The sequence below is a fragment of the Electrona antarctica genome, assembly GCF_951216825.1.
Source record: "Electrona antarctica genome assembly, chromosome: 16".
Taxonomy (NCBI): Eukaryota; Metazoa; Chordata; class Actinopteri; order Myctophiformes; family Myctophidae; genus Electrona; species Electrona antarctica.
The window spans coordinates 37,970,945-38,022,524 of record NC_136797.1 but is presented as its reverse complement, the minus strand read 5'-3'; the positions used below and the strand labels follow the sequence as shown (position 1 = coordinate 38,022,524).

Below are 51,580 nucleotides of genomic sequence, written 5' to 3'. Positions count from 1 at the left end.
TGTGTGTGTGTCCTGAGCAAATGTTTAGTTCATATCACCTGTGATGTGCTGGTCGTACTCAGTTTTCCAGTTCTTTCTGTAGTCTCACACTAGAAAGCTACACTTCATCTAAAGAACTCACTGTGTCATCTACGCAACCCGGTCTGTCTCACCCAAACACGGTGAAATAACACGGATTGAATTCCGTACATACACTACTAGAAAACCCCAAAATCCATACATATTACACATATAGTTTCAGACCGCGACGGAGGGGCGCCGTCTCAAGCGAGCTTGAGCAAAGAGCCACTACAGAGCGAGCTAAAGCGAGCGGGTTGCCGTGGTGAACGCTGCGAAGTTCGATTAACCCATTTAGACCCAAGTTTCATTCTACAAATGTCTTCCAAATCATTCAGTTTTCTGAAATGTTTCTTCTATGTCAGTAGTTCTCAAACGATTTCATGTAAATTATATGTAAAGTACGTTCGCTCTGAATTAATATATATTCAAAGATTTGCGCCACATTTTCACGCTTTTTCAAAAATAGCAGATCTACAAGCTCGTAGCGCAGCAATTGTGGTGCCGCGCTATGAGCTTGTAGATCTGCTATTTTTCAATAGCTAAAGTATGACAATGACAACCAAAAGGGGTTCCCGTCCACTCAGCCCCGTCCCGAGTAACACAAAGTAAGTAATGTTGTGGGGAGCGCATTTGCCCCCAACTGAGATAATGGGGTGAAAGCCACGCCTCCCGTCGCGGTCAAAACAGTAGTATTGTAATATGTACAGAATTGCCAGTCCGTGTTACAGCCAGGCCTACTCACTTTTTTTTTGTTAAGTAAAAGGTATCAATACTCCAATGTAGAAATACTGTTTCAAGTAAAAGTCTGGAATTCAAAAAGTATTTGAGTAAAAGTACAAAAGTATTGGCATACAAATGTACTTAAAGTACCAAAAGTAAAAGTAGGCTACTCATGGTGCAGAATGTCCCATTTCAAGTTTTCAGTTGTATATATATATATTTTTTTATGCCCTATATAGGCTACTATACTGTAGGCTACCCAGTTCCTCTGCGGGGATCAGTAACTTACTAGAATACTAAGAACACAAAGTACATCCTTATTCCTTCCAGCCGAGTGTCAATCAAAGTCTGTCCAAATTCACACATCCAATAACATCACTGGGGACAGTACCTTGTCCTTCCAATAGAGGGCAGTGTCGTATGAGGTGTGGCATCCAAGTCCTCCATAGCAGCAGGTAATCGCAAATTGTTCTGTAACCCACTGTCCGAATGGACCCTTACAAGATCTTGAGAGTGTACAAATGGAGCCAAATTGACTCTTACGAGTCAGTAACTCCCAGAGTTAAATTACCATTGAGGATTTTAGTGTAGATTGTGGTCCCAGAGATTAATGTTTTTTAAATAAAAATAAACTAAATCCAATAGGTGTTTCCATGGCCTCAAACTGGAACCCCTGAAAGTAAAAGGTTTGAGTGGTTTCTCTAAGAATTTGGTCAGATCTAATCTCTCAAGAACAGATTCCAAGCTGCGCTACTGAATCTGTTGGCAGGGGCATTCAGAATGTGTGGACATTGGGGATTAGTGGAATGGAATAAAAACAAAGGTGCACCACAGGAAGTGGAGGGCTGTGGGCGGACCAAACAGGCCAACATCCTGTTATCCACATTCTAGTGGGCGGCACTCCCAGAGGCAAATTCAAATGGAAACAAACAGCAGAGGGCGCTGTTCTTTTTGTTGCAGATGGGTTTCCAGATAGGCTCTATACACATCAGCCATTTTGGAAAGAACCCCCTTCCCTACTTCCTTCACAGGTGTTACCGATGATACTTGAGTGGGTTCCAAATGGCCTGGTCTGTAACGCTGAGAGTGTACAAATGGTCCATTTGGTTTCATTTGTACACTCTCAAGAGTTATGGGGGTCCTTGAAATGTTGAGAACAACTGTGTACACTAAATGGAACAGAGCTTTAAGACCTTATTTCCTGCCAAGATTAATTCATTCACCCATTCATTCACCGCCAGCATTTTCCCCGTGCAACCCTTTAGCATCATCGGTAACGCCTGTTTAGGAAGTAGGGAAGGGTCCAGGAAGTAGAGGGACCAAGCCCACAGAGCGGCTGGCCAACGTTGAAGCCGCCCCACTCTACTGGCCAAAGCTGGAACTGCAAGCTGGCAGTTTTTTTGTAGCACCAGTAAACCCCACGCAGCTGGGGTTTAACACAGAGAGCTCGTTTAGAAAATGATCGAGAAAATGCAGAAGTAGAGCGTTCTTCCGGGTCCTTCAAACGCCACTGAACAACTTCCATTGAAATGAAAAGCGGGGGCGGGGCAGTCCGTTCTCTAGATTATATATAACTCTATGAGGAAGAGTCATTGTGTGTGCATAGAGCCACGTCGGAGGGCTCAGGTCAGATCAGGCGTTCCTCCGGGGGAACCTTAAGCATGCTGTCCATCTCCAGGCGCGCTCCGGCCAGCTCCTGGGCGCTGGGGCTGTACGCTCCCTCCGACTGGCGCTTCTTCCTGGCCGTCAGCGCCATGACGGTCACGGCTACGCCCGCCACAAGCACGCAGAGGCAGACCAGTGGGATGGCCACCACCAGCCAGGGAGCGCGATCCCTCTGAGCTCGTTTCTGTGAAGGAGAGCGAGGGTTCGACGTCAGTTTGTTTATACAGTAGTTTAAAGATGGAGTAAATGGTGCATTTATATAGTGCTCTTATCAAAAGCGCATTACATGGATTGTGCATTACATTGGCTCATTTACACACACATTCATACACCGATAGTGGAGGAAACTATGCAAGGCACCAACCTGCTCATAGGGGTTCAGCGTCTTGCTCAAATGCATTTCTGACAAAAGTTTCTCGTCAACATTGAGTCGTCTTCACATTATGAGCTTGCCTAAATCTTTTTGCCATTTTTTTGAGTGGTGCAACCACTCCCTTACGGAGCTATGTGTGTGTGGGTGGGTGGCTGGCTGGCTGGCTGGGTGGGTGTCTGGGTATGAGCACGAAAACAGCATGGTTGTTTTTCACCACCTGTGCGCACACACAAACACACACGCACGTATTAACTGTGTACAGTATATGATGCTTTCGGGTGTGCCAGTACAGTACAGTAGAGGGTACAGTAGAGGGACCGCCACACGGTAACTCTGTCATTTCTCAACCTTTTCGGACGCGGGGCGGCACGCCGGAACCGGCCCGAGCCCCCTGGGGGCGTTCCTGGGGGTCTGGAACTCCCCACCCCTGGGGACCCCCACATGGTAACTGTCATTTCTCTACCGTTTCGGACGCGGGGCGGCTCGCCGGAACCGGGCCGGCACCCTGGGTGCATTCCTGTGGGTCTGGAATCCCCCCCCCCCCCCCCCCCCCCACGGAAGCAACACTCACTTCACACGGGTGTGATTTTTGAGGCATGAGGCCGATTCTACGTATTATGCCTTCTAAATCGGTATAGTTTTCAAAAACTGAAGATTTCCCCCAAATGTTCCAAAATAGCAGATGTACAAGCTCGCAGCACGGTACAAAGTGACACGCTTACATTAGCTTTCATATCTGCTATCTTATAACAGCCGACGCACAAAGAATCTAAAATCACTTTCTCGATTTTAATGGGTTAATGTTTCTATTTTAAAACGAAACATTCAGTGTGGTGCGTGCGTGCGTGCGTGCGTGCGTGCGTGCGTGCGTGCGTGCGTACATGCGCGTGTGTGCGTGCGTGTCAGAGGTCGTACATTGGTGTCACACATGGGTCCGATGTAACCGGGAGTGCATAAACACAGGAACTTATCGAGTCGATCCAGACAGGAGCCTCCGTTCCGACATGGATTAGACGCACACTCGTCCACCTCCGTCTCACAGCTGTGGAGAGGATGAAGAGAATGTACTGTAAAGTTCACAACAGATCTGTGGTTCTCAGAGTGGGTGGCACCCTGGGTGCCGTGACGCAAACAAAAGCATGTATTGGTTACAGTGTTGGTTACGTCGACTAAAACTAGGATGAAAAATGTTCGTCTACCTTTTTTCACTGATGAAAAAAAAAATAGAATAAATATTTTGACAATTTCGTCAACAAATAAAAACTACACTGAAATGAAGGAGGGACTAGTGAAGAAGAGATCCAACTAAATGACAAGTCATTTTATGTTTGGTTGCATGCTGAAAATAGCAGATCTACACTGCGACGCATTGTGAGCTTATAGATCGGCTTTTTTCAGCATGCAACCAAGTGTAAAATCAGCCATTACGACGCCATTAAGGTCCACCGAAATACATTTTAGTCGACTAAAACTAGACAAACTAAATCATTTCAGAGTACTCAAATATGACTAAATGGAATGTTATTCAAAAGACTATGACTAAAAACTGTATCGGTATCGGAAAAGTATCGGATCAGCCCTTATCGGGTCATATCGGTATTGGCAAATATGCCAGTCTAACCACACTGGGGTAAGGGGTTGACACTATGGCAGGTAAATAAAATCTTGGGGCATGTGGAGTTTGCTTTAGAGTTGCCCAAACTGCAAGTGCACATTTGAGTGAGGAGTCTGCTATAAACACAACACGAGATATATAGCTAGATAGCTATAAACAGTATTCCCAGTCGGTGGACTTCTATTTTTTATTTATTATTATTATTATATATATTATTCTCTGCTATCGTTATTCGGTATCGGTATCGGCAAACACAAAAATTGTGGTATCGGGATCGGATCGGAAAGGAAAAAAGACATCCCTACTAAAAACTGAATAAAATGTTGTTTTTCAACACCATTCGGTTAAGCCGCAAAAAGAAAACAAAATAATAGAAAAGACTAAGAAAATTAAAGATTTCTTTTCAGAAGTTGGGTTCACCTGTCGCCTGCAAATCCTGGAACACAGGAGCAGTTTGCCCCCCATGGTCCATCGGTGCAGAAGCCATCATTGTCACACCGCACGTCTGTACCACACTGTAGCGGAGGGTAATCCCACCTGGTGGAACACACACACACACACACACACACACACACACACACACACACACACACACACACACACACACACACACACACACACACACACACACACACACAGATGATATGAATATCTGGACTACCTACCTATAAACTAATCAATGTGTGGTCTTCTGTACCGGTCAGGACATGAACAGGTGTAGGTGTTGTTGTAGTTGTAGTATCTAGTACTCACTGGCAGAGCGGTCCGCTGTACTGCTCGGGACACAAACAGGTGTAGCTGTTCGGGCCGTCCACACACCCGCCTCCGTTCTGGCAGGCATTGCGCTCGCACTCGTCCAGGTCGGCGTCGCACAGCTCGCCGCCGTGGCCGGCGTGACAGACGCAGTGGAAGCCGGCCAGCAGGTCCTCGCACGTGCCGTGGTCGCCGCAGGGCTGCGACGCGCAGTCGTCCGTGTCCACCTCGCAGCGCTCGCCCTCCCAGCCGGCGCGGCACACGCAGGCGTACACGTTGAAGAGGTCCTCGCACGTGGCCGCGTTCTGGCACGGGTTCGAGTCGCAGACGGGAGCGCTGCATGGCGGGTGAGATAGGAATGTTTACATGGTACTTAGTCGATTGAAATTACTATGCCATTATTATGTGTGGAGTTAGCATGTTCTCCCTGTGTCCCCTAGTTTAAGAACCACTGTGCTACACTATATGGAACAGATCTTTAATTAGTATACTGTAGTTGGAGTAATTCTGTATGGACAGATCGAGTCGCGAGTCTTCAGTGGACATCACCCGTACCCCCAAATACAATGTAGGCCTACATGTTTATATAAGTATGTATCCATCATTAATAGATTATAAAAATATAGAAAGACACGTTTGAGTGTCTTTCTCAAAATTCTTTAAAGCAAATATGGTCTCTATTTGTCGCCAGCTCACCCTTCCAAAGGGGTTAGTTAATTAATTAGTTAAATGTGTTTTATGATTCGTCTATTGAATAGACAAATCATTTTGAGCATTCGACTGCTGTGGAATGCTCAATGTGTCACAGATCTGCAAAAGAAAGAGAGAGAAATTTGACAACTTATGAGTAATTTTACATTGCGTCTCTGTTGGATGGAAACATGGAAACAAATGTCAAACTGTTTCATTTCAGTATTCAAATTCAGCAGATGTGCAGTAGATGCATTTGTAGATCTACTTTTGATGCTTTTGTGTGATGTGATGCTGTAGTATGTTCAAGTATGGCGTTCATTTACGAAAAAACATTAAAACAAATTAGGGATGCACTGATGTATTGGCCGATATCAGGGAAATAAAAACTAAATAAACATACATCGGTATCGGTATCAGCCAAGAATTTCCATATCTGTGCATCTCTGAAAAGTTTTAATAAGAGACAGGCGATTTCTACTTAACAGCAATGATTGTAAGTATTCTAACCGTTTGACCGCTACCATTATTCAATCCCTCCGCCGCGTCCTGCCAGGGTTTTATCGCGCGTGACACTTACTTTGAAGAGCCAAATATCCGTAATCGCATTTTACTATGAAACCATTCCGTGTGTGTTGACGAAGCTGGTGCTTGTTCTCTCGGTCGGTGGTGGAAAAAGTGGACCGCGAGTATCACAGCGACCCCTGCAATGTCGCTTTTGGAGATAAAGCCGTCTGAAAACAGAGCAGGCAATGTAAGTGGATGCACGCGCATCTTCAAAATGGCCGCGGCCATTGGCTCAGAAGCATAACAGAGCTAACGAACGGTAGCTTTTAATACGATCGTATTAAAACATGCATTAAAGAATACATCGCTGTTAAAACGGCTTTTCCGGGTGTGGCATCGTACGCTATTCTACGTGTCTATGTTCCTGGCAGGCCTCGTGTTAATGCCAATACTTAATACTTAATTAAAAGTAGGAAAAAAAATTGTGAAAGGGCCCTGTGTGGAGTTTGCATGTTCTCCCCGTGTCCCCTAGGGTAGGTACCCTCACAAAAAACATACAGTAATCCTGGTCTCTGAACTACCTCCCCCTGGCCAGCTGGGGCACCTGATGGAGGGTAAAGGAACTGGTCGGAATAACGTGTTCCTTCCAGGTGAAAAGGTGAAAAGAAGCAGCTTTGACTCTTCATGCATAGAAGGAAGCATGAGGTCAATCCGCTGCCCCCCAGGTTGGCAGAGAGTGTATTACATTAGATAATTGACACTGGGTGCCAAAATGGGTTAAGAAAATCGTGGGATAAAAATTATATATATATATATATATATATATATATATATAAGCAAAGAAAAAAAAGACCGACCTGGTGCAACCCACGTCGACCTTCCTGTCTCCTACGATGTGGAACTGGGAGGTCTGTGGCGCCCGCCGGTCGTCCACGTAGGGCAGATAGACTCCTCCCAGCCGCACGGCACCCAGGCAGCCGGCCAAGCTGTCGCCCACGGCCACGACGGCGTCCTCCTCGTTGAGGAAGGCCAGGAGGTCCTCTGCGGTGGCCGGCCCGGCGGGATCGACGCTGCTGGTGTCCGTGATGCCGTCCACGGTGATGACCCAGCGCGACCCAGACACCACCTTGACCAATCAAGAAAGCAGAGGTGGAAAAAAGTACTCAATTGTTTTTATTTAAGTAAAAGAATCGATACTGCAATGTAGAACTGTACTCTGTTACAAGTTAACACAGTGGATGCGGGAGAGGGATTTCTACGTGGTTCAAATCTCAAACGTCACGTGCGGGAAGCGGATTTCTAAGTTTACAGTACATTTTTATTGATTACTTTCAATCGTCTTTCTACACACCCGGGCACTTTATCAACTAGCATCGGATGATAGCACAACACTCCGATCACGTGATCGCAAAAAAAAAGAAAACTGCCTCTCCCCCTCCCTTCCTGAAAACAGCACGAGAGCCAGCCTCATAGAGCCCCCGTATTGTCAAGTAAAGGCTGTCCAATGCTCCGTCGGACCATAGTATGCCTCCCATGGAACTCGGGGCAAAAAAATGGCTTCATAACAAGCCAATCGTGTCGCTCTCTTTGTTTCAGGGAGGGGAGGGCTCCCCTCATGTGACTTTCAATGGAGGGGTTGTGTCAACTTGTGTGTGTAATCTGATCCGACTTCAGTCTCTCCGTCAGATTTCTCTCCTTTTTTCTTCATATTCAAACAAAGAACGCATGGATTGTATCGCCTGTGCGAGCGGTTATTTCTTTATCATGATGATCAACGCCGGTCAGATAGAACATGGCAAATGTGTTGTGTTGTTTTGCAGTAATACTAACCGCCTAAAGACATCGGAGGCAACTCACAGCGCGAGCACGGCTTTCCGAGTTTTTATGTCAGACAGCGTTTGACATAAATACAGCTTCTAATTAGCCTTTCTGTTCAAGAAGAGTAGGCTACTACAAAAGCAGGTGTTACATAAAGGTGCATATCTCCAGAATGGAAGATGGTAAAATCACAATTTTGGTGGACAAGTTACGCTTTCTTTTGAGGTATGCTGTGTGATTCTCGCTATAAGAGAACATTTCCTGTGGGCCTCAGACAAGGTCCTTCGTTCAATGCATCACCTTTAGCACAGGCGGAATAGCTCTGCTCAAAATGGCCAGCATTCAAATTGTTAAAAAGTCCGGAATTCAAAATGGACTTAAAGGACCTTGGTTTCTAGAAGACACATACAACAGGCAGGAACCGGAAGTGTGGAAAAAACAATCGCATAATCCAGCAGGCACCCGGCCCTCTACACCAGAAATCATGCTGGCTGGGCCAGGCTATAACCCACCTAACCTCGCCTCACCAGGCTTTCCACCACCTCGGAGGAAAGCCTGGTCTCTGTTTCAAAAGTCCGTATGATCCTGTCGGGAGCGGATGATATCGTTACGTCATGTTGTAGTATTGTTTTGTAGGCGACAGGCAGGAACAACAGGCGGCAACTTCCTTTTCCCTCAAACAATAAAAGCTCTCCTAACCTGTAGCTTTTATTGAGAAAAAATCGGTTTGAGGGAAAAGGAAGTTGCCGCCTGTTGTTCCTGCCTGTCGACTATCATCCGCTCCCGACAGGATCATATACCTAAATGAAATGGTGCCCAGGCTATAACCCACCTATCTCCAAGACTCTCTCCATCCAGTCAGAGTTCAGTGTTTTAATGAATGTAGCATTATGTTGCAGGATGTAATTTACATACAGTACAAATGTGGTACCAATACAAAGGTTGCCTACCCCTGCTCTAGTAGCATCAAGTTGCATGACAAAAAAACCAACTGTCCCACCTCGCTGCCCGTCTTGGCCGCCGACGCAACGCTCACGCGGTGCCAGCTCCCGTCGGAGACGTGCCGGCGGCCCGTGAAGACCAGCGGCTCCACGCTGTTGGCGCCATGCACCTCCACATGGACGGACGAGTCCAGGAGGCCCAGCATCAGCAGGTCGGAGCCGCCGGAGCCGTTGCGGCGTGTGGCTCGCAGCAGCACGGCGTTCTCTGAGCGCGTGCGCATCTCCACGTACAGGGAGGTGACGGCGTCCACCAGGGTGCCTTCGGCGCTGAAGAGCACGGGGTTGTTCTCGAAGGTGGCGCTGTGCACGCCTGCGGGTCAAACACGCGGGGTAAGCGAGTGCAGCTTTAATTCTTTAATGGAGAATCTGCAACGGAAATCTCACTCACACTCGTATCCGTCGGCCAGGTCGATGCAGTACCCTCCGTTGACACAGGGGTCGCTGACACACCACACGCGCATCTCGCAGGTCTTGCCGGTGTACTCCTCCGGACAGAGACACGTGAAGTCGTTGAACGTGATGCCGCACTGACCTCCATTCAGACACGGATCCTCCTGCAGATCACACACGTTTAGTAGAGTTTAATCTCAAATAACCAAACCACAAAAATAGGGTAATCGTATGGATATAATATTAATACTAGGGATGTCCCGATCACGTTTTTTTGTTCCCGATCAGAGTCTGATCATTTGAAAATGACGATCGGCCCCGATTTCCGATCACGTGATTGGATCAGGACAACCCTAGCCCTCACCTTGCAGGTGTCATCACTGACACAGCCACTTGTCACGTTTTCGCGTTCGTCGCTGTGCACCTCCTCCTCGTCCTCGCCGGCACCGTCCCCGGGCTCCGCCTCCAGATGCACGCCGTCCAATCGCAGGTCCTGCAGGCAGCCTTTGAACGTGCCCCCCCATGGCTCGGAGCTCCACCCCCCGGGCAGGCCTCCCACGTAGGCCACGTCTCCGGCGGCCACCTCCACCTCGGGGACGGAGCCGATGGCGTAGCGCAGGTCGCCCTGCTGGAAGAACACCTGACCATGCTGCACGTCCACCTGCAGAGGACCAGAGGGTACTGTTACTCAAGTACTGTTACGTAACATATTGACCGCCATTGTAAAATTACCTCATTTAGTGTTTTCAGTGATTACGCTAGAGGGCGCTCTTTGCCAACATGTGAATGATGCCATGAATTCCAGACAAGAATACATCCGGAAATGACATGATCCAAACAAACTCCAGCCCGTGCTATCCAACGCTATCCAAGGATTTATACAAATGCTGACTTACTTTTCCAGATTGGGGTTTTGGTCGGCAGTTGAACAAGCCATATTCAACTGCCAATGACTAAAGAACGGAAGATTGCGGTCTCGACATGTGTGCACATCAGCTTGCGTTAGAGACATGTAAAAACGAAAAAAAATAAATAAAATGAACACAGACCTGTAGGAACCTCTTCTCTCCGGTGGTCATGAAGATGGGTGCGGTCACAGGAATGCCATTGGCCAGGGAGCTGACAAACACCCGGCCCATTCCCAGGTACAGAGAGAAGTACACCTCTCCTCCCTCCTCCTCCTCCTCCTCCGCCTGGGCGTGGTGTCTCAGTTGGAAGAGCAGGCCGTCGGGCTTCAAGGAGCGCAGGAACAGCGACACGCTGAAGACCCCATCGCTGCCGCCCTCCGCCACCACGTAGGAGCTGAAACTCACCGAGTCTTCATGGCTGTACGTCCACGACGGAAACTCTGTTGGGACCAAGGTTATTATAGTTATCTTATCGAAGAATAACCATGGTGGAGTCTGTAGCAGTCGCAGTGGTAGGGGTCTTACCGTCAGAGCAGCTCTCCCCATGGTGGAGTCTGTAGCAGTCGCAGTGGTAGGGGTCTTACCGTCAGAGCAGCTCTCCCCATGGTAGGGTCTGTAGCAGTCACAGTGGTAGGGGTCTTACCGTCAGAGCAGCTCTCCCCATGGTAGGGTCTGTAGCAGTCACAGTGGTAGGGGTCTTACCGTCAGAGCAGCTCTTCCCATGGTGGAGTCTGTAGCAGCCCCCTGTAGCACCCCCCGAACCCACCTCACCCCTGCCCACTTTGACAGACTGGCATGGCTTAGGGTCGGCGACAGAGTACAGCATCTTGCAATGGGTCTGGTCCACAAGATTCGATACTCCACCAAGATACCCATGTACCTGTCTAGATACTTCCTTAATGTTAACGAAGTCCACACCCACAACACCAGAGGGAGTGCAACGAACCATGTACAACCCAGATTCGGCACAAACAAGGGACTAAATTATTTTCGCTCCTATGCCACCAAAATGTGGAACACCCTACCAACAGTCATTAAGACATGCGAATCCCTTGACTCCTTCAAAACCGCTCTCAAAGGGCACCTACGGATGGCTGCAATTCGAAACTGGCCTGGTCTTACCGTCAGAGCAGCTCTCCCCATGGTGGAGTCTGTAGCAGTCGCAGTGGTAGGGGTCTTACCGTCAGAGCAGCTCTCCCCATGGTGGAGTCTGTAGCAGTCGCAGTGGTAGGGGTCTTACCGTCAGAGCAGCTCTCCCCATGGTAGGGTCTGTAGCAGTCACAGTGGTAGGGGTCTTACCGTCAGAGCAGCTCTCCCCATGGTGGAGTCTGTAGCAGTCACAGTGGTAGGGGTCTTACCGTCAGAGCAGCTCTCCCCATGGTAGGGTCTGTAGCAGTCACAGCGGTAGCTGGTCCACAGGTCCACGCAGCGGCCATTACCAGAGCACGGGTCAGGCGAACACCACTCTGTTTTACTGCAGCCCAGCTCCATGGTCTGGTCATCTGCAACAGTACAGGGTTGACATAGGGTAGGGACCCGTTAAAGCCGGGAAAGTCATTTTAGTATTATTACAAAACATACATTAACCACTTCAACCCTACATTTTGGCCATTTGAATACAGTAAACTTGAAGTGGGACATTCTGCATAGTGAGACGTATATACACGTCCTCTCAATTAAAACCACGGGGCGCCTCGGACGTGTATGTATGTCTTTAGGTCCTGAAGTATCTGAACTACAAAGAGAGAGACTGCTTTTCCCTCTCTATAAAGCTCATAAACAAACTACTAAAATACTTAGGCAAAAGTACTCAGAATAACCGCGGAGGCAGACAGGCAAATGAATGAAGGTTTCGGAGTCCAGATTTATTGCAAAGAGTAGCCTATACAAGTCACAGCCATGGGGCCGGAGCCCCATGTAATGCATACATCCGTCAGCCTAAACGGCTTCAGGACACTCTCACACAGACAGATAGTTCGGACAGTATATATAGAAGCTGAATACACATTTGAAACAGACAGTCGTTGACACCCAAACCTTAATGATCCCAGGTCACTAGGTGTGGTCACAGCTAAGAACAACAGGAGACCTCTAATCTAGGTGCTGCTAGATCAAAGTAGGCCTATAGCTATTTAGCATAGGTGCAAGCTGTGGTGAATGGTGCCTAAATGTCTACCCAAACACGTAGCCTGAGCCTCTCACCCATGAGGAGAGACGAGAGACACTTTTAGTTTAAAACAGATATTTTATGCTATATTAATGAAATGTGGTTCCATCAGATACGACAGTCCTTTTTAATGATATAAAACGGGCTCGCTGAAATTCTTTTTTTGACAGCGGCCGTTGCTAGGCAACGCCTTGCTTGACATGTTTTGCACATGCGCGCATCCATTCACTTCCTTAGTAGTATTAAGTACATTTTGATGCCAATACTTTTGTGCTTTTATACTTTTGTGCTTTTATACTAGTATAGTAAATGTTTAATTTCTAACTCTTACTTGTAATGGGGCAGTTCTACATTGCAGTATTGATACTTTTACTTAAGTGAAGCTTTTTCCACCACTGGAACTGACCTTGCGGCAGCTCGTGGGGGAGGATGGCTCTGTGGTCGATCAGCAGGTCCTCCATGCAGCCGATGAAGCTTGCGCCCGTGCCCGTGAGTCCCAGGAAGTCCTCCGGCGCTCCGGCCACGTAGACGTGAGCGAACGCCGCGTCGGGGTGGAAAGCCGGCCCGTCAGGATCGACGGTGTCGACGACCCTGCAACATGCACTGTTGATTATTATGTCTACTAAAGCTCTGATGTGCGTCGACTGCCTTTTTTCACAGACGCAAACTAAAAAGGACTAGACTAAAATGTTCTAGGATCCACAAGCTCACATCTACAGTACCTGCAGCCTGGGGGCTGGTCACAGCCGGGGCCTCTGGCCATCAACAACAGACTGCCGTCCTCCAGCAACACGTGGGCGTCCCACCAGCCGCCGTCCACCACTGGCTCGGGCAACACGGCACTCAGCTCTACGTCTTCGGACCGCGCCTTCGGAAACGACAAATCAGAATCCATGTTTTGTTGTTGTTGTTGTTTTTTGGGGTAAGCAAAAGGAGGTAGAGGAAAACATTGGAGAGAAACAGGTCAAAGACTAATCTATGATATGTACATTTATTAGGGCTATCAGACAATTACAAATTTTAATCAGATTAATCACAGCATGTATTAATCATGATTAATCACCATTCGAACTATGTCCAAAACATGCCCTTTTCTTGTGGCAACCGAAAGATAAGTGACTCTCTAGCTCTCTCCACTTCTGCGCTGCTTACTAATACGCAGCAACCCAGGCGTACCATTTTTTTCTATGATATATTTTTGTGTTTATTGATAGGGTACAGTAATTAGACAGGAAAGGGGGAGAGAGATGGGGAGTGACACGTGGCAAAGGCCGCCGGGCTCGGGAGTCGAACCCGCGGCACACCGTCCGGCTGACTTGACAACCTAGGTGCCCAGACGGTTGAGCTAACCGTCCGGGAGGCGTAGCATTTATTGACGGTAAGCACACCCTCTCGTGTCATATTGCTTAAGTATACCCCCTGGACATGATGTACAAGTACACCCCCTGGATATGACGCTAGTATGTCGCCGAGACTTGCCCCCAATCCAACCCTTGATGCTGATCGAGTGCCGAGCAGGGAGGCAATGGGTCCCAGTCTTTGGTATGACCCGGCCGGGGATGGAACCCCGACCTTCCAGTCCCACAAGGCCACTCAGCTGGTTAGAAGGGTATAGACACATAGACAATAGACATATTGTATACCTTTGCGTGAAGGCTGCCGCTTTGGATCTCCAGCAGCATGTGATTGTGGGCGTCGCCTCTGTAGAAGAGCACCATGTCTGGCAGCGTGGTTCTGAAGCGCAGCCGCACATCGCCAAGCTCGCTGCGGTCCGCGTCATCTTGCTCCTCTCCTGGCGTATGGTTATTATATATTAATGGAAACGTAACGAAATAACAAAATAAAATAAAATAGATTGTTCTTTAACTGAAATGAATAAAAACTAGAATTAAATAAACGATAACTAACTAAAACTGCATTGTGTGATAGACAAAGTGCCCTATTTTCGCCATGCCATACCCCTTATCCCTAAATAGCGAAAATAGGGCCCAAAGGGCCCTATCTTGATAGCCTTACCGCTTATCCCTAAACTCTTTTACCATGTTTTACTATTTTGAAAATCTATTTATTTCGTTGTACCACTTTTACAACAGACCAGCGGTCGGCACCACCATGTGGCACCTTGCGGTCCATCCCTGATATCACTTGTAGTATACTAGAATTTCGCCGCCCTTCGGGCGGCTCATCCTAGTTCCGTTGCAGCGCAATGGGAAGAAGGAAATTGCGAGATTTGACAGACTCCACTTCATGTTTCAGCTGTGTTTGTAAACCCAGTATTGTGCCCTTCACATGTAGTAACGGATGGGTATTATGATTATTTGTTGTATTTTAGTTTCACATCAAAGCAAATTAAATTAAATTAAAATAAGCACACATGAAACTGCTTTTTACTGTTTTTGTTTACTTACAATAAGTTACTGTGTTTGGAAACCAAAAGATGTTGAGAATGGAGCAGAACATACTGTAGTATATTTTTGTGGGGACCTTGACTGCATTATAGTAGGCCTACAATCTTTTGGATTGCAGTGAGCCCACATTGTTTCTTCGGGAACAATATTTGTAGTTACAATGAGGGCTACATGAGCCGAAGGGAGAGAAACACGTCGCCTCTCTCCAGTCCGTGCGTATGGTGCTGCTGGTGGCTGAATAACAACGGATCGCATCGCTGACTGACATAAACGCACAGTTACAATTGAGAGGCACTTCAATAAGAAAACTCAACTAATAACGCTTGTGTGTGTTAATCTGCCCGATGCTGACGTTAGTATATAATGTTTAGATTGTTTTCCTCTTGTACATGCGTTTGTGGGCACAGTGGCAGGGGGTGAAAAGGCGATTTGTCCCATGGTGTGCACTGCGCAACTGTGCAGTGTAAAACATGCTGAAATCAAACTACACACACACACACACACAGTCACTCAGTCACAAATCCTCCACAGTGTGATTACGTGTCTGCAGTGACACTGATGCGAGGTTACAATGAGTCCGTGGTGGTGTGGTGAGACTGGGAAAGGAATATTGCGCGGAAGAGCTTGGCATCCGACTGCGCGCGTTGTGGCGATGAGATGGGCGCGTTCGGAAATACCGCACCGAAGCACACTCGCCTATTAGTTTGCATTGCATTTGCACAGTGCGCTCAGTGCGATATTTCCGAACGTGGGCGTTGTGTGTGTGTGGGTGTGTGTGTGTGGCTGGCTGGCCTGTGTTCTGCTGCGTGGGGATCGCCATGTGAGGGGGCTAGCCAATAAGGGCCCTGTGTTGCATGTGGAGAATTGTGTAGGTTAGTGTGTGTGGTGTAGCCGAACGGGGTGGTGAGAACATGAGGGGGATGTAGCACAGCAATCGGTGACCCCTACATTAAGCTGTGTTGCTCCCAACATGCAGTGCAAATGCGTGTTGTAGCAACCGTAGCCAATGGGAAAACAGGATGCAGTGTTGCCAGGTCCGCGAATTGTGAGCGAGTTGTAAGTAGCGTGTTGAATGGCATTTTGTATGGGCTTGTTTTCATAGACGTGGCAAGAAATTAGGCGGGGGTGTCGGTGCTTGTGGCGTGTTTGTGTTTATTATTGATATTGATATTGTTTGCGAGTGTGGACGGGAGGCGGCTTTAGTGGCAGTGCAATGACAATTTTTAGGCGGGTGGTGTTGAGTGTGGGCGTGCGGCGCGACATGAGGAGATAGCGGCCGAACGACGCGGAGGGTAAGTGTGTGACGTCTTAGTGTGTTGTTGCAGTGTGTGTTGCTCCTGCTTCGGCTTCGGCACCCAGCGTGTCAGTGACGTAGTAGCTGTTGACTTTGGTTCCCTTTGCCTGGATGCGTACATGTTTTCAAATGTATATTAGATAAAACTAACACTAATAAAAACTAAAACTTAGCATTTTCCCCCCCAAAAATGTAGAATTAAAACTAACTAACTAAAAATCCAAAACTATCACAACAACCTTGTTCTGGCGCAGTCTCGACGTGTATGAAGCCCAGCGCGCGGAGGGAGAAGGTGGTGGGCGTGGAGCAGTGCTCGTCGTGGAAGCCGTGAGCGCAGAGGCAGTCATGGCTGTGGTGATGATCGTCTTCCTCAGATTCCTGAAGCCAGGGGTGGCAGGTGGCTCCGTTCTGACAGCCGTGGTCCACGCACCCGCGGAGCCGCACCTCGCAGCGCTCCCCGCCCCAGGGGAGGTCGCCCGACCCCGGTTCAGGCTCCGGACAGTGGCAGGTGTAGGAGGCGACGCCGTCCTCGCACTGGCCGTCGTTGGCACATGGCTGGCTCTGGCACTCGTCAATGTTCACCTCGCACATGTCACCTGGATGGGGGGGATGGTGGTGTGATGGTTAGCCAAGAGGCATGTTTTTTTTGTTTGTTTTTTGAGTCTCCAATGCATGGCTTTATAATGTTCTTATTTTGATCATAAGACCCCATTACTGAATGTCAAGTTTTCTTCAAATTATGTATGACACTATATGGCACATTATGCGTCCACTAGTACTAGTGGTTCTCAAATGTTTTGCCCCCTTAATTCTAAGAGTGGAATCAAATTGTGTCCACTATACCAGGGGTTCTCAACCCGTGGGTCGTGACCCCTCGGGGGGTCGCCAAATTATTTTGGGGGGTCCCCAAATTATTTTCGAAAAAAAAAAAGATTTTTTTTTCTTTTTGCAACTGAATGGCTGGAAAGTGGAAATGAAGAGTTTACATATAATACACATAGTACATGCATACACCTTCCCTAATGATTATATCTGGTTTCAGTATTTATTTATGGTGTATTGTCTCTATTATTAAGGTTATTGTAGCAGTCAATTTATATTGGGGGTCGGGAGGGGGCGGGGCGGTGGCAGACATTGCCAAAGCATTTCTGGGGGTCCCCGGCCAAAAAGGTTGAGAACCCCTGCACTATACTGGTATAGTTATAGTCATTCAGGGCTATCATTTTGTATGTCAGTGGCAAACATGGAATTTTGACAGGAGTATTATTTGTTACAAATTATTTGATGTTGTTGGTGTGAAAATGGCTGACCTGTGAATCCAGGGGAGCAGGTACAGGTGTATCCGTTGACGTGGTCGTCGCACGTCGCACCGTTCTGGCATGGCTCAGACTCGCACTCGTCGATGTCCACGGAGCAGTTCTCTCCTACCACGTAACACACAACAAATCATCATTCATTCGTCTAGACTGAGGCCCATTCATCTGCTATGTTTGAACATTTTTTTAAACATCTTGAAAGCACGAGAATCGAAAATCGATTAATCCCCCTTAATACATTCTTCAATTAAAGTTAACAATTAATTGATTAATTCATTAATTAATCGTTTCTATCAATGGGTGGTTCTGTGAATGTTATGCTGTCTGCGCACGCGCGGGGCCGAGGAACGCACATTGGGCCGGTTAAAGTTGTTTTGCCCCCTATCAACTGGGGGTAAAACCTTAGTGGGGCTTTCCGTAGTCGCGTTTGAAGTCTCTATACTCTCTCGTCTGCACACACTGTAGGTTAGTGTCCCATTGGCTGTCGCCCGAGGGACTTGTCCCATTGGCCGTATTGCAGCACTAGTCTCCCATTGGCTTAGAGGCCAGCCAATCATGAAAATCTCGACTAGATTAGACCATGTGGCTAGACTAGAAAGTCCCATAATATGTCAAATAATATAAGAAAGAGGCAACCATTGTGAAAATAGCATATCTACAAACTCGCAACGCCTTGTGAGCTTGTAGATCTGCTATTTTCACAATATTTTGGGGAGGTGCCCTGTTCAGATATGATTATTTTGGGGGGTCCCCAGTTCAAATATGATTATTTTGTAATGGGAGGATTGACATAATAGTGTCTAAATCAGGATAACCGTCCAAAGAAATGCTGCAGGCAGACCTGCGTATCCAGGCTGACACTGGCAGATGTAGCCCGCAGCATTGGCGTAGTGGACCTCCCAGTCCGCCTCCTCCCAGGTGGACGGGTCGGAGCGCTGGAAGCACTCTCCTCCGTTCTCACAGGGGGCCTCGGCACACTCGTCCACGTCTGTCTCGCAGTGCTCACCTTCATAGCCTGCAGGGAGAGACGTACATAACGTACATAAAGTCTTTTTTGAGCGCTCCTATGCACAGCTGTGTGTGTGTCTGTCCGTTTAAGCAGGGGTTCTCAACCCGTGGGTCGCGACCCCTCGGGGGGTCGCCAAATTATTTTAGGGGGTCCCCAAATTATAAAAAAAAAAGAAGAAAAAAAAAGATTTATTTTTTTAAAAAAAAATCACTTTTTTTTTCAATAGCTAAATTATAACAATGCTTAAAACACCAAAAGGGGTTCCCGCCCAAAATGGTTTAAGGTTATTGTAGCAGTCAATTTATATTGGGGGTCGGGAGGGGGCGGGGCGGGGGTCCCGAGACATTGCCAAAGCATTTCCGGGGGTCCCCGGCCAAAAACGTTGAGAACCCCTACGTTTAAGCATGGATTGTGCTCAGCTTTGGCTGAGCATGGAATGTGATGTATATGATGATAAGAGCGCCGCTCACTTCACACCAGTGTGATTTTTTTAAATGGGTAAAATAGTGCATTTTTTTGTGCATAAAATGTCTCCAAACTTTGGACATGGGCAAAGTGCTAGTCTACTAAGGGCAGACAACCTTATTCCTAAACGTAACCTCAGTAAAACTATGTCTAAACCTAACCTTATTCCTAACCGTAACCTCAGTAAAACTATGTCTAAACCTAACCTTATTCCTAACCGTAACATCAGTAAAACTATGTCTAAACCTAACCTTATTCCTAATCATAACCTCAGTAAAACTATGTCTAAACCTAACCTTATTCCTAATCGTAACCTCAGTAAAACTATGTCTAAACCTAACCTTATTCCTAACCGTAACCTCAGTAAAACTATGTCTAAACCTAACCTTATTCCTAATCGTAACCTCAGTAAAACTATGTCTAAACCTAACCTTATTCCTAGCCATAACCTTTGTCTAAACCTAACCTTATTCCTAACCGTATAACGTCAGTAAAACTATGTCTAAACCTAACCTTATTCCTAACCGTAACCTGCAATAAAATGAATACAAGAACCGTTGGGGAGTAATTGGTCCGTGCGTGGGAAATAAATGTGAGTGAGGATGTTTTGCATTCCACCCGGCCAGCACACAGACAGATGTATTGTGGCTGTCGTACCCGGCCATCACAGACAGATGTATTGTGGCTGACGTACCCGGCCATCACAGACAGATGTATTGTGGCTGACGTACCCGGCCATCACAGACAGATGTATTGTGGCTGTCGTACCCGGCCATCACAGACAGATGTATTGTGGCTGACGTACCCGGCCATCACAGACAGATGTATTGTGGCTGACGTACCCGGCCAGCACAGACAGATGTATTGTGGCTGTCGTACCCGGCCATCACAGACAGATGTATTGTGGCTGACGTACCCGGCCATCACAGACAGATGTATTGTGGCTGACGTACCCGGCCAGCACAGACAGATGTATTGTGGCTGACGTACCCGGCCAGCACAGACAGATGTATTGTGGCTGACATACCCGGCCAGCACAGACAGATGTATTGTGGCTGACGTACCTGGCCAGCACAGACAGATGTAGTGTTTGACTCCTTCCAGACAGGTGGCGCCGTGGTGACAGGGATCCGACGCACACTCCAAGATGTCCTCCTCACAGTGGGTCCCCATGAACCCTGTGTCGCCGCAGTCACACTCGTAACTGTGTGCACAACGGTGAGAGACAACAGACGTTCTTCATCTTAAAAAACATTGAATCTCGGACACTCGGCCACCATCAAGGAGTCCCCAAAGGGTTTAGCTTGAGACCCAAAAATGGAAATTTGAGAAAATGGCAGATCTGCAAGATCTACAGAGCTATGATCCTCCCGGTGGGGGTTCCTCAATGGCAGGTGAGTCAGTAGATAGAAAAGTGTGGGGGGGAATTAATTGGCATAAAGGCAAAGACCAAATTTCTTGGTTAGAATTTAATTAATCAATTAGTCTGAATAATTACTTAACCCTATATTATACATTTGTATATTGCGGGGGCTTACAAGATAGTCAGTATAGCCGATCGTTGTGAGCTTGTAGATCTCTATTTTCACTAGCCTATTTGTTTTAAATAATCGTTCACAAATTGCAATCGAGGTGAATGTTTTGACATAACTGGGATTTGAACGGACTATGATCAGGGGTCATAGTCAGGGGTCATCGCCATGTTGGCATGAACAGGGAAAAGAAAAACTAAATTCTCTTAGTTTTCGTTTTCGTCAATTTATTTATAAGCTTAATCTGTAACTGAATATAATCTTTTTTAAATTAGTTTGTATTACACAATACTTACTTTTCAATCCTGCACCTGACTTAATTGCCAGGTGCAGGATTGAAAAGGGCAGAAAAAACAACACAAACTAATAAAACAAACTAACGCTAAAACTAAGCGTCACAAAAATAAAAACGAGCAAACCTGCCCTTAAAAAACGAACTAAAACTAAACTATAATGAAAAATCGAAAACTATTTTAACCTTGCCCCCGTCTATAACGGCCAGCGCGTGTCATACGGTACCTGTTGACCATATCGTGGCAGACTGCTCCATTTTGACACGGGTCGCTGGCACACTCGTCCACGTCGACCTCACAGCGGGCCCCGTCGAAGCCGTCCACACAGTCACAGGTGTACTCGCCAATCAGGTCGTGGCAGGTGGCGCCGTTGAGGCACGGGCTCGACTCGCACTCGTCTATCTCCATTTCACAGTTCACTCCTGGCGGGGCACGGAACGGACGGAATCAGGGTGCGTAATGACACCATGAGTTTATGGGGGTAACGTTGTATGGTAAGAACGATGGGCATAGCATTGGGCGTGTTTTTCTGGTTCCACTGAAAAATCTCCAATTTTTCAGGTTCCACTGAAACATCTCCAATTCATATTTCCCATAGAGATTTACAAAAATATTGATATCAATTATTTTAAGCCTAGAATCAGCCATCCAGGATCCTGGTGAAGCATGATAAAAATATATTATATAAAAATATTCAAATAATAATTGAATATTTAATTATATGATATACTACATACATTTAATAAATACCCTTTGTTTAGAGGTTTTCATTGTTTCCTATCTCAACTCAAACCCATGAAAAGTGTGGTTGGACAACTTTTCCTATAGGGAGAGTAAAGACCGTCTGTACGGAAATTGCAAATGAGCACCACATTCCTCACAAATTGGATTAGCCTACTCCAAGAGTTAGCTGGAGCCAAGTGTGCGTGTGGGCGTGCGTGCGTGTGTGCGAGTGAGTAACTGCATCATCAAACACGGTGGGGTGACCAATTTTGAAAATGGTGTCCCTCTTGGCAGGCCTTTTTTCCTTTTTCCATTTTGACATACAAGGTTTCCACCCAACATTGATGACATACATCAGGGGTTCTCAACGTTTTTGGCCGGGGACCCCCGGAAATGCTTTGGCAATGTCTCGGGACCCCCGCCCCGCCCCCTCCCGACCCCCAATATAAATTGACTGCTACAATAACCTTAAACCATTTTGGGCGGGAACCCCTTTTGGTGTTTTAAGCATTGTTATAATTTAGCTATTGAAAAATAGCAGATTTACAAGCTCATAGCGCGCCACCGAGTGGCGCGCTATGAGCTTGTAGGTCTGCTATTTTTGAAAAATCGTCATTTTTTTTTTTTTTTTTAAATAATTTGGGGACCCCCTAAAATAATTTGGCGACCCCCCGAGGGGTCGCGACCCACGGGTTGAGAACACCTGACATACATGATCACTCAGGCATGGCAAATGGTGCATTTATATAGTGCTTTTATCCAAACCGCTTAACATAGATTGTGCATCCATCGTTGCATGAGGTTGGATAACACAAGAGATCTATGTTGACTTTGTTGTCAACAACATAAAGCAGAAAGGTATCTGTGCTAAAACACCTGTATCTGTGCTAAAACACCAGGCTACTGTGCTGGAAACTAAGTAACGTACATTTACTCAATTACTGTACTGTACCTACGCACAACTTTGAGGTACATTTAGCCTACTTTACTTGAGTTTTGACGTACTTTTAGCCTACTTTGCTCGAGTGCTTTGAATGTTTCATTGTTGTGATGCTTTGTTTGTCCAACACCAAAGGACCACAATGGAAATACCTTTCTAAGAGAAGCATTTTTCTTTTAAACATAACATCAAATGAATCTAATCTAAATCATTAGTTTAATAATACTCCACTACATGTACCTTCAAAGCCCACGAGGCACTCGCATTGGTAGTGGTCCCTGCCGTTGATGCAGGTGGCGTTGTTGTCACAGGGCCGCGACGCACACTCATTGATGTCCATCTCACAGTTGTAGCCCTGGGAGTATAGGGTGACCACATCTTAACCCGGGGACATTGTAAATCCTACACACGGGTTGAGCCACGCCCCGCTTCTGTGGCCAACACGGAAGTGCCTCTCGCCTACAACAACTGCAGACTAGACCTTAAATAGAAACCTCTATGGACTAGACCGCGACCGCCGTCTCAAGCGAACTTGAGCCACATGAGACACCACCGAGCGCGCTAAAGCGCCCGAGTTGCTGTGTCAAGCATTGCGAAGTTCGCTTAGCCGAACTCAGGGCCGTTCGCCTTGCGACCCGATAGGCAGAGAATAGTAAATCATGTTCTGGTGAGAGCGTTTGCCCCGACTGCCACTCAAAGTCACTACTGGTCAATTTTCTTAGTGAAATTTACTTATTTCCCATCTGGCCAAACCAAGACTCTGGCGGTTCACCGTGCGTTGATTTCGTCGACTAAATCTATGACGAAAAATGTTCGTCGACTACCTTTTTTCACTGAGGACAACTGAATAAAGACGAAATAAAAGCTAAGCTATGATGACTAAAACTATGACTAAATATATTGACAATTTTGCCAACAGTGTGGACTAGTGGAGAAGAGATTCTGTAGAACTAAAAGACAAGTCATTTTAAACTTGGTTCCATGCTTAAAATAGCTACAAGCTCACAAGCTCACACTGCAACTGTGAGCTTGTAGATCGGCTATTTTCAGCATGCAACCAAGTGTAAAATCAGGCATTACGACGCTATCTAGGCCCCGTCGACTAAATCGACTAAAATCTCATGATATTTAGTTGACTGAAAGTAGACTAACATTGAAACATTTCAGTCGACTAAAGTGTGACTACAACTAAATTAACGTTTATTCAAAAGACTGACTAAAACTAAAATAAAAATGTCCTGTCAAAATCAACACTCGTGCGTAATCTGCATATGTAGGCCTGTTTACCTGGGTTGGTAACGATACATCTTAACAGCGATGGTTGACAATACGATACATTGACGATATTGGTTCATTATGACGATACGATGCAATACGATTCGATTCAATGATTTAAAACCGATACGGTAACTATTTAGCAAAGGAATTCAATCTGTGTGAGTAAACACAGTGATTCTCTGGCAAATACATGGACATTGTATGTATGCAAGTATGTATGGACACACCTGTACCATGACATGAACACACAGCATACACACCTTTATCCATAGACCAAGTATAGTGATATTGAATGGAAAAGTAATTAAACCCCTCTTTTTATTTTTTCTTCTTAAAATACTTAGTGTTGATACAAACGATTATTTGCATTGCAAAACGATACGATATGATACAAAGTCAATGTTGCTGTTTACATTTCAATATACTTCGATTCTTGGAATTAAAATAGATGTTTACTATATCGTTACACCCCTATACCTGGAAGCCAGGCACGCAGAAGCAGTGGAACTCGGCCCAGCCGTCCACGCAGATGGCTCCGTTCTGACACGGGTGCGAGGCGCACTCGTCCACGTCCTCCTCGCAGGCCTCGCCCACGAAGCCCGGCTCGCAGCGGCACAGGAAGCCGTCCGGCAACGGCACGCACGTCCCGTTGTTCTCGCACGGCTCGTCCACGCAGTCGGTGACGCGGTTCTGGCAGTCCTCTCCTCCGTACCTGTGCACAGAGGATGATGATTACTATTACTATTACTATTATACAGGCAGTGGTGGAAAAAAGTACCCGCATGTTTTACTTAGTAGTACAGCGGCTTATACCCCAATACAAGAGGTATTGTGCACTTTTTCAAAAAAGCATGAAACTTCTACCATAGTTAGATGATATCATGAGGTGTATTTTCAGATGTGGAGTCAAGTCAGATTTGACCCCTGAGGCCCGGTAGAGCATAATATGTGACCAATACCCATAACATCCTATATAAGGCAAAAAAGTCCAAATTTCATCATTCTTTAAGTAGCATGTGACATATGAAACTAGGGTGTTTGCATGATTCTGAATCCATTCCAAGCATTAGTTTTGCAAAAAAACACTCATTGGGCTTAAAACGGCCATGCCCACTTGCCCAAATGTGCTGGCATCATCAATTTGTGATGACGGCATTGGCCGTTTTTAGCCCAATGAGTGTTTTTTTGCAAAACTAATGCTTGGAATGGATTCAGCATCATGAAATCACCCTAGTTTCATATGTCACATGCTACTTAAAGAATTATGAAATTTGGACTTTTTTGCCTTATATAGGATGTTATGGGTATTGGTCACATATTATGCTCTACCGGGCCTCAGGGGTCAAATCTGACTTGACTCCACATCTGAAAATACACCTCATGGTATCATCTAACTATGGTAAAAGTTTCATGCTTTTTTGAAAAAGTGCACAATTTTTTGGTAATCCGCTGTACTATAGGTCAAAGTATCAATTACCGCAATGTGGTTACAAGTAAAAGTCCGGAAGTCAAATGAGTAAAAGTACGAATTGTGAGCTCGGCACTTTGTAGATCGGCTATTTTCAAATGGTCGAAATGTATATAGGGCTGGAGTGGTTAATGTATCCTATATTTTGTAATATTAATCAAAATCTACAAAGTAACTAGTTTTCAAATAATTGTAGTGGAGTAAAAGTAGAATATTTGCCTCTGAGATGAAGTGGAGTATAAGTACTGTGTGTGTGTGTGTGTGTGTGTGTGTGTGTGTGTGTGTGTGTGTGTGTGTGTGTGTGTGTGTGTGTGTGTGTGTGTGTGTGTGTGTGTGTGTGTGTGTGTGTGTGTGTGTGTGTGTGTGTGTGTGTGTGTGTGTGTGTGTGTGTGTGTGTGTGTGTGTGTCATCATAATCCATTCCATACCCATCAGGACACCTGCAGAAGTAACCGTTGAGCTGGTCTATACAGGCGGCGCGGGGTTCGGAGCAGGGACCGCTCTGGCACTCGTCCACTTCCTCCGTACAGTTGTCACCCGCTAGCCCGTCCGGACACGTGCAGTGGTACTCCGTGGTTCCTACAATAGAGGACACGCCCACAGCGGGAATTTAAACCAGGGCCCTCTAGCTGTGAGGCGACAGTGCTACCGACTGCGCCCCCGATATAATCAGTGTTAACAAGGGATGCTAGTGCAGTCTTCAAAGGGACTCTATAGTTACCCGGGATGCTAGTGCAGTCTTCACAAGGACTCTATAGTTACCCTTGGATGCTAGTGCAGTCTTCACAAGGACTCTATAGTTACCCTTGGATGCTAGTGCAGTCTTCACAAGGACTCTATAGTTACCCGGGATGCTAGTGCAGTGTTCACAAGGACTCTATAGTTACCCGGGATGCTAGTGCAGTGTTCACAAGGACTCTATAGTTACCCTTGGATGCTAGTGCAGTGTTCACAAGGACTCTATAGTTACCCTTGGATGCTAGTGCAGTGTTCACAAGGACTCTATAGTTACCCGGGATGCTAGTGCAGTCTTCACAGGGACCGAAGGCGCATGCGTCATACAGTTCGTGGCAGTCCTTGCCCATGTAGTGGAGCTCGTCTCTGGGACAGAGGCAGGCGTAGTCGTCCATGTCGTCCACGCACGTGGCTCCATTCTGGCAGGGCGCCGACAGGCACCGGTCAGACGAGGCCGAGCACAACGTGCCTGAATGAAATGACGGGAAATGTTCAGTGATTCTTCTGACTACACATACGTCATGTCCTAGTAATATGAGTGAATAGGGGAAGGGGATCGACGTCACGCCAATCTTTGTTTGACCCTGCAAAAACTCGGAGTGTGTCTCAAAGAATATAACCTCTTAGAGGCTGCAGTCGTTTTTAGGGCAATCCCCTAGGAATGTGGCATAAGGGCGCTAACGCTTCTCTCTCTGCTGATTGCTGAAGCCCTGCACCTGTATTCAATATCTCTCTCTCACACACGCACGCACACACACATACATACACTCGCACACGGCTGCAACTTGACGCATCGGCTAAAAACGGAAACGCTTTGTGGACGCTGCTAATTGAAGCCACGCGCGAGCGTCATTTCCATCCACCAGGAAGAGACACCTGGACTATAGGCGTCTTCTTGCCGCTTCTTGCCACCTATATGTGCCCGCACCCTTTCTGTCTCTCTCTCTGTCTTGATAGGCTACTCATCCCCTACAGCAGGGGTTCTCAACGTTTTTGGCCGGGGACCCCCGGAAATGCTTTGGCAATGTCTCGGGACCCCCGCCCCGCCCCCTCCCGACCCCCAATATAAATTGACTGCTACAATAACCTTAAACCATTTTGGGCGGGAACCCCTTTTGGTGTTTTAAGCATTGTTATAATTTAGCTATTGAAAAATAGCAGATCTACAAGCTCATAGCGCGCCACCGAGTGGCGCGCTACGAGCTTGTAGGTCTGCTATTTATTTTTTTTTCAAAATAATTTGGAGACCCCCTAAAATAATTTGGCGACCCCCCGAGGGGTCGCGACCCACGGGTTGAGAACCCCTGCCCTACAGCTGTGTCTAATATCTCTCTCACACAAACACGCTCTTCCTTCAATTGGTGAAACAATGGGGGAGCCTCTGTCCATTTCCAGCGGTAGATTTTCCCGCCCCGCTTTTCCCAGAAAAGCATACCGTAGGTCGATCTCTTCCAGGCTACAAAGAATATGATTATTGGCAGAATCACGGACGTTTCGAATATTTGCCGGTCCGGTTTTCAGTTTTCGACATTTTCAAATGCAATATCCTGAGGGGGTCCTCCTCACATTTTCAAATGCAGTGTGGGTTTGACGATTATAAGTCATGAAGGAGGCCGACAGGCCTTCCTGGATGTCAATCCAGTCACCTTAATTTAAGTGGCAGATGCCAAACAGAGGAGATTTGTGATTTCTTGCGACTGTAGGTTGCATTTACTATGAAAACCTGCCTTTCCATGTATCACGTCACACCTCCATATATGGTCCCGCCTTGTGACACCATGCCTCCATATATGGTCATGCCTCGTGACATCAAGCCTCCATCTCCATATGGAGCTGACCTGTTATGACATTCCATATATTGATCCTTCCTCATCCGTCCTTCCTCTTCGATTTCTCCCTTTTGTTTGATACCTGTCCATTTAAACTCTAGACGGGCCTGCCCCAAAGTAATTAGTGCAGCCGGGGAAAACTAGAGTTCTCAACAAGCCCGAAACTTAAGGCCCGGCCCTACTTGGGATTTTTTTTAAATGCATGTCACCTAGCTGGTCTAAATTACGAAAAAGAAAACGACACACGAACGTTTCGTAATTATTGAGATATGAGGTTTTTGCCCAACATACATTTCATTGAGTTCCAGACCAGTGTAGCATCAAAACAAACACTTCTACCAGAATGCCACGGCTGCTGCTTATGAAGGTTCCTTTTGTAATCATGTGGAACATGGTTCATTCTGCTCTCTGTCCCCCCCCATCTCTCTCTCTCCAGCTATGTGATGCTCCATTAGGAAGGGAAGGAGGCCAACTACTTTTTGCACAACTCAGTAAGCAGAATGTAGAACTGTATGACACAACACAGAATTATACTGCATGATGCGACACATTGTGACCTTGTAGATCGGCTATTTTCAAATAGCCGATCTACGTATATAGGGCTGAAGTGGGTAATGTAAGTTTTGTAATAATAATCCAAATCTACAAAGTAACTAGTAACTAAAGTTTCAAATAATTGTAGTGGAGTAAAAGTACAATATTCGCCTCTGAAATGTAATAGAGTAGAAGTAAAAGTATTGACAATTGGAAATACTCCAGTCAAGTAAAAGTACCTCAAAAGTGTACTTAAGTACAGTGCTTAAGTAAATGTACTTAGTTACTTTACAGTTACACCACTGATTTTCGTCGACCCTTTCAATTCATTCATCATTTAGCGGTTAAGTCCAACCAGTGCATGTGTGTTTGGCTCTTATGAATATAACTTGCAACCTGTTGCTTTAGGGGATTACACGGCAAGCGGAGACACTCCCTTTATCTCCCCAGGGGACGTTTAAATCTGTCACCTTCTTAGCCACTTCCTCCTGGCTGATGTAATTCTGTTGCGATGACAATCTATCTAAAACAGTGGCTCTCAACCAGGGCCTTGAGGGGGTTCCAGGTAGTCCCCAGCTAAATGATGGAGAGTTGGTAACCAAATGGTCCTTTATCAGATCTTTAACTCTTGGGAGTATAAAATGAAACCAAATGGAAACCTTACAGGTCCATTTGGTTTCATTTTACGCTCCAAGTTAAACATCTGCATTACTTAATTTACAAGAAGTCTAGACAATTATGGAATGTAGAAGAATTGTACCACATCAATCAACAGCATGGAATTGCAGACAAAGATCGTATCCAATGACAACAGAATATTCTAAGTCTTGAGTTTGAGAGGCTAAATATCATCACAATAATGGTGGTCCGTGGCTCAAACGCCAAATAAATAATGGACCTTGGTTATGAAAAGGGTTGAAAACCACTGATTTAAAAGGTATGGAAGGAGAACACAGCCACTCACCCCATTTAAACATCATCATTGTCAACAGCACTGTCCTCAGGTTCAAGTGGACCGTCCCAGATTCCATGTCAATAAGGCAGGTGGCCAGCTGGCTCTTTTTGACCACAGAAACAATATAGAAACTAAACTAAACAACGGCAAAAAGTTTGACGCTAAGGAGTGACCATGTTGCAGGTGGTTTGCTTGTGTTGGGATGTAGGTGCTGGGTGGTCATCCATGATGGGACACTAATGAGCGTGTAACATTGGTGTTACACACTACACAGACATACTGCTCTGGGCTGCCGAGTTAGAGGGTAATCAGCCATGAGGGGAGACGGGGAACACGAAAACACGGGGTGGATTCTTTTAGACAACACAAACACTGCAATGTAAACTTAAGGATTTCCAATTCCAAACCAGTGGTGGAAAAAAGTATACTCACGTATAAGTAAAAGTATCAATACTGCAATGTATAAGTAGTCCGTTACAACTGAAAGTCCAGAATTCAAAATGTACATCAAATGTACTTAAAGTACCAAAAGTAAAAGTACCCGCTCATTATGCAGAATGTCCCATTTCAAGTTGTATAAACATATTTTGGAAATAGCAGATATTTTCAAATGGTCGAAGGCTATATAGGGCCGAAGTGGACCGTAATGTATGTTTTGTAGTAATAATCACAATTAACAAAGTAGTTCTAAGTGCAATATTTGCTTCTGAGATGTGGAGTAAAGTAAAAGTATTGGAAATTGAAATACAAATGAAGTACAAATACCTCAAAATTGTACTTAAGTACAGTTCTTGGTAGTAAATGTAGGCTTACTTACTTTCAGTTTCCACCACCGTTTCCAACTCTTTTCTGGATCTGAGGCCACCCATCTGATCTATTGGCTGCTGTGTTGTGCGTTTTCAATGCGTATGCCAGGCTGAAAGTGGTTACTTCCCACCAGTGTAACGTAAATGAATACATTTACTACTTAAGTACAATTTTGAGGTATTTGTACTTGAGTATTCCCAATTTCCAATACTTTTACTCCACAGCATTTATGACAGCTTTTAGTTACTATAGTTACTTTGTAGATTTTTATTATTATTACAAAACATACATTAACCACTTTAGCCCCATATCGGCCATTTGAAAATAGTTGATCTACAAGCCGCGATGCGACGCATTGTGAGCTTGTAGATCTGCTATTTTCAATAAAAAATATGTTATACATTTGAAAACTTGTGAAATGGGACATTCTGCATAATGAGTACTTTTACTTTTGGGTACTTTAAGTACATTTTGCAGTACTCATTTTACTCATGTTCAATTTAAATTCTGGACTTTTTCTATATTGCATAATTGATAATGTAAGTACTTTTTCCACTACTGCCCTTCCCCCAAAGGTTGCGATGGAGAATCGCTGATGAAAATGGTGAATTTTTAAAGTACCTTTATCCAAAGCACTCTACAATCATGCATTTCACCTTATAAATGGTGCATTTATAAGGCACCTTTATCCAAAGCACTCTACAGTGCATTTCACATTATAAATGGTGCATTTATAATAAAGTACTGTAAAATGCATTTCACATTAACATACTGACTGCTGAGGAAAACCATGCAATGGGCGACACGCAGCCAGGAGATTGAAACGGAGACCTTTCCGAATTCCGACTCCATCTCCTGAGCCACATGCCGGCCTTTGCAAGAGGGGACGGGACGCCACGCACTCCACTCTGACGCGATCCGGTCCGGGTTTCGCTGCGCGTCTCATTAGTGTCTTCAGCAGTGGCTCTTTGTGACATTGAGGATTAGCGCTCAGTGGTGCATTACCTAGCCTAGCACTGACTAGTACCCCATCCCCCACCAGACACACACACACACACACACACACACACACACACACACACACACACACACACACACACACACACACACACACACACACACACACACACACACACACACACACACACACCACTACTACTACACTCTCCCCAACATAACATCCCATCTCTACTGTACACTGTACAGGCCGGGAGTGCTTGTTTAACTCTGTGAAGTTGTATTGTGCACCGCTGAACATTGTTGTCACAGCCAAGGAGTTCCCAGGCAGGCCTTTCCCAAACTATAGCCAGCTACTCCATGGCTGCTGCACAATGGCTTCGGCAAAGCATGCATGCTTGAACATTTTCTTTATCTTTCTTACAATACTATGAGGACTATAAATAGGAGGGCTAGGAGTGGTATAATCTTATGAATTGAGATTACACACACACACACACGCACGCACGCACGCGTGTGCGCGCGTGCGTGCGTTATATTCATCTACTTTCCAGTCCCCTCCCTTGACCTGTGACCCTTAGAAGACCTGTGTCATAGCATATGGATGCAGACGCGACAGGTGGCATGAAGGATCAGCCTCAGCCGACATCTTAAAGAGCACATCGGTCCGTCATGGTGTGACTCATGGTGGCCTAACTGACATACTGTAACTACTGTACTTTTACTCAAGTTCATTTTCAATTTGAATTTCCGGACTTTTACTTGTAACAGAGTATTTCTATATTGCAGCATATTAAAGCAATAAGCCACAAGAGGTGTGTGGTTTTGCATTTTGTAATGGCTGAGAGGCGTGAGGCATAATTTTTTGAATCCCGATTTAGCTGATATGTCTGTGAACATCATGTCAAAGCAGCTTGCATAACTACTTAGCGAACAGCTGTTCTGAGTGATGAGAGAATAGGGGGCACTTGCATATTTACAAGTGCCGCCAGAGTCAGTCAGTCATCACTCACCATATAGAATGTGCGCGGGCAGTGCTTAGAAGCCCACACGGCCAGGGTTTGTACTGAAATCAAGTGCTTCCCTTCCCTAGTTCAGCTCCAGAGATACGGGCTCACTGTAACACACCTGGGATTGATATAAATATAAACTGATTTAAGGTGTAGATTATCGTGAGATTTACTATGCGGTCTAATCAGAAACCGGCCAATCCGGATCAAGTATTGGGACTAACTGTTTTAGAATGATAATCACCAACATGAATTATGTTTGTTATTTACAGCTAGGTAGAGTAGTGGGGCGAGATGGAAAAGGGGTGACCGTACCTGTTACCGTTTATCTTGGACACTTTACCATATCAAACTTGAACGTGTGCCTTGGACTTTACTATTCTTAGTTTATTTTGTGATTGGGCCTTCTTGCACAAGCTGCACTAATGCACATTGTATACGCACTTTGTTGTCCAAAACAGCTGGAAATAAATACAACTAAACCGACCTGAATTGAATACTTAGCAGGGTCTGCTAAGAGGATTTTAAACACAAGAAAGCCTATGGCTTGTTTCAATTGGGTCCTTAGTACTCAATTCATCGATAGCTCTGTCTAGTCTAAGAAGCTATCTAGGTCTTCTAGGTATCTATAGAGTCTATAGGACATCTAATACCTAGCCCCCCCCCCCCCCCCCAAACCAATTAAAGTGTACAGTACATATTTGTCTTTCTGACTTCCAACTGTTTATAGGTCTCGAATACTATTGTATTTTTGGTAAATTGCTTCGATGAAATGAGTAGGCTATAGTCCATACGTATTAAAGGACCCCCAATAGAAACAAATATATAAATCTCTTAATAGCATAGCAGACTTTAATTGAACTGTACTTCGCTGTGCTTTTTTCTACAAACTGCTAATAAAGTATTCAATCAATCAAACCTCTGCTTTAGTAGTGCTTTTGCGCTGTAACACCGTTACAGTCCAATAGATGGCGGCATTGCAACATTCCAGGATCATGGGGGTGTTTAAACTAGCTCCCACACTGCGCATGCTCCGTCGTCGGGTCGGCGTGACACAACATCAACAACAAACATGGCGGACACCATGGCTAGTGTTGAAGTGCCAGTGTTGCTGTCCTTCTCCGCGTTCTCCCGTCCGTGCTCCCTGCCCCAGGGATCCGGCCACGATGTCATCCTGCAGAGCTTCGCGTCCAAGTACGGTCGTGACGTGGACGTGCGCGCGAGGCACGTTATCCAGGTGTTCTCGGAGGAGTGGGGACAGTACGTGGACGCGCCGCCGGACTTCACTGTGTCGCACGCGCCCTGCAAACTGAGACTGGTGCCCTGCTGCAACCCCTCAGGGGTGGGAAAACTACTCGTTTGTTATTATTATTTTAAGTAAAAGTATAAATACTGCAATGTAGAAATACTCTTGTTACGAGTAATTCAACATTTAAAAAGTGTATTGGTATATCAAAATGTACTTGTAATAATAATAATCACAAAATCTACAAAGCAAAGTAACTAAAGTTTTCAAATAATAATAGTGGAGTAAAAAGTATAATATTTTCCCCTGAGATGTCACGTGTAGTGGAGTAGATCAAAGTACTGAAAATTTGAAATACTCTGATGTAATGTATTAACAGTTTTCAGAATTACAGTACATTTCAAGCACAAACTCAATACAAAGCAGGCTGTTAACTGTGAGTGGAAGACCCAATTAAGCATTACACTTGTTTCCAATAGGGTCCACCATGTTCAAATCATCAAAAAGGTTTAAATCAGTGGTTTTCAACCCCTTTCATATCAAGGTCCATTATTTATTTAGCATTTGAGCCACGGACCACCATTTGATGACCTTCAGCCTCTCAGACTCAAAACTAAAAAAAAATTGTCCTTGGATAAGATTTTGTCCACAATTCCATGCTGTAAGCTGTATTGATGTTGGTACCATTAGGAGAGACAACAGGCAAACGTTGATCAAAAGAACAATTGTTCTACATTCTCTAAATGTAGAACTTATTATTATTATTATTCTTTTACAAATTTACAAGTAGACTTCTTGTAAAGTAAGTAATGCAGATGTTTATCAATAATTGAACTCTTGCGAGCGTAAAATGAAACTATTTTTAAATGGTTTAATTTTACGCTCTCTAGAGTATCTATGCATGAAAAGAGGAGTTAACGGGCAATTATGGGCACTAGATTTGCCCGTAAACCTCAAGTTTAGCAGGCATATACAGTAATATACGGTAATATATAAACGCTTTTTCTGAAGGTAGACTTTATTCTATTTGTTTTAGCGGTCTTAACATCTTGTTTTCTTCTTTCTTTTTTTTTGCGGCTTACGCCTTTTATTGGTTTTTGAAGGGACAGACAGTAGGCTGACAGGAAACGGGAGAGAGATGGGGGAAGACATGCAGTAAAGGCCGTGTCGGGCTCGGGAGTCGAACCCGCGGCACACTGCGACTGGATTACCAGTCGGGTGCCCAGACGGTTACGCCACCGCCTGGGCCACATCTTGTTTTCTTCATAATAATATTGGTCTTTTACATTTTAACATTTGGAAACAGCCTTAAATGGTGCAGAGAAAGCAGGTAGGGATGTAGCACTGGTCCATGAGTAAGGCTATGGACCAGAGCTACATCCCTACCTGCTTTCTCTGCACCATTTAAGGCAAGATGTTAAGACCGCTAAAACAAATAGAATAAAGTTTTCCTTCAGAAAAAGCGTTGTTTATGGCTTCTGAATGTAGGTCTTTTAACATGTAATGTCTATGGAGTGACGTCACGTCATCACCATCTGGAAAGGGGGCGTGGAAAGGGGGCGGGGAAGGGCTGTGAGATAGGCTTATCTTGACGAGTATGAGTATTATGAAAAAACAATAATTGCGACTATCTCAAATAATTGCGGTTAGGAGAATAATCTTGACACACCGTGGGGCCTCAGTCACGTCTGTGCACGTCATGATGCCTCGAGTCCCGCGGGATGCAGGTCGCCGGGCCGTACAGCTCGCCGGCACGCCGCTCGAAGGCCGCCACAGTCTGTTTCACCACCTCGCGGAAGAAACGTGAGTACAGCTCAGGGCCGATCCAGAGCAGGGCGGTGGGGCGGAACTGGAAGGAGGTCCGAAAGTCCACGGTGCAGGTGTTGAGCGGACGGTCGGGCAGGCCCGGGCTGAAGCGCCACGTGGTCTCCATGTGGTCGAAGAACGTCCCGTCGCTACTCACCGCTTTGACGAGGTGTGGTCGCACGCTGGTGATCACAGACGTGTATCTCTCCACCAGCGGCGGGAAGCCCACTTCGAGTATTGCTTTGGAGAGGCCGTCTTTGGGGCCTGTTTTCGTGATGGTTTGGGACTCCTTGCACCAGGGCACAAAGTGCATATAGTCGTCCACGTTGTTCACTATCTCGTACATCTGTTCCATGGAGTATCCGAGTATCCTCCGCTCCAAGTACTCTTTCCTTTCACTGGAGAGGTTCGTGATTGTTCTGCGTTGAGTTGTCGTTGCGGTAGCTCCGTGCAGGCCCTGATGGAAAAGCTCTCTGGGAGCTCTGGCCAATGGAACGTGCCATCCCGCGCGCTCCCCGGCCCGCGCTGGCGGACGGGGCCGAGGCGTGACCACGTGGGCGATGTCCGTGGACTTATGGAGCGTTCTCATCACGCCCGCCAGTAACTGCCTGCCAATGACCGTGGCGGCCATTCTTAAGAGACCACAGGTTCAGAGGACTCGGGTTCAGCTTTGGGATGTCAACACACAGGGGTTATCTCTGTCAGAGAGCCCTATCTCAAGGTCTTCCCGTTCCTTTTAAACGGCATTCTTTTCCTTTTAACTGTGACGTCTCAGTTACGTCCATATTTGGGCGATGTATTACCCTGAATAAAATGTATATCCTTTCTCACTCGCATGAAAGACTTGTTATTTATAATGTATCGTGGCTGTCAGGCAGAAACCTCTTATCTCCGTATTCTAACTTTTGTTTTTTGTTTTTTTGTATCAGATCCACAAGCTCGAGAAGCGATGCGTTTTGAGCTTGGTCCCATACCATTGCATGGCATAATTATATGGTTATATATATATGGCATTTAGATGGCTTATTAATCCATTGAGACCTGGAACGCATCCATGTCACGTTAGCGTTTAACCACATTAACCATTAACCCATTTTGGGGCGGGAACCCCTTTTGGTGTTTTAAACATTGTTATAATTTAGCTATTGAAAAATAGCAGATCTACAAGCTCATAGCGCGCCACCGAGTGGCGCGCTATGAACTTGTAGGTCTGCTATTTTTGAAAAATCGTTAAAATGTGCCTCAAATCTTTCCGAAAATTGTCATGATTTAGAAAACTTTTTTTTTTAAATTTCGACGTCAGGCCTGAATGGGTTAAATAGTTAATTCAATTGGATGTAATTCACATCTCTTCTGCCAGATGGTGCCATTGGGTAACTTGTGTCAGAAGACCACTGTGTTCTTCTGCTGTGACCTCCAGGAGAGATTCCGACCTGCCATTAGTTATTTTGAGGACATCGTCACCGTGGCACAAAGACTGGTAATGCTTCATTCATGCTACTTCCATGCTTTCTTTGTCCGTCAGCGTGTTTGTTAAAGCAGGGGTTCTCAACCCGTGGGTCGCGACCCCTCGGGGGGTCGCCAAATTATTTTAGGGGGTCCCCAAATTATTAAAAAAAAAAAAATAGCAGACCTACAAGCTCATAGCGCGCCACTCGGTGGCGCGCTATGAGCTTGTAGATCTGCTATTTTTCAATAGCTAAATTATAACAATGCTTAAAACACCAAAAGGGGTTCCCGCCCAAAATGGTTTAAGGTTATTGTAGCAGTCAATTTATATTGGGGGTCGGGAGGGGGCGGGGCGGGGGTCCCGAGACATTGCCAAAGCATTTCCGGGGGTCCCCGGCCAAAAACGTTGAGAACCCCTGTGTTAAAGGGCCACTTCACCCCTTTTGCAACCAGATCTTATTTGAATGATGTTTGGGACACAAGAAACACTTTACTGTAATGTGTGTGTAATATATGGGTCGCGGGTTCCAGTCCTGAATATGATCCCGGTGACGTTTGGGGAAAAAGAAAATTATAATCATGTAGGATTGTAGGTAACTGAATTATGGATGAAAATACATAATGTTTTTTTTACAGTGTAGCTCTGTTCTCTTGTGTTACACCTGTTCAGTCTCTTTTTGTTTGTGAGAGTGTGCGTGCCTGCCTGCATGTGCGTGTGAGTGCTGGGGTTGTTCCTGGTTTGACACAGATTTTGACCTGAAGGTCAAAATTAAATTCCTCCCCAGAGCAAGCAAGCAGGCACTCATTAGCTCATCAGCGCATGTTTATTACATAACATGAAATATAATAGTAGCTTAATAATAAAGCCGGCCTCTCTCTTTTTTCTTCTGGTGTGTCCAGCTTCAGGGGGCCGGCATCCTGGACATCCCGGTCATCGTGTCGGAGCAGTACCCCAAGGGTCTGGGCAGCACGGTGCCAGAACTGGACGTGAGCGGCGCCAGGCTGCTCTTCCCAAAGACCCGCTTCTCCATGGTGCTTCCCGAGACGGAGGCTGTGCTGGCGGATCTGCCCGCGCTGCGCTCCGTAGTGCTGTTTGGGATAGAGGTAAGGGACGACACGCTACTGTAGTGCTGTTTGTGTTAGAGCAGTTAGACCAGGTGGTCCCCAGCAAAATGATGGAGAGTTGGTGACCAAATGGACCCTTATTAGATCTTTAACTTTTCAGAGCATAAAATGAAACCATTTGGTTTAATTTTACACTCAAATAGAAGTAGAATAATTGTTATTTTGATCAATGTTTGCCTGCTCTGCTGTCACTGGTGGACGGGTTTCTGAACTGCCCAGTGCCCACAGCCCTCCTAGGAGACACAGACTGAGTAGTCTGTCTAAAAAAACGGTGGTATCATCATCATCAGTGAGGACCAATTATATGAAGTTGGGTTGAAAAGTGGTGAAGTGGTCCTTTAATCGCAGTGTGACAGTTACTCGTCAATTTAAACGTGTAATCGTGACAGCCCTAGATACAGTATGTGTATTATTTCTCTGTGCCATCTAGGCCCATTTGTGTGCCCAGCAGTCAGCTCTAGATCTGATGGGATGATGTGTTTTATTTCTCTGTCTCCTATAGGCCCATGTGTGTCCAGCACACAGCTCTGGATCTGATTGGATGAGTGGTTTATTTCTCTGTCTCCTATAGGCCCATGTGTGTGTCCAGCACACAGCTCTGGATCTGATTGGATGAGTGGTTTATTTCTCTCGTCTCCTATAGGCCCTTGTGTGTGTCCAACAGACAGCTCTGGATCTGATTGGATGAGTGGTTTTAAATGTGTATTATTTCTCTCGTCTCCTATAGGCCCATGTGTGTGTGTCCAGCAGACATCTATCTGATTGGATGAGTGGTTTATTTCTCTCGTCTCCTATAGGCCCATGTGTGTGTCCAGCAGACAGCTCTGGATCTGATTGGCCGTGGGTACGAGGTTCACGTGGTAGCGGACGCCACGTCGTCACGCAGCATGGTGGACAGGATGTTTGCTTTTCAGGTGAGCATCAGGGTTGATTTTAACTCTTGATTTAGTTTCAGTCATCAGTCTTTTGAATACAATTTAGTTTTAGTCATATTTTAGTCATCTGAAGGTTTTAGTGTTCGTCTAGTTTCAGTCAACTAAATATCCCAAGGTTTTAGTTGTCAAATGCATTTTGGCGGGCCTTGGAGGCGTCGTAATTGCTGATTTCACACTTGGCTGCATGCTAAAAATAGCAGATCTACATTCTCACAACACGACACGTTTGTAGATCTGCTATTTTCAGAGTGCAACACCTGAGTGCAACCCAACATAAAATGACTTGTCTTCTTTTTAGTTCTACTGAATCTCTTCTCCTCTAGTCCCCTAACATTTCAGTCTAGTTTTTATTTGTTGTTGTCAATATGTTTAGTTTTAGTCATCATAGCTTAGTTTAGATTTCGTTTTTGTCACTGAGAAAAGGTAGTCAACATTTTTCGTCATAGTTTTAATCTACAAAATGAACACTGGTGCACATAAGCCTTGTTCATGAATAACGTCACATAGAGTGTGCTATTACTATATATAGTGCTATATCATTGCTATAGAGAGAGTCAGAAAAGAAAGCAATGGGTCGATCTTTTCGGGTGACAGATCGATTGGATGTGGTCTGTTCTGGCATTCTTGGTACTTCATAAACAATAGATATAACTCACAGTCAGTCAGGTGGATACTGGTGGATACTCCCAACGGCCCGTGATTTCATACCAAATGAGTGTGACATCTAATGATGACTCTAAATACCGAATTATTTATAACCACACATTTGAGCTGTGCTAAGCCAAACAATCATAATCATAATTATAATTATTTAAGAATATAAGCTACTATCAATAATAGTAGTGGTGGAAAGCAACTAAGTACATTTACTTAAGTACTGTACTTAAGTACAATTTTGAGGTACTTTTACTTCTACTCCACTACATCTCAGAGGAAAATATTGTACTTTTACACTTATTTATTTGAAAACTTTAGTTACTAGTTACATTGATTATTATTACAAAACATACATTGAACACTTCAGCTCTATATACATTTCGGCCATTTGAAAATCTAGATCTAATGCGTCGCATCGTGATTATTTTCAAAAGATTTGTATACGTTTGAAAACTTGAAATAAGACATTCTTTCTACATTTGGTGCTGTACTTACATTTTGATACCAATATGTTACATTTTTAATTCCGGAGAGCTCTCGCCTTTAGACCACAAGGTCATGGATTCGATCCCGGGCACCGCCAACTCAGGGTATGTGTAGCACGGCTTGGATGCGGCAAGTCGTGCGGTAAGTACTGCAGGGAGCTGATGGTAGGTGTGGCGCTCCACCTCAGCAATCCATCTCTAGGGGTCTAGAGCATTGTAACGGGGACAGACTCCCGCGTGTTACCGGCCGATAGCGACAATAAGCCACTCTCAACCTACTTTCAGAGGCTGTCTGGGGCGGGCGCCGTCGTCACCACCAGCGAGGCGGTCCTCCTGCAGCTGGTCGGCGACAAGGAGCACCCCAAGTTCAAGGAGGTCCAAAGCGTCATCAGAACCAGCGCCCCGGAGTCCGGTCTCCTTGCCATGAAGGTGTAGACTACACCGTTTCTGGACCCCTTTACTGGGCCTGTAACTGAGTGTACAAGTGGACCATTGGGATACTCTGTTAGTTTGTTTGGTTCCATTTGTACACACCAGACATTTAGAAGCAGTGCTGCAGGTAGAAGGTTCCACGTGCAGTGAAGTGGAGACCAGATCAGGGTGTGCATGTGAGATGTTACCATAGACTCACTGCACGACGGCGCACCGTGCTGAAAATAGCTGTTCTAAAGGCTAGTGACTCGTCGCGTCGCTAGCCTGTAGATCGGCTCCTATCGGTTAATGAGCAGTTAAAAGGGGGCGTGAGTGATATTATCTTGTTGAATAAAAATCTCTTTGTGTCTCTAGCTTTTTAGTAGACCCCACAGAGATCATTTAACTTTAATTTAATGGTGTTTCAGTTCCAAAGTAATGTTGTCTGCTAATGTTTTTTGTTGTTGCTTTTGTTATTTCCAATTTCACAAGCTTGTTTATACTGTATAAACCAATCAGGAGTGAGTACTCATATACTATACACAAAGTGTATAGAGTTCTCTCTCCTGATTGGATGACATTGTTGTCCCGACTCTGTTTAGTATGAAGAGCTGGAGAAACGGGGGAGAACCCTAGCTGTTACTGAACACAATGTAGAACTATTTAACACTTGTTTGAAGTTTGAACAAAAATCATCACTGAGCACTCTTGGAGTTATCTGTTATCTATTGGTGCTCGCAAGCTCGTCAAACCGAAACGATTGTAAATAAACGTAGCAAATTATATCACCAAGTTATTATTGTGTTTATTGTTAGTTTGTTGTTTAGTAAAATTAGCCGGTTCATCACGTGGACAGAAGCTGTCAATTTTGCAGTGAAATGAATAACTACGTATGCCCGAATAGACGAATAGAAAAAATAACACATCTACAAATGGTAAATGGTGCATTTATATAGCGCTTTTATTCAAAGCCCTTCACATAGATTGTGCATTACATTCACCCATTCACATTTATACACCGATGGCGGAGGAAGCCATGCAAGGCACCAACCTGCACATCGGGAGCAATTCGGGGTTCAGAGTCTTGCTCAAGGACGCTTAGACACTCACTCTGGGGGAGCCCAGGTTTGAACTGGGAACCTCACAGGTTCCCATCTGGCCACTCTACACCTGAGCCACTGCTGCCCAAGCTCTATTCCCGTAAGAGAAGAATTGTACCTCTGACAGTGTACAGCGTTCAGTGGTTAATCAATTTTGTTGATTTTGTTTTTTATCTATTCATATCTGTTTATATCTATTTTGTGTGACAATTTGTTGATAAAAATATATTCTATTCAGGTTATAACGTATAAGTAAGTTATTATTTCTAAATAATTTGGTTTCTATATAGTTCCGATCAGTTTCCTCAGCCCTAGGTTGAGATCTCTCTCCTCATTGGTCGCTACAGCTACTACTGCTGCTCTCCAACAAGAAGAAGGCATGGGGTTGGGTTTCACAGCCCTGTCAAATGACACCTGGTGAAGCTACGTAGCTAGCATCTCGTGAATAATTCCAGAGCCGACAGACAGACAGGTTGTGGTGTGGTGAGGCGACGGCAGCATGAGTAGAGCCAACTGGACACAGCCATTGTGGAGCCGGTTGGAGTGAGTGAGGCCACATTCTGGACTCTGGAGGTTGTAATGGCTTTGAATTTTTCATTTTAGTTAATTCATTTTTTTAGTTTTGGCATTATTTTTCTTTTTTGTTTGTTTCTAGAGCGAATATTCTAGTTTTTATATTTTATTTATTTTTATTTAGAAAATGCTAATAACAGTTTTTTATTAGTTTTAGTTATTTTTTAACTTTCGGTTATTTGACAGATTGTAAAGGAGTGACGTCACGGACCGCAAGGTGCCACATGGTGGTGCCTGGTGTAAAACTGGTACAACTAAATAAATAGATTAAGATTTCATATCATACCAAAAAGCTTAAAAATTGACAAAAAATAAAGGCATTTTGATGATTTTATCTATCATTTCAGTTAGTTTTATTAAGTGTTGTAAACAATACAGTTTCAGTTAGTTCAGTATCAATTGTTTTTAATTCAATTTTTTAATTAGTTCAGATGACAAATGTTTTTTTAATTTTAGTTGTCGTTATCGTTTAGTTTTCCATCCATCCATCCATCTTCAACCGCTTATCTGTAGTCTGGTCGTGGGGGCAACAGCTCCACCAGAGAGCTCCAGACTTTCCTCTCCAGAGCAACATTAGTAACTTCATTCTGGGGGATCCTGGGGTGTTCCCAGGCCATTTTGGAGATATAATCCCTCCCATTTTTTCGTTAACCAAAACAACTTGCTAGACGGACGGACGCCATGCTGCACAAAAGGATGGACGTCTCTGCTCTGCCCAACAACGACCACCCGCAGCGGTTCCTGCAGCTGGACGTGGGCATGCTGCCCGCCACGCACGGCATGTTCCAGGTGCGGGCGGCCATGTCCAGCCACAGACACTGGCACAACAGGATCTACGAGCAGGTAACTAGCCCTAACTCGTGTCCAGACACTGGCACAACAGGATCTACGAGCAGGTAACTAGCCCTAACTCATGTCCAGACACTGGCACAACAGGATCTACGAGCAGGTAACTAGCCCTAACTCATGTCCAGACACTGGCACAACAGGATCTACGAGCAGGTAACTAGCCCTAACTCGTGTCCAGACACTGGCACAACAGGATCTACGAGCAGGTAACTACTATAGCCCTAACCCATGTCCAGACACTGGCACAACAGGATCTACGAGCAGGTAACTAGCCCTAACTCATGTCCAGACACTGGAACAACAGAATCTACGAGCAGGTAACTAGCCCTAACTCATGTCCAGACACTGGCACAACAGGATCTACGAGCAGGTAACTAGCCCTAACTCATGTCCAGACACTGGCACAACAGGATCTACGAGCAGGTAACTAGCCCTAACTCATGTCCAGACACTGGCACAACAGGATCTACGAGCAGGTAACTAGCCCTAACTCATGTCCAGACACTGGCACAACAGGATCTACGAGCAGGTAACTAGCCCTAACTCATGTCCAGACACTGGAACAACAGAATCTACGAGCAGGTAACTAGCCCTAACTCATGTCCAGACACTGGCACAACAGGATCTACGAGCAGGTAACTAGCCCTAACTCATGTCCAGACACTGGCACAACAGGATCTACGAGCAGGTAACTAGCCCTAACCCATGTCCAGACACTGGCACAACAGGATCTACGAGCAGGTAACTAGCCCTAACCCATGTCCAGACACTGGCACAACAGGATCTACAAGCAGGTAACTAGCCCTAACCCATGTCCAGACACTGGCACAACAGAATCTACGAGCAGGTAACTAGCCCTAACCCATGTCCAGACACTGGCACAACAGAATCTACGAGCAGGTAACTACTATAGCCCTAGCCCATGTCCAGACACTGGCACAACAGAATCTACGAGCAGGTAACTAGCCCTAACCCATGTCCAGACACTGGCACAACAGAATCTACGAGCAGGTAACTAGCCCTAACCCATGTCCAGACACTGGCACAACAGAATCTACGAGCAGGTAACTAGCCCTAACCCATGTCCAGACACTGGCACAACAGGATCTACGAGCAGGTAACTAGCCCTAACCCATGTCCAGACACTGGCACAACAGAATCTACGAGCAGGTAACTAGCCCTAACTCATGTCCAGACACTGGCACAACAGAATCTACGAGCAGGTAACTAGCCCTAACTCATGTCCAGACACTGGCACAACAGAATCTACGAGCAGGTAACTAGCCCTAACTCATGTCCAGACACTGGCACAACAGGATCTACGAGCAGGTAACTAGCCCTAACTCATGTCCAGACACTGGCACAACAGGATCTACGAGCAGGTAACTACTATAGCCCTAACCCATGTCCAGACACTGGCACAACAGAATCTACGAGCAGGTAACTAGCCCTAACCCATGTCCAGACACTGGCACAACAGGATCTACGAGCAGGTAACTAGCCCTAACTCATGTCCAGACACTGGCACAACAGGATCTACGAGCAGGTAACTACTATAGCCCTAACCCATGTCCAGACACTGGCACAACAGGATCTACGAGCAGGTAACTACTATAGCCCTAACCCATGTCCAGACACTGGCACAACAGGATCTACGAGCAGGTAACTACTATAGCCCTAACCCATGTCCAGACACTGGCACAACAGGATCTACGAGCAGGTAACTACTATAGCCCTAACCCATGCCCAGACACTGGCACAACAGGATCTACGAGCAGGTAACTACTATAGCCCTAACTCATGTCCAGACACTGGCACAACAGGATCTACGAGCAGGTAACTAGCCCTAACTCATGTCCAGACACTGGCACAACAGGATCTACGAGCAGGTAACTAGCCCTAACTCATGTCCAGACACTGGCACAACAGGATCTACGAGAAGGTAACTAGCCCTAACTCATGTCCAGACACTGGCACAACAGGATCTACGAGCAGGTAACTAGCCCTAACCCATGTCCAGACACTGGCACAACAGAATCTACGAGCAGGTAACTAGCCCTAACTCATGTCCAGACACTGGCACAACAGGATCTACGAGCAGGTAACTAGCCCTAACTCATGTCCAGACACTGGCACAACAGGATCTACGAGCAGGTAACTAGCCCTAACTCATGTCCAGACACTGGCACAACAGGATCTACGAGCAGGTAACTAGCCCTAACTCATGTCCAGACACTGGCACAACAGGATCTACGAGCAGGTAACTACTATAGCCCTAACCCATGTCCAGACACTGGCACAACAGGATCTACGAGCAGGTAACTAGCCCTAACTCATGTCCAGACACTGGCACAACAGGATCTACGAGCAGGTATGCTGTACGTGGATGTACTAGGGGTGGGCGATATGGAAAAATATAATGTCACAATTGTTTTTTCAAGCACATCATGATTCATGATCCATGATATTGTGACGTTGCTGGGTGGCTAGAAAGATGAGACGATGTTCAAGTTGCTAGCTCAAGCACACTGAGCCTGGATTTATTGCCATGCAGCAGCAGCACAAACTAAGCCGAGGTGGAGGGTCACTAAACGTAAAACAAAGGGTGCCTAGCCTACTAATATCAGAACATGTGCTGTGTCTCTGTTAACTCAGTCCAGTCTTTAGCACAACAGCACAGCCTCCCCGGAACACATGTAGCCAATACCCATACAGTAACACCTCCCTCAAAGTAACATTGTTTACATAGCACCCCCAATATTATCACAATTCTTTTTTCTTTTTTTTTCCCATGTTGGTTTTTATGGTTATTACTTTTTTTTTCAAGTTACAGTACAACCTGTGCTGTGTCTCTGTTAACTCAGTCCAGTCTTTAGCACAACAGCACAGCCTCCCCGGAACACATGTAGCCAATACCCATACAGTAACACCTCCCTCAAAGTAACATTGTTTACATAGCACCCCCAATATTATCACAATTCTTTTTTCTTTTTTTTTCCCATGTTGGTTTTTATGGTTATTACTTTTTTTTTCAAGTTACAGTACAACCACTTAAAAGGTAACAAAAACTACAAGGAATAGGGATAACGGACCATTTAGGCCTTTTCCGTCGTTCTACAGAATATAAATAAAGGTATAGTCGTATAGAATTGCAAATCATAGAATGTGCATTCACTGTATCACAATTTATATACAATATCTCTGAAAAGGCATATCGTGGAGACATTGTATCGTCTTGATGATATTTATCACCATATTGCCCACCCCTAATTTGGAGTAACTCTCAGCTGGACAGATCTGAATCTTACTGCAAGTAAGAAACTGATCTGGCTTTTATGTCTGCTGTCTGAATTGATGGCAAACTACTGGAAAGTGAACGTGCTAATGTTTTATGTTTGCTTTCTATAGGTGCTGTTCTATTTTTGCCATAGATAGTAGACCACCCACTTCTCCTAATAGTTAGGGTATTAATATCATAGTTAGGGTGGGTAAATGTATTCATAGCTGTGTCTTTAACTCCACCCTCCCTCCTGATGTCATCAACATGATGTCATGAGATCCACAGGTGAAGCCGGGGTGTTATTAGAGCCGCCTTGTTTATGTTTTAATCATGTTGAACAGCATGCTAATGAGGAACATAATATCTGCTTTCAATGCTCTCTCATGTGAACGTGCAACTTGTGCCTGTTTAGGTCAGGCCAGTTCGTTTTGTACTATAGCACATGAACATAGTTTAGTAAAATAAAGGATACAGTCCTAGAAAATAATACATTTGAATATAGTAAAAAAAGAAGAAATTAAAAATAAGGAAAAATAAAACGGAACAATAAGACAGTAAAATCGCAGTCCAGAATCAAAGGCAGCAACAAATAGGTTCTTATCTGTGATTTAAATAATTGATAGTTGTAGCAAAACCTTGGATACCAATGCTTTTGTACTTTTACTCGAGTAATTTTTTAATTCCGGACTTTTACTTGCAAAGGAGTATTTCTACAATGCTGTATTGATAACCTTTTACTTACTTAGTAAAACATTTGAGTACTTTTTTCCCACCATTGACGATGTCACCTTGTTCTTTCATATAACCTCCACAGCGGGACCCGTGTGGGCTGCAGGACTCGCACCCCAGGCCTTCTCCCCCGGCCGAGGTGCATGGGGCTCCTCCTCCTGTGGAGTTTGTGGAGCGCTACTTGGAGCACATCACGCCGGTCACCTTCAAGCCGAACATCAAGACTAACCCTCTGTACACCGACACCAAGATCGCGGAGCCGGAACACGAGAGATGCAAACCCTCCTGGACCGTCCAGGAATACGACAGGCACACCCTACACGGTAACCTGGCCGACTATATGAAGGTACATATATGGTGATTTTTTTATTTTCTTCTCTTTATTTTTTACTACACTGTCACCATAGACGCACGTCGCATTGATTGTAACACATTAAAATGTTATTACAATATACATTTTCAATTCATGATTCCTCCTGAGAGTGTGTGATAAGAGTTCTCAACGAGGTTGAAAATTAAGGCCGGCGATCCTAATTAATGTTAGGCGTGTGTGTGTGTGTGTGTGTGTGTGTGTGTGTGTGTGTGTGTGTGTGTGTGTGTGTGTGTGTGTGTGTGTGTGTGTGTGTGTGTGTGTGTGTGTGTGTGTGTGTGTGTGTGTGTGTGTGTGTGTGTGTGTGTGTGTGTGTGTGTGTGTGTGTGTGTGTGTGTGTGTGTGTGTGTGTGTGTGTGTGTGTGTGTGTGTGTGTGTGTTTCATGGAACCCGAGGCTCAGCCCGGCCCGACTACCATACATTTGAGTCGGGTAGGGTTGGGTTTGGGCAGAATTTGAGAACTCTAGTGAACACATTGTCCAGGTGAACAGTGTAGTTACTAGTTGCAAATCAATAGGAAGGAAATTAAATAGGAAATTCTTAAAATGCTGCACGACTTATCTGATTCTTATAGCATCTAACGGATGCTTGTAGATCTGAGATTATTGTGGGGTAGGCCTATAAATTGAGCATTACAATTTAACACACTTGATCCCTAAGTACTATCTGTTTTCTGGGACTAACATTCGGCGAAAATAGACGATCTACAAGGCTACGAGCTCACAATGTGTTGTGTTGTGATGCGTTAACTTGTGAGATTGTAGATCAGCTATTTTTACCAAAGATAGAGAGAAGGCCTAGTATAGAGCCCTGGGGAATCCGGTCAAATAAGTGCCTACTAGTGAATATTGTTTTCAACACCGGTGACATACTGCATTTTAAACTTCTTTTCATTTTAAACTGCATTCTGTTTTGTCTGTGCTTTGCAGGAGGAAGAGAACTCACCCAAGGAACTGAACTTTTGGCTTGAGGAATTATACACGCCTGGATTTGACTCTTTACTGAAGAAAAAAGAAGCCGAATTCATGAAGAAAAAACTGTGTAAAATCCTGACCATAGTCTCTCTGTGTATTTGTGTCATTGTTGTCATTACTGTGTCAGTGGTGATGACAAAGAGAGCTGGATAGTAAATACACACTCTAGGCCCCTTTTCCACCAAAATAACTTTGGTTCTAGAACTGGTTCCGTTCTAGATCCTTGGAACGTTGGTGCTTTCACAGAACCGGACACGAACCGGCTTGCGTTTCCACCAGTTTAAAACACCATTGTATTTAGGGGGCAGGAGTCCCACCCAGTTGGCCCCAGGTTCGATTTCAGGCCTGGCCAGCAATGTGTCCAATTTGACTGCTCAAAGTGTCCATTTAATGGTGGGAAATTCAATCGTCAGTGGCAATTGCAGTTTCACTTTTCTTTTTTTAATGATGATTTTTTTTGCTTACTTTTGCCACTGTGTATATCACATCTGCATCTTCCAACCTTGTGATACACCCACTTTGGTTCCCAGTCCAGGGCAAGAAAAAACAAAGATTTTTTGGTTCCAGTTCCGAATCATCTTTGAGGGTTCTGGACCAATTCATTTTCAGTGGAAACACTGAACTGCATGGTTCAATATTAGGTGGGAACCAGTAAGGCAATACTGTGTAACTTTTCCAATTGAAAAAAACAATATTTTTTATATAATCTTTCATTTTGATGTCCTAATCAATGTTTTATTCACACATGTCTGCCCCCTAACACACACGATGTATGCCAAAGTAATGCAGGCACTGGAAATGTACTTGAAATGTATTTATGTGTGTGCATAAAGCAGGCCCCCAGAGTGCCTGGGAAACATTGAAGCCGCCCCACGCTACTGGCCAAAGCTGGAACTGCAGGTGGGCGATGTACATGTGCGAGCAAAAGAGCGCGCAGTTGGGCGTTGAACCCAGAGCGCTCGTTCATGAATCGATTCAGGTGCGCTCATGGAGGTTGGCACCAAATGGTGGTGCCCAAATCGAGAAAATCCAGAGGTAGTGTTCTTCCGAGTGTTTCAAAACGCCAGTGAGAAACTTCCATTGAAATGAATAGTTGGGGGCGGGGTAGTCCGCCCTCTAGTTTATATAACTATTGTATAAACATGTTCTGAAAGCGTATGCGGCCCACCCATCTGACCACTAACACGGCAGCCAAATGGCTGAGCCACATGAGTGGGCCGCTTACACTTTCTTGAGATTTTCAAGTCTACCATTGATCTGAACAATTCTTGTTAATTTGGAATGTTTTGTTTTAAGTTGATGTTGCACATGCACATGCACTCACACTACTGTTTTATACTGTTTATTATTTTCGCTAAATTGTGGCTGTAATTTATCAATGATTAAATAATTTGCTATTCATTCCTTGATTTATTTATGTATGTTCTTTTCTAGTAATGAAATTAATTACCAACCACCAGTGTTTTAACATGGGGGGAAAAGTGCTATTCCATCCAGTAGATGGCGACAGAGTCTGTCTGTGTCCAGTCTAGTCTACTGTCAGGAACTCAGGACAGTTTGTTAGAAGGCTCTAGTCTACCATATCTCTACTTTCTTTTTAATTAATTAAAGCTCTATATTGTGATAGTAGGCATTAGTACTTTCTACTTTTGGTACTTTAAGAACATTTTGATACCAATACTTTTTTTTAAATTCCGGACTTTTACTTGTAAGTAACAGTGTAGCCTAGCTACTTCTACATTGCCATAGTATTGACTATTTTACTGCAATTAAATTATTAAGTAAAAAAAAAAATGAAGAAAAAAAACGTTTTCCCAACACTGGCTGGCAGTGGCTGCTCTCCAAATTTCCCTTCCTTCCCGAGTCCTTCCAGCATTGTGTGTGTTTGCGCGCGCGCGTGTGTCTGTGCGCGCATGCGTGCGTGTGTGTGTGTGTGTGTGTGTGTGTGCGTGTAGTCACAGTGTAATGTGTTCCTGACATGAATGCTCAATCTGGGAAACTTTCTCTGTCCCACAGCCTGCAAGTGTGAGTGTGCATGTATGCATAGGACCACACCACATCTATACACAATGCTGCCTGCTGCATCACGGAGCTGTCTTAACGAGAACACTAATATTAGCGGTGTAAACGGCATGGGGCCGTGCACATGTTGGGACATTGTTGTTTAATCCGCTGGGATTATATATTGACGTGTTTTTTCTGTCTTTTTTTGTTTTTGGAGGAGCGCCGATCACTGCGTCATCAGAACGTCGATCTGCAGGGGCATTATTTGGTGCAAGAAAAGGTAAAGTTTGTTTTCTCAACATAAAGGGGATTATTGAGGCTGTATACAGTTTCGCAGCTGTGCAGAGTTATGTGATTAAATTACCTACGTCATAATTGCGTGTTTGGGAATCTCGAGTTTTCTCAAGGGATGAGCTATTAGTTTTATTTTAAATCAGTGTTGCAACCGTTGCATCACTGCATGACGACTAGCCCACATTAAAATCTGTTTGTGAGACAAACATAAATTACAATGTATAGGAATTAGGCTATAGCAGACTCTTTATATCCAGGTATTACAATTACAAGTGCGAAATCGGAAAGCAGAGAAAGAAAGCATGACAGAGTTCATCAAGTTGATGAACTTTGTCAATAATAACAGCACAAGCCTAAAATCACAACAAATAGTGTGCATAATGCGAGAGAGCAGCCTGTTAATGTAAACAAATGTTTTTACAAAGATTGGTTGATTGAATACTAGAGTATAATAATTAACAGTTTGCGCAGAATAAGCACTGGAAAGCACTGTCTTGGTCTTCTAAAATGATGAAAAACACAAGATAACTATAATAATGAGAGGGATCCTCCATTTTCAATTAATCAGAAAATAATGTAGGCTATATCCATCAAAGCATTGTCTTATCGTTACACGTAACCTGCCAATTAGGCCTTTATTTAGCTCCTTTCGGAACCCTACGTTAAAGTTTCTGACATTGTGATGACTTTATGTAGGGTTCCTTCTCACCGGATTCAAGCGACGTGGGACGCAATCTGACTTACCCTGACTTAGCCCTGTGCTGCGGTGTGGGTGTCACGCTGACATATTCCAAACGAAGCATATGGACGCTATAGGATACAACGAACCCTCTCACCCCCCCCCCGAACGGCACAGAAGCCGTTAAGTATTTTTAATGTTTGTACGACCGTTTTGCCAGCTCTGAAATTCTCTCTTCGGTCCCTCCTTGTTGACATCTCGGTTGGCTAGCTGCGCCTACGAGGCGCGTAGGGAGGCGCTGCTAGCCAACCGAGATGCCGAGAGGCGGTACAATGGGATGTCAACAAGAGAGAATTTCAGAGCTGCCAAAACGGTCGTACAAACATTAAAAATAC

The 51,580-nt window shown here is 45.1% G+C and overlaps 4 protein-coding genes across 6 annotated transcripts; 2 read left to right on the top strand and 2 right to left on the bottom strand.

Annotated features, from left to right (window-relative positions):
- Nucleotides 1–2,407: 2,407 nt before the first annotated feature.
- On the bottom strand, nucleotides 2,408–29,625 carry crb2a (crumbs cell polarity complex component 2a; the record flags this gene model as incomplete). Its single annotated transcript, XM_079524034.1, has 23 exons — nucleotides 29,455–29,625; nucleotides 26,405–26,596; nucleotides 25,821–25,971; nucleotides 24,403–24,637; nucleotides 22,888–23,002; nucleotides 21,211–21,406; nucleotides 20,224–20,363; nucleotides 18,527–18,700; nucleotides 17,680–17,793; nucleotides 16,609–16,965; nucleotides 14,311–14,459; nucleotides 13,390–13,535; nucleotides 13,074–13,258; nucleotides 11,859–12,002; nucleotides 10,642–10,940; nucleotides 9,957–10,253; nucleotides 9,591–9,756; nucleotides 9,202–9,512; nucleotides 7,241–7,509; nucleotides 5,187–5,522; nucleotides 4,854–4,970; nucleotides 3,734–3,860; nucleotides 2,408–2,629 (listed from the first exon to the last, which is right to left on the bottom strand). Exons 1-23 carry the CDS (start codon nucleotides 29,519–29,521, stop codon nucleotides 2,408–2,410), a joined length of 4,509 nt encoding a protein of 1,502 aa, XP_079380160.1. The 5' UTR covers nucleotides 29,522–29,625.
- Nucleotides 29,626–33,268: 3,643 nt separating this feature from the next.
- On the top strand, nucleotides 33,269–41,125 carry isoc1 (isochorismatase domain containing 1). Of its 3 annotated transcripts, none has more exons than XM_079525151.1 (5): nucleotides 33,269–33,561; nucleotides 36,692–36,751; nucleotides 37,621–37,824; nucleotides 38,643–38,759; nucleotides 40,208–41,125. In XM_079525151.1, exons 1-5 carry the CDS (start codon nucleotides 33,292–33,294, stop codon nucleotides 40,355–40,357), a joined length of 801 nt encoding a protein of 266 aa, XP_079381277.1. In that variant the 5' UTR covers nucleotides 33,269–33,291; the 3' UTR covers nucleotides 40,358–41,125. The 3 variants fall into 3 exon arrangements, with proteins under 3 accessions (XP_079381277.1, XP_079381276.1, XP_079381278.1); XM_079525150.1 differs by having other exon boundaries at nucleotides 36,632–36,751; XM_079525152.1 differs by lacking the exon at nucleotides 36,692–36,751.
- On the bottom strand, nucleotides 35,144–35,902 carry LOC306940268 (coenzyme Q-binding protein COQ10 homolog A, mitochondrial-like; the record flags this gene model as incomplete). Its single annotated transcript, XM_079525290.1, has 1 exon — nucleotides 35,144–35,902. The coding sequence occupies one exon, from the start codon at nucleotides 35,900–35,902 to the stop codon at nucleotides 35,144–35,146; it is 759 nt and encodes a 252-aa protein (XP_079381416.1).
- Nucleotides 41,126–42,571: 1,446 nt separating the features above from the next.
- On the top strand, nucleotides 42,572–49,575 carry minar2 (membrane integral NOTCH2 associated receptor 2). Its single transcript, XM_079524456.1, has 3 exons — nucleotides 42,572–42,849; nucleotides 46,950–47,210; nucleotides 48,164–49,575. The coding sequence occupies exons 1-3, from the start codon at nucleotides 42,688–42,690 to the stop codon at nucleotides 48,359–48,361; spliced, it is 621 nt and encodes a 206-aa protein (XP_079380582.1). The 5' UTR covers nucleotides 42,572–42,687; the 3' UTR covers nucleotides 48,362–49,575.
- Nucleotides 49,576–51,580: the final 2,005 nt, after the last annotated feature.

Excerpts from the sequence above, each read along its gene's own strand:
- isoc1 (XM_079525150.1), top strand. The coding sequence starts at position 33,292 with ATGGCGGACACCATGGCTAGTGTTGAAGTGCCAGTGTTGCTGTCCTTC. Across the intron at positions 33,562-36,631 it reads CCTGCTGCAACCCCTCAGGG|ATGGTGCCATTGGGTAACTT; the intron begins GTGGGAAAACTA and ends CTCTTCTGCCAG. Across the intron at positions 37,825-38,642 it reads TAGTGCTGTTTGGGATAGAG|GCCCATGTGTGTGTCCAGCA; the intron begins GTAAGGGACGAC and ends CGTCTCCTATAG.
- minar2 (XM_079524456.1), top strand. The coding sequence starts at position 42,688 with ATGCTGCACAAAAGGATGGACGTCTCTGCTCTGCCCAACAACGACCAC. Across the intron at positions 42,850-46,949 it reads ACAACAGGATCTACGAGCAG|CGGGACCCGTGTGGGCTGCA; the intron begins GTAACTAGCCCT and ends TAACCTCCACAG. Across the intron at positions 47,211-48,163 it reads ACCTGGCCGACTATATGAAG|GAGGAAGAGAACTCACCCAA; the intron begins GTACATATATGG and ends TGTGCTTTGCAG.